This window comes from Oryctolagus cuniculus, chromosome 13 (assembly GCF_964237555.1).
Source record: "Oryctolagus cuniculus chromosome 13, mOryCun1.1, whole genome shotgun sequence".
In the NCBI taxonomy this organism is placed as follows: Eukaryota; Metazoa; Chordata; class Mammalia; order Lagomorpha; family Leporidae; genus Oryctolagus; species Oryctolagus cuniculus.
Window position 1 is genome coordinate 69,577,342 of NC_091444.1, and position 65,302 is coordinate 69,642,643.

Here is a 65,302-nt window from a genome sequence, read left to right on the forward strand (position 1 = left end):
CAGTCAGCACAGCTCCATGCTGTGTAGGAGAACATGAGTCCCAGTGGTTGGTGCAAGTTCCCTTAGCAACATAAGAATTCAGAGGTCTAATTTAAAACCATCCTTTCCACCATATCTTTTGCCCAGAAATAAATAATAAACAAGGAGTTCTAAATTGTGTCATCAAAAAACAAAGGAAAAAAAGCAACAAACAAATTAGTAACCCAAGACACTGGTTTTCCCGGTTAGGATGTAATCAGGAGTAGAATGTTCTAGATGGCTCAAGCAGTTAGCATAAAGGGCGGCAGGGAAGTGCAGAGGAAACTCTTCAGGAACTGGCGATGTTACGAGACATTCCCTGCAGTTAGCAGGTGCACCACCTCAGCCAGGGCTGGCGATGTGGGGCCCCCACTGACTTAGTGTGGTGGCACTATTTTAGATATTACGTTAATTGGAGTCTCAGAACATGGTTTACTTACTAACCAGTGTAGCAATTATGGGGAAATTTTCCCCCTATTTAACCCTATGTAGATGGTGAATAGGCAAATAGAAGTATTCCATAAATTCCTTCTGTTTGGCCTTATTTCCAGGATATTTTTATATTTCGAAGTCGACTTGTGAAGGGGGAACGAGTCAACCTTTGAAACCACCCTTCGCTAAAACTCTCCTACAGGAACGCCAAACAAAACCAGGTGTCAGAAGAAAACCCTTCCCTTGTGATGGTGTCATCTGTGCTATCACTCGTTAACAAAATCACAAACCATGGCTCAGGTACTTGATTGCATACAGTGAATTCTGCAGTGCAATGAGGGTGTGGTGATGGAAGTAAAAACAGTAAAACTGAAATAGTATTGTCTCAAGGAAAATCATCTGGGGTTACAACAAGATTAATAAAGATAGTTGACATATAATTTCAGTGTGTGAAGTCGGTTTATTTCATTCAGTTGCTGAAATGAATGCTTTGGAACTCAGGAAGAGCTGAGGTTTGCGTTTCTGTCCTGATAAACCCACAGCCTACCAATTTCCTGTCGTGACAGATGCTTCTCCAACTGAGAACACCATATAACACATTGACCTTTTATTAAAGGCTTAAGGAGGACATAATAAAGACACAGTAAGGGTCTGATACAGGCCTCCTTGCACAACTTCCTCACCCCAACTGTCCTCCTTAAGAAACCCACCTGGTATTTCTGTTCTTTTAAAAATTAGTTTATTTATTTGAGAGGCAGAGTTACAGACAGAGAGGGGGAGAGGCAGAGAGATCTTCTATCCACTGTTTACTCCCTACGTGTCCGAAGACAGGAGCCAGGAGCATCTTCTGGGTCTCCCATGTGAGTTCAAGGGCCCAAGCACTTGGGCCATCTTCCACTGCTTTCCCAAGCCATGAGCAGGGAGTTGGATTGGAAGTGGAGCAGCCAGGACTTGAACCAGCATCCACATGGGATTCTGGCACTGCAGGTGGAGGCTTAGCTTACTATTGCCACAATGCTGGCGCCTACCTCTGATCTTTTCCTCTGTTCAGATGGTGTGTGCTGTTGGGCAGGGCAATCGAAAGCCTTGAGCATTTATGAATGAAAAACCACTTCCTTCATGGTCCAGAGAAAGTTTTAGGTACTTTTGCCTGGATTGGAAGTATCCATGGACTGGAGAGGATTTCACCACAGCACCATATTTCTGGACCAGTGGAGGGCAGCAAGGAAACACAGTCTTGATTTTTAAAATTGTAGTTAGGACTTTAGTGAGAAAAAATAACAAAGGGTCTCTTTCTTGCCATTCTGCTAAGCAGAAATGTCCCCAAATCTAGCATCACCTTTCTGGTCGGTTTCTTTGTAGGGAAACCTTGTTTAGGACTTGTTCCAGCTGGAAACCAGGGTTGCCAAGGGACTCCTGGGGAGGATCTGAGCAGACTGGATTGTGGAATGGCGCTAAGATGTAAAGAAGGAATGCCAGTGTGAATAGATAGCACTTAGGCAACACTGTTTTGTTCTGGACTAAACTTCCCAAGCTGGTTTCAAACTTCAGTGTTAAAAAAAAAAGGGTGTGTGTGTGTGTGGCATTGTGGCATAGTGGGTGGAGCTTGTTTGGAAAGAGTGGATTTGGGGCCGGTGCTGTGGCAGAGTGGGTAAAGCCGCCACCTTCAGTGCTGGCATCCCATATGGGTGCTGGTTGAAGTCCTGGCTGCTCCATTTCTGATCCAGCTCTCTGCTATGGCCTGGGAAAGCAGTAGAAGATGGCTCAAGTCCTTGGGCCCCTGCACCCGCATGAGAGACCCTGAAGAAGCTCCTGGCTCCTGGCTTGGATTGGCAGAGCTCTGGCTGTTGTGGCCATTTGGGGAATGAACCAGTATATGGAAGACTTTCTCTCTCTCTCTCTCTGCCTCTGTAACACTGGCTTTCAAATAAATAAGTACATAAAAAATAAAAAAAGACAAAAAAAACCACTTCCATTGGAAAAATAGTTTGCACAAGATGTTTCTGTCCATGTGTATTTGTGAGTGAAAGCCAACCAATCAGGACGTCACATTTTATCCATGGTTTTGTCCATGAAGGAAAAGAACAGCTGAGAGAATGGGCACTGCTCATCGTCCGTGTGGATCCCAGGCGAGTGGAGGAGAGAGGAGGAGCTGTAAAGGGGATGGCACTGGTGCTTGGCAGAATGAGGGCTGCCTGGTGCCTCAGAGGCTGGACTTGGCCTGGGCTGCTGTTCCTTTCAGCAGAGACTAATCTAGAAGTTAATGCTCAAACAAAGTACAAAACGAAAGAAAAGGAAAGGCTTCCCTTGTATGAATTTCGGGACTCCCAGCTTAGGAAAACCAAAGGTCTTTGCTCACTGTCTACACTGCAAGCCTTCCTCGACTCACCTTTCATCCCTGTGTCCTTTTTTTTTTCCTTTTTTTTTTTTCAATTGTAAAATGCCCCTATGGAAACTCTTCCACATAAATCAGGTTTGTTTTTTGCTGTATTTGCCTTAACTTTTTTTTTTTTTGACAGGCAGAGTGGACAGTGAGAGAGAGGGAGACAGAGAGAAAGGTCTTCCTTTGCCGTTGGTTTACCCTCCAATGGCCGCTGCGGCCGGTGTGCTGGGGCTGGCGCACCGCACTGATCCGATGGCAGGAGCCAGGTACTTATCCTGGTCTCCCATGGGGTGCAAGCCCCATGCACTTGGGCCATCCTCCACTGCACTCCCTGGCCACAGCAGAGAGCTGTCCTGGAAGAGGGTCAACCGGGACAGAATCTGGCGCCCCGACCGGGACTAGAACCCGGTGTGCCAGTGCCGCAAGGCGGAGGATTAGCTTAGTGAGCCGCGGCGCTGGCCTGCCATAACTTTTTTTAAAAAAAGACTCATTTTATTTATTTGCAATGCAGAGTTACAGTGAGAGAAGGAGAGAGAGAATCTTCCATCTGCTGGTTCATTCCCCAATGGCCATAATGGCTGGAGCTGGACCAGTCCAAAGCCAGGAGATTTTCTGGGTCTTACATATGGGTGCAGGGACCCAAACACTTGGGCCATCTTCTGCTGCTTTCCCAGGTACATTAGCAGGGAGCTGGATCAGAAGTGGAGTAGCAAGGACTCAAGTTGGTGCTCATATGGGATGCCGGTGCTGCAGGCAACAGCTTATCATGTTATACCACAACACCAACCCAACATAAATTTTTTTTTTTAAGACTTACTTATTTGAGAGGCAGAGTTAGAGAGAGGTAGAGACAGAGAGAGAGCGGTCTTCCATCACTGGTTCACTCCACAAATGGCTGCAATGGCTGAAGCTGAGCCAATCCGATGCCAGCAGCTTCTTCAGGGTCTCTCATGCGGGTGCTGGGGCCCAAGGACTTGGGCCATCCTCTGCTGCCCTCCCAGGCCATAGCAGAGAGCTGGATCAGAAGTGGAGCAGCAGAGACCCGAACTGGTGCCCATATAGGATGCTGGCACTTCCCGCCAAGGCTTTAATCCACTGTACCACAGTGTCAGCACCCATATGCCATTTTTAAAAAAGATTTATTTTATTTATTTGAAAGAGTTACAGAGAGAGGTAGAGACAGAGAGAGAGGTCTTCCATCTGCTGGTTTCCTCCCCACATGACTGCAACGTCCAGAGTTTCTCGATCTGAAGCCAGGAGCCAGGAGCTTCTTCTGGGTCTCCCATGTGGGTGCAGGGGCCCAAGGATTTGGACCATCTTCTACTGGTATCCCAGGCCATAGCAGAGAGCTGGATCAGAAATGGAGCAGCCAGGACTAAAACCAGCGCCATATAGGATGCTGGCGCTTCAGGTCAGGGCGTTAACCCACTGCGCCACAGCACTGGCCCCCCATATGCCATTTTTTAAAAACCACAATTTATTTGTATGAAACATTTTTAATTTTGTTGTCTAACCATCACCCCCATCCATCTCCAGAGCACTTTTCATGTTACAGAATGGAAATCCAGCACCCACTAAAGCGTAACTCCACATTTCCACATGCCTCCAGCCCCTGGAAACCACCACTGTGCTTTCTTTCTTTCTTTTCAAAGCTTTATTTAATTGAAAGGCAGAGTGAGAAGTGCTTTCATTTGCTGGTTCACTCTCCTTACAGCTGGGGCTGAGTTAGGCTGAAGTCAGGAGTCAGGAATTCCATCTTCTAGTGCTTTCCCGGGCCCATTATCAGACAGCTGGATGGGAAACGGAGCAGCCAGGACTTGAACCTACACTCTGATACGGGTTGCCGACATTGAAGGCCAGAGGCTTAACCCACTGTGCCACAACACCAGCCCCGAGTTCAATATTTTTGACTGAAAGATTCTTAGTGTAGACTTCTACAGACAACTGAAAGTTGACTGTGACTTCACAATGACTCCAATGAATGCACCTGTTTGGGGTCAAGTTGGATTGAAGCCTGGAAGGTTAGAGAAACCTAATGAAGGAGTTGGTGAAGAGGCTGAGGAGACGTTAAAAAGCCGTTTTCCATGCTCATAGGGCCACGTTGATAAATCAGAAGAGATCTTGGCAGGCTCTAAGGAGGAACGCCTCATACATGAAGCCCTGGGGCAGCCGTCCCATGGACCTCCTTCCCTGAAGGTCGCCAGGCCTGCAGGCTGGATGCTTTGCAAGAGGAAGGGTTTCACACAACAGCGGAGGCTGTGCGACCCCAGGCCCACCAATTCCCAGCAAGCTGACCTCTCGGAGCCTGTTTCCTCATCTATAAAGTAGCTACAATATGACTGCTCTGTAGGCTGTTTGTATGGGACTCACAGGATGATATATTGCGGCGAGGGTGCGGTGGGGGTTGGGAGTGCCGCACTGCACAGATTAACTCAGTAATACAGAACACAATTCCTGCCGCTGCTAGTACTGTCAGTAAACAGCCTTCAAATGCCAGCCTCTTTGGGAATGGCCTCCGCGGCAGAGCTGCCTCCACCAAGGTCATGCCCTTTCCCTGTGACTGACCAACGTGGAGGTAGAAAGCCTTGGCCAGGGGCTGGCATTGTGGCACAGCAGGTTAAGCCACTGCTTGCAAGGCTGGCATCCCATGTACATGCTGGCTTGAGTCCTGGGTGCTCTATATCTGATGCAGCTTCCTAGTAAGGCGCCTATGAAGGCAGTGGAGGATGGCCCAAGGGCTTGGGTCCCTGTCACCCACACAGGAGATCCCTGTGGAGTTCCCGGCTCCTGGCTGCAGCCTGGCCCGACCCTAGCAGTGTGGTCAACTGGGGAGTGAACCAGCAGATGGAAGATTCTGATTCTCTCTCTCTCTCTCTGATTCTGCCTGTGAAATAAATAAGTCTTTAAAAAAAGTCATTAAAAAAAGTCTTGGGGACCATTATTCTGGTGTAGCATGTAAAGCAGCCACCTGCAGTACAGGCATACCATATGGGTCATGGTTCTAGTCCTGAGTGCTGCATTTCCTATCTAGCTCCCTGCTAATGTCCCTGGGAAAGCAGTGGAAGATAGCCCATGTACTTGGACTCCAGCACCCATGTGAGAGACCTGGAAGAAGCTCCTGGCTCCTGGCTTTGGCCTTGCCCTGCCCTGGCTGTTGCAGTCATCTGAGGAATGAATCATAGGATGGAAGGCCTTTCTCTTTGTTAGGAGCCAGGAGCTTCTTCCAGGTCTTCACACTGGGGGCAGGGGCCCAAGTGTTATAGGAGCTTGGAGTTGGGCCTTTGTCTCACGATAAGTAAGAATTATGATGTGGATAGCAAATGGGGTGAGAAAAGCAAGTGAAAGCAGATTTTATGAGAAGCAGACTCCCGCTTTTCAGGAGGGGTCCTCCAGGGTGGGGTCCATCCAGGTCCGGGTATTGGGAACTTCTATTGGAAGTGCACAGCAACTGATCAGTTCTTCTACACAGTTTCAATATGCCAGGGGTCTGCTTTGTTTTTCTCTATGTCTCTTGCATAGGGGTCATGGTTCCTGACCAGTTAGCAAACTTGACCATGTGGACTACCTGTGAGATGTGACAGTTGAGAAGTATTGTTGACCTGGCCAGTTAAGGTAGGTTATGCCTACCTGATGGGATGTGAAGCACTTGAGACATGCTATTGTGTGCTGTGGTCTGGTGTGATGCCAGAACCTAGTTTCTCATATGGTTGCCTATGGGTACAGGACCCACTATGTTCTCTATCAATCATTTTCTTGGGGCAGTGGTAGGTTTTACACAAGCACTTTCTTTCTTCTTCCCACAGAGGCCTTTTGTAACTGCATATTAATCCTCTAATTCCTCACCCAAGTATGTGGGCCTTCTGCCGCTGCTTTCTCTATGGCATTAGCAGGAATCTGAATCTGAAGTGGAGCAGCTGGGACATGAACTGGTGCCCTTAGGAGATACCAGGGTTGCAGACGGTGGCTTTACCAACTGCACACAGTGCAAGCCTCATTGAATCTGTTAGCTCTTCCTTACTTTCTGAGACTGGAAGGATGCTCCAGGCTCCTCCTGTATCTTTCCTTACCTATTTGTCACCAGGCTTTTCTCCCATGAGCCCTGGCTCCTCTTATTGGAGGTTGGTGTTAGAGACCCAACTGTGGGCACTGCAGCTACTCAAAATGTACACTGCGAACCCTGGCTCCCAGGTGATTCTTACACAACCTGGAACGGGGAGCCCTTGCTCCAGCCCCGCTGTGAGGTCAGTCATTCTAACTGCTCTGCTCCGGAGGCCTATCTTTGCTCTCAGAGAATCCAGGGTCTTCCTCAGGCCTCCAAAAAGTTCAGACTTTTATCTGTTCCCCTTGAGGATTGTCATTTCTTGGAATATGGTGGCCCGTGAGGAGAGACAGAAACAGGAATTTTTTTTTTTTTTTGGACAGGCAGAGTTAGACAGTGAGAGAGAGAGAGAGACAGAGAGAAAGGTCTTCCTTCCGTTGGTTCACCCACCAAATGGCCACCCCAGCTGGTGCTGTACCGATCCAAAGCCAGGAGCCAGGTGCTTCCTCCTGGCCTCCCATGCGGGTGCAGGACCCAAGCACTTGGGCCATCCTCCACTACTTTCCTCGGCCACAGCAGAGAGCTGGACTGGAAAAGGAGCAACTGGGACTAGAACCTGGGGTGCTGGCGTCACAGGTGGGGGATTAGCCTAGTGAACCGCAGTGCAGGCCTTTTTTTTTTTTTTTTTAGGACTTTTTGTATTCCTTTTTTATGTAAACCACACAAATGTGTAGAAACTAAAGTGATTTTTTGAACTGAAACAATGGACAATGTGGCCAATGTTGTGGTGTAGCTGGTTAAGTGGCTACTTCTAGTAGCAGGTTCGAGTCCCTGATGCTCGGCATCTGACCCAGCTTCTTGCTATCTACCTTGGATGGCAGCAGAAGACAGCCCAAGTACTTGGGCCCCTGTCATCCATGTGGGAGACCCGGATGGAGCTCCAGGCTTCCAGTTTTGCCTGGCCCTGACCAGGCTGTTGAGGCCGTCCGGAGAGTGAGCCAGTGTCTCCCCCTCTCTCCTCTCCATCACTCTGCCTTTCCAATAAATAAACAACTCTCCAGAGAGAAAGAAAAAGAGACAATAAACAGGAAGAAATTAAGAACAACAGAGAATGGACCCAGGACAATGGAAGTCCTTTAAAAAACACTGGTAGAAAATGGAAATAAAACACATGTATTTTGGTGCCACAATTTGAAATCCATGTGCCCTGTTTTCATAACATGCATTTTCTATGAACCTTGTGAAGACCCTCTGGTACAAGCAGAACTTTCCATCGAGTCAGGTGCATACTTGGGCCCTGGGTCAGGAGCCTGCAAGCTTGTCCTGTCAAGACCCGGATGCTCAATATTTTCCCCCATGCAGCCTGGGCCACATGCTGCATTGATTCCACTCTGCCGTTGGGGCAGGAAGGCCACCAGAGACAACAGGAACTCAAGGAGCATGGCCGGGACCCAACAGAACTCTATTTACAAAGAGGCTGTCTGCCAGCCTGAGGCTGGGGCTCTGGTCGCCTGCTCTGCTCTAGATGAACATACAACTTCAGCAAAGCACACAGCCCTGCAACTTGGCAAGCAGCACCCCCACCTGAGGAGCGGTGCTTCGGGAGACCCATACCCCACCGCTCCTACAAATGGGCAGAAGGTTCTGCCAGCCTCTCCCTCTGTACACCCTCCTGGGTGTACAGAACGGCTCCTTTTGTTTTCTTGAAGTGGCCGGTTTTGAATTGAGTTGCATAGAGTCACCTGTTAAGACCCATCATTTGCCATCCCTGTGTCATTGCTGCCCAGAAGGGAACTGCTTGAAGGCACGAGGGGAGATGTGATCTCTTCATGGATTCTGGGCAAGCGTGTGTGTCAGGAGCAGTCAGCTGTCTTGGTTGCAAACATCAGAAGCTGACCCAGACCCTGAGAACAGAAAATGGACTTTGTTGTTTGCAGATGTTCTGGGGCACAGGGATTTGCCCCAAATGAGGCTGGGAGCCAGGGGTGCAGAGCGGGTGGGCACAGTGCAAAGGGACAGACTGGGCTATGACTGTTGGGATCTGTGAGATCTCTAACCCCCAGCCCTGTCCCTGAGGCCCCTGTGCTGGGGACAGGCTCTGCTGGATGCAAGCCTCTACTGGCTGCCATAGAGGTGGGGAGAGAAAGGGACACTTCTGTCTCTGTGGCTTGGAGGCCATGCCTGAACCCACACATCATGGTGGAGCAGAGATGGGCTCCAGGCCATATCACGTAGCAGTGAGGAAGAGGACAGCGCCACCATCAGGACTCATTGCAACTCCCGGCGAGTGTTGACCACACGTCTGACTTTCATGCTGGCCTGCATGGAGATGGGACCCCAACCAGAGCACAGCAGAGGGAAAGGTAGTGAGGCTGGGGCTGGGCGGTCTTCCTTCTACAAACATTCATGACTTCGGTCCCCTAGACACAACAGACTCATCACCTGGCATTAGGTCAACCTCTGGCATTAGGACCTGACTAGTGGTGGGTCACAACCTCCACTTTTGAATAAAAGAATTTAGTGAGGGTGGACAATATACACAGAGGTAATGAAGCCATTTGGCGGAGCTATCATTGCAGTATAGCTGTTAAAGTCACTGCCTGCAATGCCAGCATCCCATATAGGCACTGGTTCAAGTCCCAGCTGCTCCACTTCCTATCCAGTTCCCTGCTAATGGCCTGGGAAAAGCAATGGATTACAATCCAAGTGATTGGGCCCCTGCTACCCATGAAGAAGGCTTGGAAGAAGCTCTTGGCTCCTGGCTCCTTGCTCTGGCCAGGTCCAGCCTTGGCCATTGTGGCCTTTGAGCAGTGAACCAGTGGATGAAGATCTCTCTCCTCTCTCTCTCTCTCTCTCTCTCTCTCTCTCTCTCTCTTTCTCCCCCTGTCTCTGTAACTCTGCCTTTCAAATAATTAAATACATCTTTAAAAAAAGTATCTGGGTACAAGTTCTGTCTCAGCTCCTGACTCCAGCACCCTGCTAATGTCACCCTGGGAGGCAGCAGGTGATCACTCAAGTAATTGAGTCCCCGTCACCCACATGGAAGACTCAGATTCTGAGTTTCTGGCTCCTGGCTTTGGCCTGGCCCAGCCCTGGCCATTGTGGCCATTTTGGGATTGATACTGTAATAGAAGATCCCTTTCTCTGTCTCTCTGTAACTTTGCCTTTTAACTAAATAAAATAAACCTTTTTTAAAAAAATTCCAGCTCTACTGGAATTCAGTGTATGTTTTTGAAATATAACCATGGTGGACTGTAAGAATAATCATTTTTTAATGACCCAGTAGAATTGCAGATGTCCTAAACAGCACTCTGGTCTCAGATTCAGCCATTAAGTCATTCGGATCTTGCTGAGGAGTCCATGAGAGTATTTTAGGCATGGAAAGCCAGGGCATTCTGGCAAAAAAAAAAAAAAAAAAAAAAAAAAAAAAAAAAAAAAAAAAAAAAAAAAAAAAAAAAAAGAAAGAAAAGAAAAAGAAAAAAGAAAAGAAAAGAAAAAAGAAAAATCTCTGCAAGTGAGATCCCAGCAGAAAGAACAGGCCATCAAAGAAGGAGGTACCTTTCTCTGAAGGGAGGAGTGAACTTCCACTTTGACTATGACCTTGTCTAAATAAGATCGATGTCTCTGAACTCAAAAGGCATCCATAGCCTTGGCAACTCATGACAAGAGCCTAGGGAGATTACTGACACCATAAACAAGAGTGTCAATTTGTTAAGTCAACAACAGGAGTCATTGTGCACTTACTCTTCATGTAGAATCTCTGTCCTTAATGTGTTGTTCAATGTGAATTCATGTTATAACTAGTACTCAAACAGGATTTATACTTTATGGTTCTGTGTGGGTGCAAACTGTTGAAATCTGTACTTAATATATACTAAATTGATCTTCTGTATCTAAAGATAATTGAAAATGAATCTTGATGTGAATGGAATGGGAGAGGGAGCGGGAGTTGGGAGGGTTGCAGGTGGGAGGGAAGTTATGGGGGGGGGAAGCCATTGTAATCTATAAGCTGTACTTTTGAAATTTATATTTACTAAATTAAAGTTTAAAAAAGGACACAGTTAAATCAGAAGTCTGTACTGAGTTGGGCAGAACGTGTCCCTGTGTTGGCAGACCTACAAGCATCAGGACTGATTTGTAGGGGATGGCTTGAGCAGCATGGAACTTCACGAATCTCAGGATGCTCGTCCACTTCAGGATGCCTAAGGAAGAGTCGGGCCCTGCAGCCGCGGAAATGATGCAGGAAGGAAGCCAGGAGCCCCCAGCCTCCTAGCTCTGCCCCTCTCTGTGCTGCTGCTTCATCCCTTTGGCCAACAGAGCAGCTTCTCCTGGTTCCCAACACTGGTAGCAGCTGGAGTTCCCATCTCTCCTTGCCAAGAGGGCAGTCCGACTGCAGCATTTGCTTAGTTTGCACTCTGCATTGCTGGGGATCAGGGATTCTGCCCTTCCCTGATTACCCTTTAATATTATCAGCTTCTTCCTTAAATAACACGAGCAGTGGCTAATAGTCCCAATTGTGTGTGTGTGTGTGTGTGTGTGTGTGTGTGTGTGTTGGGTAAGGCAACCACACGGAAGGGAACTGATAAAAGTAATTGTGGTCAGTACATTCTGAATATTAGACAACATGCCTCTATTAACAATAAACTAATCTGGACTGGCATTGGGGTACAGTGTGTTAAGCAGCTGTCTGCAACCTAGGCATCCATTATTAGAGTGCCAATCTAAGTCCTGCTGCTCTGCTTCTGATCCAGCTCTCTGCTGCATCTGAGAAGGCCATGGAAGATGGCCCAAGTATGTGGGAAACCAAAGGTTCTTGACTTAGGCTGGCCCAGCCCTAGGTGTTGCAGCCATTTGAAGGAGGAATCAGTGGATAATTACCGTCTTGGGGCTGGTGCTGTGGTGTAGCGGGTAAAGCTGCCGCCTGCAGTGCCAGCATCCCAAATGGGTGCCAGTTCAAGTCCTGGCTGCTCCATTTGTAATCCAGCTCTCTGCTGTTGCCTGGGAAAGCTGTAGAAGATGGTCAAAGTCTTTGGGCCCCAGCACCCATGTGGGAGACCTGGAAGGAGCTCCTGGCTCCTGGCTTCGGATCGGCACAGCTCCAGCTGTTGTGGCCAAGTGGGGAGTAAACCAGTGGATGGAAGACTCTCTCTCTCTCTAACTCTCTCTGTCTCTCCTTCTCTCTCTATGTAACTCTCCCTTTCAATAAAATAAATAAATCTTAAAAAATAGAATCTCTCTCTCTCTTTCAAGTAAATAAATAAATAAATAAATAAATAATTTTTATAGAAAGCCAATGATCCTGGGACTGGCACAGCAGGTTAAGCTGCCTGCTGCAATGCCGGCATCCCATGTTAGCGTTTCAGTTGCAGTCCCAGCTGCTCTGCTTCCTGCCCAGCTCCCTGCTAATGCACCTGGGAAGGCAGCAGATTTTGGCCCTAATATGTAGGTCCCTGCTACACAGGTAGGAGACCTGGATGGAGTTCCTGGCTCCCAGCTTCAGCCTGGCCCACCCACAGCTGTTTCAGTTATCTGGGAAGTGAAACAGCAGTTGGAAGATCACTTCTCGCCTCTCTCTGCCACTCTGCCTTTCAAATAAATAAATTAACAAGTCTTTCTAAAAAATACATTGATCCAACCCAGACTCCACTTCTGGGTAGGTACCTAACAGAATGGAAAGCAGAGTCTCAGAGGCATTCAGCTTCCCACGGACACAGCAGCATCATTCACCATAGCCAAATGGTGGAGGCAACCCAAGTGTCCGATGACAGAGGCAGATGGATGACAGAGGGGATGAACAAAACGCAGTCTATCCATAGTGGAATATGATTCAGCCTTAAAAAGGAAGGAAGTTCTGACATATGCCACACCGTGCACCTACCTCAAGATCGCTATGTTAGGTGAAGTAAGCCACTAGTCACAAAAGGACAAACATGGAATGATTGCCCTGAGATGAGGTTCCTAGAGAAACTGAATTCACAGAGACAGGCAGAACGGTGGCTGTCGGGGATGGAGAAGGGAGAATGGGGAGTTGTTGTTAAGGGGACAGAGTTTCCCTCAGAGGAGATGGGAAAGTTCTGGGACGGATGGAGGGTGGTGACAGATGCAGAACAGAGTGAGTGTGCTTAATGCCACTGAACTCTGCACTAAGGATGGTTGAAATGGGAGCTTTTATGATGTATATGTTCTACTACAATAAAAGAAAAAACCATAGAAAGAAAGGGTGGCGGTGAGTGAGGAGTTTGAAGCATGGAGAATGAGCAAAAGCCTTTGGTTTTCCCAAGTGGCGAGTCCCAAAATCAGTCCTTGGAGTTTCACTCCCACCATCTCACAGGCACCCTCAGGGACTCAAACAAGCTCCCTCTCATTCCTCCTCACTCCAGAGACTTCCTGGACACAAGCCCACAGTCACCCACTCACTGGCACCTGCAATATTCGCACAGCCACTCTTCCCCTCATTCCTTCAACACAGAGACCAGGCACCGGGCTACCACCTGTGTGTGCACACTCACACAATACACAATTGTCCAGCCCGCACCTCTCAGCTTTGCCTGGCCACCTTTCCTGCCTCTCCCAGCTTCAGCCCAAATCCTCCCCATCAATCTCCATCGCCAAATATCTACTGAGTGACTGGGATGTGCCAGGTGCTGTCGTAACCCCTGGCAGAAACACAACTGAGTCAGACATGGTCTTTGCTTCCACGGAGTTCAGAAGTGAAGGGGGGGTGGGGGCAGAAGGCACGACACAAAAATCTATGTGCGTGGAGTGAGACCGGCCCTAGAGGTGAGAGAAAGCAAGGGTGAAAAGGAGAGAAGTGCAAGGGGACACAAGAAAAGGAGAACTGCCCCCTGGAGTGGTGAGGAGAGAGAGGCACGGGAGAACAGGGTGCCTCACAGCAACCTTGAAGAAGTAGGGAGATTGTTCCGGACAGGCAAGGTTGCTCACCAGAGCAGGTGTGTGAAGGGTGGTTCCAAGTGTGACGTGGCCAAGCGCACAGGCTGGGACAGTGGGGGGTGTAGGGAAAATGGGCATGTGGGAGCCACCCTTTGGTGTCATACAAAGTGATCTGCAATTGATGTAGTGTTCTATGATGAGTAGTTCAGGATGCCTTTGGTGGCAAGAACGCTTCAAAGTCAACTCTGTAGGCTTAGCCAGTAAAAATAAACATGTTGCCTCTTATAACTGGAAGTCCAGGGAAGGGGTCCAAAATGCTCACTGGTTATCAAAGTTTTGGATTATTTTCATCTGTTCCCTATTCTATCCTTATTATTTTGATGACTCCTTTCATTTTTGAAGAATGGGTATAGTGGCCCCAGGCATTGCATCCTTGAACAACATCATTCAAAGGCAAAAAGTAATTATAACTCTTCTTTGTGTGTTCTGATTATTTTTATGATTTACTTTACTTATTTGAAATAGAGAGTTACAGAAACAGGTAGAGACAGAGAGAGACAGGTCTTCCATACACTGGTTCAATCTCCAAATGGCTGCAACAGCCAGGGCTGGTCCAGGCTGAAGCCAGGAGCCAGGAACTTCCTCAGTGTCTCCCACATGGGTACAAGGGCTCAAGCACTTGGGCCATCCTCTGCTGCTTTTCCAGGGACATAGCAGAGAACTGGATTGGAAGTGGAGCATGGGAAGTGGAGATGGGACTCGAAGTGGCGACCATATGGGATGCCAGCGTTGCAGGCCCGGGTTCTAACCTCCTGTGCCTGCCCTTGTGTCTCCTTTAAGGGATTAGAATCCTTTCTTTATATTTGTTCCTTTGTAAAAACTAAGAACTAAGAAACCTTTTCCCAAATCTCATACACCCCATAAGGATCCTTTCTCCACCACATCAAGTTCACACACCCCTTGTTAAATCAATGATTAGCAAGGGGACTTACTTAACTGAGTTGACTCATCAAGCCCTACCCCAGGGGCTGGAGATGGGTCCAGATACACATGGCTGGCAGAAAACTGGATGACATCTCAGCTCTGCTGCCAGAGAAGGGAGTGGCACGTGCCATTGCTGTGCTGAGCCCTGCTTGTGGGCTTTGGGTGGAGGGACAATGTGATCTGATTTGCATTGTGGACAGATGACTCCGGAAACAGTTTACAGGATGCTAAGGGGGAGAAAACGGGCACTCCCGACAGGGAAAGCAGCATGGGAGGGTTTGAAATGACAGCCTCAGCCATAGCAAATGCAGAATGCAAGAATGGACACAGTGGACCTTGTTGAAGACACAGAAGCAGCGGAGTTAGATGTGATGGTGAGAGGAAGAGAGGAGGCCAGGGTGACCCCAGAACATGAGGGGTACTCTCTTTTCTCTGCCGATTGACCCCACCAAACCTACTCTGAGGACCCCTGAAAGAAGGTGTTTCCAAGGCCATAAAGACCCCACTGAGAATCAGTGCCCAGGTTCCCCAGATGTGCGGGATGCCTCCTGCCAGCAACTCATCTCCCTGGCCCTCCCCTGCGGGCTCTCAACCCCACTCTCCTAGAGCCTCCGGGGGGTTCCTTCTCAGTCTCCTTTGCTGGTTCTCTTCCTGTCCTTGATGTCTAACTCTGTGCACGCTTTGCCTTCTCAGACCTTCTCTCTTCTCCCTACACCTTCCCGAGGTCAGAGAGGGAGGTGTCCGTGAAGTCTCTGCAGGTGCAGTGGCCCTGGTTTTGAGCACCAAGTTCTCGCTCAATCTCCATCCACTCTTTCCTGAAACTGTTCTGACATGTGCCCAGGGACGGGGGAGGTGTGGGCTTTCCAATCCTTTCCACTTTTTAACATAAGACAAGCAGCACAGTGTAAATCAAATCCTCATACCCAGTAGGTTATGTCTGGTAAAAAAAAAAAAAATAAAAGAGAGAGAGAGTAACAAGTGGCTTAACCTGCTGCATCACCACGGCTGCCCCATAACATACACTATATTGTTCAGCCTAAACAAGGAAGGAAACTCTGACACAGGCTCTGAGGTGGATGAACCTCGAGTTTATGCTTAGTGAAATATGCCAGACACAAAAGAACAAATGCTATCTAATTCTACTTACATGAGGTGCCTAGAGTAGTCCAATTCCTAGACAGAACATGGAATGGTGGCTGCTGGTTCTTGGGAGGTGGAATGGCAAGCTATTGTTGATGGGTGCAGGGCTCAGCTTTACAAGCTGGAAAGAAAAAGAGCTCTGGGGATAGGTAGCAGTGGTGGTTGTGCAATGTGAGGAATGCATGCAATGCTGCTGAACTGTGCACTTACGGATAGCTCAGACCGGAGTGGGAGTTTCGCCTCACTGCTAAAACACTGCATCCCATATCCGCCTCCAGCTTCCTGCCAATGCACTCCCTGGGAAGCAGCAGGTGTTGGCTGAAATGCCTGGGGCCTTGGCACCCACATGGTAGACCTGGATTGAATTCTAGGCTCTTGGCTTTGGCCTGGCCCATTTAGGAAGTGAACAAGAAGATGGAAGATCTCTGTCTCTCTCTCTCTTGGCCTTTCAAATAAGTAAAAATAGGGACTGGCGGATGCAGGTCCTGGCTCCCGGCCCAATCCTGGCTATTGCAGGCATTTGGGGAGTAATTCTTAAATAAAATCAGTAATAAGACTGTTGTGTGGATGGTAGTATTTAATACATTTTATATGGGGAGGGAGGCAAGATGGCGGAATCATGAGGGTGTGCACTGATAGTCCGGGAAAAGATAGTTTAATAAAAGTGGAGATACTGTAGTTTCAGGGAAAGGTTCAGGAAAAAAACTGCGGAGGAAACTCTTCTGGAATTAGGGGGCTCGGTGGACCTACCTTGGGGGCAAGGGTGCCCACGGCTCGGGAGCCCAGGCGTGGAGTCTACGCACTAGCGCTGGAAAGGAAGATGTCACTATTATCAATGTATATGCCCCTAATTACAGGGCACCGGTTTATTGAAAACATATGCTAAGGGACTTACAGGGAGATGTAGTCTCCAATACAATAGCACTGGGGGACTTCAATACTCCACTCTCAGAAATAGACAGATCAAACGGACAGAAGATCAACAAGAAGACAGCAGATTTAATTGACACTATAGCCCAAATGGATGTAACAGATATCTACAGAACTTTCAATCCTACACTTAAAGAATTTACATTCGTCTCAGCAGTGCATGGAACTCACTCTAGGATTGACCACATACTAGCCCATAAAACAACTCTCAACAAATTCAAAACATTAGAATCATGTGATGCAGCTTCTCAGACCACAGTGGAATGAAGTTGGAAATTAGCAACTCAGGAATCCCTAGAGTGTATGCAAACACACGGAGACTGAACCACAAGCTCCTGAATGAACACTGGGTCATAGAAGAAATCAAAAGAGAAATCAAAAACTTTCTGGAAGTAAATGAGGATAACAATACAACATATCAAAACTTATGGGATACGGCAAAAGCAGTGTTAAGAGGAAACTTTATAGCAATAGGTGCCTGCATCAAGAAATTGGAAAGGCACCAAATAAATGAGCTTTCAGTGCATCTCAAGGATCTAGAACAACTGCAGCAAACCAGACCCAAATCTAGTAGGAGAAGAGAAATAATTGACATCAGAGAAGAAATCAACAGGATTGAATCTAAAAAAAAAAATTACAAAAAATCAGCCAAAAAGCCGATTTTTGAAAAAATAAACAAAATTGACACCCCTTGGCCCAACTGACTAAAAAAATAAAGAGAAAAGACCCCCCAAAAAAATAAAATCAGAGATGAAAAAGAGAAAGTGACAACAGACATCACAGAAATAAAATGAATCATCAGAAATTACTACAAGGACTTGTATGCCAGCAAACAGGGAAACCTATCAGAAATGGATAGATTCCTGGACACAGGCAACCTACCTAAATTGAACCATGAAGACATGGAAAACCTAAGCAGACCCATAACTGAGACAGAAATTGAAACAGCAATAAAGGCCCTCCCATCAAAGAAAAGCCCAGGACCAGATGGATTCACTGCTGAATTCTACCAGACATTTAAAGAAGAACTAACACCATTTCTTCTCAAACTACTTAGAACAATCCAAAAAGATGGAATCCTCCCAAATTCTTTCTAGGAAGCCAGCATCACTTTAATCCCTAAGCTGAAAAAGATGCAACATTGAAAGAAAATTACAGACCAATATTCCTGATGAACATGGACACAAAAATCCTCAATAAAATTCTGGCCAATAGAATGCAACAACACATCAGAAAGATCATCCACCCAGACCAAGTGGGATTTACCCCTGGTATTCAGGGATGGTTCAATGTGTGCAAATCAATCAATGTGATACACCACATTGACAGACTGCAGAATAAAAACGATACGATTATCTCAATAGATGCAGAGAAAGAATTTGATAAAATACAACACCCTTGGCTGGCGCCGCGGCTCACTAGGCTAATCCTCTGTCTTGCAGTGCCAGCACACCGGGTTCTAGTCCCGGTCCGGGCTCCGGATTCTGTCCCGGTTGCCCCTCTTCCAGGACAGCTCTCTGCTGTGGCCAGGGAGTGCAGTGGAGGATGGCCCAAGTGCTTGGGCCCTGCACCCCACGGGAGACCAGGAGAAGTACCAGGCTCCTGCCATCGGATCAGCGCGGTGCGCCAGCCGCAGCATGCTGGCCGTGGTGGCCATTGTAGGGTGAACCAATGGCAAAGGAAGACCTTTCTCTCTGTCTCTCTCTCTCTCACTGTCCACTCTGCCTGTCAAAAAAAAAATTTAAAAAATTATAAAAAAAAAATACAACACCCTTTCATGATGAAAACTCTAAGCAAATTGGGTATAAAAGGAACATTCCTCAATATAATCAAAGCAGTTTATGAAAAACCCATGGCCAGCATCCTATTGAATGGGGAAAAGTTGGAAGCATTTCCACTGAGATCTGGTACCAGACAGGGATGCCCACTCTCACCACTGCTATTCAATACCATTCTGGAAGTTTTAGCTAGAGCCATTAGGGAAGAAAAAGAAGCTAAAGGCATAGAAATTGGGAAGGAAGAAGTCAAACTATCCCTCTTTGCAGATGATAAGATTCTTTACGTAGGGGATCCAAAGAACTCTACTAAGAGACTATTGGAACTCATAATAGAGTTTGGCAAAGTAGCAGGATATAAAATCAACGCACAAAAATCAATAGCCTTTGTATACACAGGCAATGCCACGGCTGAGGAAGAACTTCTAAGATCAATCCCATTCACAATAGCCACAAAAACAAACAAATACCTTGGAATAAACTTAACCAAGGACCTTAAAGATCTCTACGATGAGAATCACAAAATCTTAGGGAAAGCAATAGAAGAAGATCCCAAAAAATGGAAAAATCTTCCATGCTCATGGATTGGAAGAATCAACATCATCAAAATGTCCATTCTCCCAAAAGCAATTTATAGATTCAATGTGATACCAATCAAGACACCAAAGACATTCTTCCCAGATCTAGAAAAAATGATGCTGAAATTCATATGGAAGCACAGAACTCGAATAGCTAAAGCAATCTTGTACCACAAAAACAAAGCTGGAGGCATCACAATACCAGATTTCAGGACATACTACAGGGCAGTTGTAATCAAAACAGCATGGTACTGGTACAGAAACAGATGGATAGACCAATGGAACAGAATAGAAACACCAGAAATCAACCCAAACATCTACAACCAACTTATATTTGATCAAGGATCTAAAACCAATTCCTGGAGCAAGGACAGTCTATGCAATAAATGGTGCTGGGAAAACTGGATTCCACGTGCAGAAGCATGAAGCAAGACCCCTACCTTACGCCTTACACAAAAATCCACTCAGCATGGATTAAAGCCCTAAATCTATGACCTGACACCATCAAATTATTAGAGAACATTGGAGAAACCTTGCAAGATATAGGCACCGGCAAAGACTTCTTGGAAAAGACTCCGGAAGCACAGGCAGTCAAAGCCAAAATTAAGTATTGGGATTGCATCAAATTGAGAAGTTTCTGTACAGAAAAAAAAAAACCAGTCAAGAAAGTGAAGAGGCAACCGATAGAATGGGAAACAATATTTGCAAACTATGCTAGAGATAAATGATTAACAACCAGAATCTACAAAGAGATCAAGAAAACTCCACAACAACAAAATAAAGAACCCACTTAAGAGATGGGTCAAGGACCTCAATAGACATTTTTCAAAAGAGGAAATACAAATGGCCAACAGGCACAGGAAAAAATGTTTGGGGTCGCTAGCAATCAGGGAAATGCAAATCAAAACCACAGTGAGGTTCCACCTCACCCCGGTGAGAATGGCTCACATACAGAAATCTACCGACCTGGTGAGGATGTGGGGAAAAAGGGACACTAACCCACTGTTGGTGGGAATGCAAACTGGTCAAGCCACTATGGAAGTCAGTCTGGAGATTCCTTAGAAACCTGAATATAACCCTTCCATACAGCCCAGCCTTCCCACTGCTTGGAATTTGCCCAAAGGAAATTAAATGGGCAAACAAAAAAGCGGTCTGCACCTTAATGTTTATTGCAACTCCATTCACAATAGCTACGACCTGGAATCAACCTAAATGCCCATCAACGGTAGACTGGATAAAGAAGTTATGGGACATGTACTCTATAGAATACTATCAGCAGTAAAAAACAATGAAATCCAGTCATTTGCAACAAAATGGAGGAATTTGGAAAACATCATGCTGAATGAATTAAGCTAGTCCCAAAGGGACAAATATCATATGTTCTCCCTGATCGGTGACAACTAACCGAGCACCAAAAAGGAAACCTGTTGGAGTGAAATGGACACTATAGAAACAATGACTTGATCAGCCCTTGTCCTGACTGTTGATGTACAACTGAATACTTTATTCCTTTTACTATTTTTTTGTTCTACTTAATACTATTGGTTGAACTCTGTAATTAACACATAATTATTCCTAGGTGTTTCAATTTAACTGAAAATTGATTTCTGTTAAATCTAAGAGTGTGAATAAGAGAGGGAGAAGATGTGCAATTTGGAACAAGCTCAAGCTGACTTGCCCCAGATGGTTAGTTAGAAACCTGCCTGGGGATTCCAATTCAATCCCATCAAGGTGGCATGTACCAATGCCATCTCACTAGTCCATGTGATCAATTTCAGTTCACAATTGATCATACTGATAGGTCTAAGGTCAAAGGGATCACATAAACAAGACTAGTGTCTGAAAATGATAGAATTAAAAAGGGAGAGAACGATCCAACATGGGAAGCAAGATACACAGCAGACTCATAGAATGGCAGATGTCCTAAACAGCACTCTGGCCTCAGAATCAGCCCTTAAGGCATTCGGAAAGGCTGAAGAGTCCATGAGAGTATTTTAGGCATGGAAAGCAAAGACACCCTGGGGGAAAAAAAAAGGAAACCTAAATGAAAGATCTCTATGACTGAGATCCCAGTGGAAAGAATGGGCCATCAAAGAAGGAGGTACCTTTCTCTGAAGGGAGGGGTGAACTTCCACTTTGACTATGACCTTGTCTAAATAAGATCGAAGTCGGCAGACTCAAAAGGCTTCCATAGCCTTGGCAACTCATGACAAGAGCCTAGGGAGATTACTGACACCATAAACAAGAGTGTCAATTTGTTAAGTCAACAACAGGAGTCACTGTGCACTTACCCCTCATGTAGGATCTCTGTCCTTAATGTGTTGTTCAATGTGAATTAATGCTATAACTAGTACTCAAACAGTATTTTATACTTTATGCTCTGTGTGGGTGCAAACTGTTGAAATTTCTACTTACTATATGCTAAATTGATCTCATGTGTATAAAGATAATTGAAAATGAATCTTGATGTGAATGGAATGGGAGAGGGAGTGGGAGTTGGGAGGGTTGTGGGTGGGAGGGAAGTTATGTGGGGGGAAAGCCATTGCAATCCATAAGCTGTACTTTGGAAATTTATATTTATTAAATAAAAGTGAAAAAATACATTATATATTTTGTATAATGATTGCGAGCCTTTTGTTAAAATCAGTAGCTATTTAGCCTAATTCTTAGCAGTATTTTGCCCTTGGCACCAGTCTTTTTTTGTGCATGCTTTTTGTGATCTGTGTTAAAAATCGGCATTGCTAACATTACAGCTGGAACTTAAACTTGTTATTCAAATAAATATTTAATTTTTAATTGCTCTTGTATTATCAGATGCCCCTTTTAGTATTATTTTAGAAGCATCGGGAGGGTTTGGCTAAAGTACAATTTATCGGGGAAAACTAGATTTTAGTTTTATAAAACTTTAAGTCTTTCACGGGACCTATATTTTCTTGAATTGAATTTTGTAGTTCTAGAAACAATAGGCTATTTAACAGGTGTTGACTGTCTGGCTTAAAATCGGAGGCTTCCTTATATTTTCACCCAGTAAACAAGCAGGGGCGATTCCTGTGGGGTGAACCATGGGCGAAGCGTGGGGCACCGAGTCCCTGAGTGTCTGTCGTCGGAGAAGTGCCGCATCTCTCCCAGGGCCTGAACACTTCCTGCTCCGGGCACCAGAGCTGCACTTGCACACCCATCCACTTGTTGCCCTAGGCTCCGTCACGGGGAAGGGGAGGCTCCCTGGAAGAGGTGTTACCTGGAGGAGCCCTCCCGTGGGAACCGAGGCAGCCCCTCTGCACCAGCGCCTGGACTGTAGCCCTGTGTGGCGGCTGGTGCGCGAGAGGCTGCTGCAGACAGAACTGAAGCTAACAGGACGTTTCACAGGCATTTATACAGACGTTGGTCCTCGAGCCGCAGGCCAGTGGTCTGCAAAATAAAGTGTGCTGGAAACCTCTGAGTAAGCAAGCGTCCTGTTGAGCTTTCTTTGTTAATGGGTCGCTGAGTCTGAACTACTTGGAGTTACAGTGTTTGGTGGAGGGCCCCACCCGCAACCCTCCCCTTTCCCGCTCCCTCTCCCCTTCCATTCACATCAAGATTGTTGTCTTCAAACCACCGCCTATGTCTTAGTTGTGTTTGTGCTATTGGAAATGTCTTTATCCTGGTTTTTTTTTTTAATTATTCTTACATGAGAACACCTCAATTTCTGGTGCAGAACTGAAATTGTAATTCAGATCTAAAGGAATGGCAGTAAACGGGAAGCATATGTGTTGTGTGTGCGAGTGTGTGAGTGTGTGTGAGTGGGAGACAGGGAAGACACTCCCGGCTCCTGGCTTCGGATCAGCTTTGGCCATTGCAGCCAACTGGGGAGTGGCCCAGCAGATGGAAGACCTCTCTCTTTCTCTCTCTGCCTCTGCCTCTCTGGAAATCTGCCTTTCAAATAAATAACTAAGAGAGAGAGAGAGAGAGAGAGAGAGAGAGAGAGAGAAAAGAAATCCTAGAGGCAATATGATGTAGACCATTGGTGACGGGGTCTGGAGTTCAGCATCTGGCTCGCTTGCTTTGCCACTCAAATTTAAATAAATAATTATTAAACACTTCATTTTTTTGATTTATTTGACAGATAGAGTTAGACAGTGAAAGAGAGACAGAAAGGTCTTCCTTCCTTGGTTCACCACCGAAATGGCCGCTATGGCCGGAGGAACGCCGATCCGAAGCCAGCAGCCAGGTGCTTCCTCCTGGTTTCCCATGCGGGTGCAGAGCCCAAGCACTTGGGCCATCCTCCACTGCCCTCCCGGCCCATAGCAGACAGCTGGACTGGAAGAGGAGCAACCAGGACTAGAACCCGGGGCCCATATGGGATGCTGGTGATGCAGGTGGAGGATTAACCAAGTGAGCCACAGTGCCGGCCCCCACTTCATTTATTTTTAATAAAGGTTTATTTATTTTATGTGAAAGTCAGAGTTGCACAGAGAGAGAAAGAGAGGCAGGGAGAATGACAGAGTCTTACATCTGCTGGTTCACTCCCCCAGTGGCTGCAACGGCCAGAGCTGGGCCGATCTGAAGCCAGGAACCAGGAGCTTCTTCCAAGTCTTCCACGTGCGTGCAGGGGCCCAAGGGCCTAGGCCATCTTCTACTGCTTTCCCAGGCCATAGCAGAGAGCTAGATTGGAAGTGGAGCAGCCAGGTCTCGAATTGGTTCCCATATGGGATGCCGGCACTGCAGGCAGCGGCTTTACCTGCTACCCACAGCGCCGGCCCCAGATAAACACTTTAAAATGCAACACAGTTCCTGATTGCTTACTCAGGAAATGTCCAAGTAGTCCAAATTGCTGCTTAAGAATGCAAATAACATCAACCAAATGACCCCTTTATTTAAAAAATTGTTTTAATTCCCCATGGGTTCGTAAATGAACACATTTGTTTAAAAATTGTTTTTTAAGAAATGTCTTTGAGAGGAACAGAGAAGGAGAGTGTTCCCATTGGATGTTTCACTCCCCCAAATTCCCACAATGGCATGGGTTGGGCTGGCCCAAGTCAGAAACTCAATCCAAGACTGCCACAGTCCAGATATCCAGTGTGGAGGGCAGGGACCCAACCACTGGGGCCGTCGCCGCCTCTCAGGAAGCTGGAGACGGGAGCTGACGCTGGGAATTGAACAAAGGCACTCCCATGTGGTATGCAGGCTTCTGAACTCCTAGGCTCAACACCTGCCTCCAACAGAAATGGAAGGAAGGAAGGAAGGAAGGAAGGAAGGAAGGAAGGAAGGAAGGAAGGAAGGAAACATCCCTTGGAGTTTAAACAGATAAAGGACGATTGTAGACGTTCAAGGATTTTCTTCATCTCGTGGTAACAATCATACATTGAAACATATTCTTAAAAAAATGTTTTAACAGAGCCGAGGCGGGGATCCTCACACACCTGCTCAACGAGGGCATTTGAGAGCAGCATAACCAGTGCAGATCTAAGTAGGTGGGAAAGCAGTCACTGCCAGGCCCAGTGCGGGCCAGGTCTGAGCTCCAAGTAGGTGACAGGTGAGCCCCAACATATTTTTAGTTTGTTTTTCTCTTCTTAGCAGTTCCTACCGCTCACCAGGCGAGGGCGGTAGGGAGACACCAGTTGGTCCGCTCCCCATCTGGTAGTTGCTCCTCCAAGGCTCAGCCTCTGAAGTGGGGCTCAAAAGACAGGTACGCCTCTGCGATCCCAGCCGGCCAGCTGAAGGATCAGGATCTTGCATGGGGTGACCGGGGCGGCGGCGGAGGTTAACAGGGAGTAGGGCAAGGAGCAGGCCTGAGGTCCTTCTGCTACCTCGGGGGCTCTGGGGGAGGAGGGGTCACAGGCCAAAGGGCTCAGGCTTGTGACTTGCAGGGGTGAACCTTTGACTTTGCGTGCGCTCTGCAGTTAGTGGAAGGAGAGCCACGTGGGGTTAAATGGATTGGGTCCCTCCTCTGCTCAGCCACGGGTCACTGGAGGGCCTCCGTCCAGTCCCTGGCCCCAAGCCTGGGTGCTGCTGGGAGGACCCCGCCTCCCCCCGGTCGCCAGGAGGACGTCCCCGCAGCCCGGTGGCCCGGCCAGCCCACGCCAGGGCAGCGCTGCCAGGGATCCCCGAGGCGAGTGTCCACGCCCCGGTCTTGGGCGGCGCCGCCCCGCCTCAGGTGCTGCCTGCAGAGTTAAGTCCGAGGCCATGGGGTCTCCGCACCGCCATCATGGATCAGCTGCGCGCTGGCGCCCGCCTGAGGATCCTGCTGGGACACCTCGGCCACCCCTCGGCCTCGGACATCGTATCCTTGCGCCTGCGCGCGCCACTCAGGGCCCGGGCCCGGGGCGATGGCCTGTGTGCGCTCGTCCCAGCTAGGGTCACTTTTCCCCCAGGGAGAGCCGGGCAGCGGGGAGGAGGCCGTGTCCCGAGACGCGGGTGGCCCCGGCGGGCCTCGCTGGCCGCTGTGGCTCCGCTCCATGATCCGTGCGCCCTTAGGGCCTCGGTTTCTTGCTCTGGGGTCTGGGCAGCTGATCCGGAAGAGGACTTTGCCATTTTCTCTGAGGCTGCTCAGAGCCCTGGACACAAATGCGAAGCGCGGTGTGAGCTGGCAGGCAGGTGTTAGGGACGCTCTCTGGAGGGGGCTCCAGCGCTCGGCGGGGCGCTGCCCTGCGCCTGCCTGTCCTGGTGGAGCCAGCACTGCTTTCATTCCTTCCTGGGGGTGTGTGGGGGGTGCGCTCTGGGACCCCCCCGCGGGACTTTGACACCGTGCCCTGCAAAGGGACTTGGTACCTTGAACCTGCCTCCTCATTGCGGCTTCAGAAGCCACGCCCAGGACTGGGTGCGCTGCTGATGTTGGGTGGCTGTGGATCCGGATACTTGTCTCTGGACGAGGCCCGAGGCCAGGTGCCTGTTCGGGTTAAGGGTTCTCATCCAGAGCATGCGCAGGTCCTTCCAAAGTTCGTGGGAAATGGAATTAAAAGATAAGCTTATTTTGGATCAAAGATAGTTTGAAATCGGGCATGCTGGTCCTTTTGGTAACCCACTAGAAAAATGCCTGGGATTTTTCTTTGAGTGAGTGACCTGCTTCACTGCTCTTCCTCTGCATTTAGAATCTTGAGCTGCCCTGAAGTTGATTACAGCTGTTTCTTTTTATTTTATTTTATATTATTTTAATTTAATTTAATTTTATTTATTTTATTTTATTTTTGACAGGCAGAGTGGACAGTGAGAGAGAGAGACAGAGAGAAAGGTCTTCCTTTTGCCGTTGGTTCACCCTCCAATGGCTGCTGTGGCCGGCGCACCGCGCTGATCCAATGGCAGGAGCCAAGTGCTTCTCCTGGTCTCCCATGGGGTGCAGGGCCCAAGCACCTGGGCCATCCTCCACTGCACTCCCTGGCCACAGCAGAGAGCTGGCCTGGAAGAGGGGCAACCGGAACAGAATCCGGCGCCCCGACCGGGACTAGAACCCGGTGTGCTGGCGCCGCAAGGCGGAGGATTAGCCTAGTGAGCCGCGGTGCCAGCCTACAGCTGTTTCTTTTGCCTTGGCGATTGCTCTCCCTGCTGAGTTCCCGAGCAGCAGTGTATCAGAAATTCGGCAAATTTAAGGTTCTGTCCACAAAATAGGAGGCTGGAGGAGATGTTGCAGTCTCACTTGACAGGCTAGGAGAGAGTAAAAACCTTAACGAAGCTCCTTTAACTAAAGCAGAGATGGCCAAAGTGTGGTCCCTGGGCCAGAAGCCCCAGCATCACCAGGGACCTGTTAGAAATGCAGATATTCTAGGGCTCAACTCAAACCTAAGGAATCAGAGTGTGGGGGTGGGGCCCAAATTCTGATGCAAGCTGCAGATTGAGACCTGGTGCTAATACTGTGAATAGATCTACGTGGGACCAGAGCTGAGATTCCCCAGTCGATTCTCTAACCACTTTTTAAAATTTGATGATCCGATTGTGCTGGGTTTGGTGTTGTGGGATGGAGGGTAGAACCTGGTGTTTTCACTGGTGACTCCTGGAACAGTGCTCAGCAGTACAGCTCTCTGCAGTGTTGGAACCGTTCTGTCCATGCACTGTCCATTCTGGTCACTACCTGTCTCATTTGGCTATTGAGCATTTGAAATATGGCAGGGGAGGGATTTCTTTGCTCCAATAAACTCCAATTTAAATAGCCAGGTATGGCCAGTGGCTTGTGGGACAGCCCTGGCTTAGACTTCTGGTGAATGAGTGGTTTACTCTTGCGTGGGCCCCTGGGAACTCTGTGTTTCTCCCCAGTGGTTTTTCTTGTTTTCAATTCCTTGGCTAACACAGCAGAAGAAATAATTTATTGAACCCTTGTTATCCTTGGCCACAGTGGAGAACAGAACTAGTCCAGAATGTCACAGGCCAAGGGCAAAGGCCATCAAGGACGGTTTTGGTGTCAGCAAAGTGCGTCTCATATGTGGTTCTGGCGATCCGTTGGTGATGAAGTTCCAGATCCTTCCAAGACAGGTTGTAGCTGGGAGCAGGCAGCCCAACAGCTTGTAGCGAAACTTGTCCCGGTGTCCCCAGGGTCCAGCACTTCTTACTTCTGCTCCTTTGGCCCCCATGGGCACACAGCCAGCAGCGTACTTGGATGTATGGTTCATCTTTCTTCTTCTGCACTTCCGCCTGGCATTTGCTTCTTCCTCCACTTGCCTCTCATGGCGCTGAGGTTTCCAAGAGGACACGCTAAAGCCCAGAGCGCTCTCCCCAGTCTTAACTGTTTCTAAAGTGATGTTGATTTTGGAATTAGGAATAATCATTTGAAGTTTAAAACATAATGTGGTTTTTAAAAGGTTTATTTATTTATTTGAAAGGCAGAGTTACATAGGCAGAGAGAGAGAGAGAGGTCTTCCATCCACTGGTTCACTCCCCAGATGGCCGCAACAGCTGGAGTGCGCCAATCTGAAGCCAGGAGCCAGGAGCTTCTTTGCTCTCTCATGTAGGTGCAGGGGCCCAAGCACTGGACCTTTTTCTACTGCTTTCCCAGGCCATAGCAGAGAGCTGGATCAGAAGCGGAGCAGCTGGGACTCAAACCAGCACCCATATGGGATGCCGGCATTGCAGGTGGTGGCTTTACCCACTACGCCACAGCGCTGGCCCCTCAACTATTTTTTTAAAGGATTTATTTACTTGAAAAAGAGAGTAAGAGAGAGAGAGAGAGAGAAAGAGAGAGAGGCCTTTCATCTGCCTGTTCTCTTCCTAAATGGCCTCAATAGCTATGTCTCGGCTGGGCTGGGCTGGGCTGGGCTAAAGCCAGGAGTCAGGAACTCCATCTGGGTGTCCCATGTGGGTGCAGGGTCCCAAGCATTTGGGCCATCTTCTGCTGCCCTCCCAAGCTCATCAGCATGGAGCTGGACTGGAAGTGGAGCAGCCAGGACTCTTGACCAGGCACTGTGATACCGGATGCTGCTGTTGCATGCAGTGGCTTAACCCACTGCACCACAGCATGAGCCTGTTGTTCCTGAATTTATAGAGGAAACATTTGCACATCATTAAGTAGTGCTCCAGGAGCAACAGCCCAAAAGACACCACGATGCAGGAAGAGGGGAGGCTGAAGTCTGGCTGTGTTCACAATGTTTTACTGAGAGTTGTTGACCAAGACTTAGTATCCTGTGAGCCTCTGTGCCTCAGTGTAAACAGACGGAAGCTAATAATTCTGACTCTGACTTGCCTCACTCCTGGAGTATGGCATTGTCACCACATGCTATGAAGACATTATTGAAGAAATGACATGTGATGACAAGTGACAATCTGAAAAAAGCTCTTCAGACTACAGAACTAATGAGAAAAAACCAGCACGAGATACTACGTCACTGATGTGTAACCATGAAAGAGAGCTTACAAAAAGAATTTTCAGGGGCCGGCACCCTGGCACAGTGGGTTGAAGCGCCAAACTGCAGTGCCGGCATCCCATATGTGCACTGGTTCAAGTCCTGGCTGCTCCACTCCTGATCCAGCTCCCTGCTAGTGTGCCTGGGAAAGTAGCAGAAGACAGCCCAAATGGTCAGGCCCCTGCACCCATATGGGAGACCTAGAGGAAGCTCCCGGCTCCTGGCTTTGAATCAGCCCAGCTCCAGCTGTTACAGCCATTTGGGGAATGAACCAGTGCATGGAAGACTTTCTCTCTCTCTCTCTCTCTGTCTCTCTCTCTCTTTACACTCTCTCTAACTCCGTATTTCAAATAAATAAAAAATAAATCTTAAAGAATTTCTTCAAGATACCTAAATTTATACTCAGCTGTGTAGACCCTACTGCTGTTGGAGTTCTTGTTTATTTTACAGGTTTTTTTTTTTTTAATAGTTTGGACTGAAGTCCCACTAAATTGAAAACCTTCTGTGAACGACACATGCCCCTCTCCTTCTGGAGTTGAACCTTGGAGATTCTTGGTTGTTTAGCAGTTTGGAGAAAGGAGTAGTTCTGTGGACTAAGCCCATGGCAGCTGCGGAGTGTGGGCCCCTGTAAGTGACCTTGGCCCCGTGCTGAGTCTCCCCCACCCAGGATTCCTGCTCTGTACAGCAGGAGTAATAACAGAGTGCTCCGTCTCCAGCCACCTCTAGGGTCCTTGTGAAGATGAAGTGAGGTGGTAGAGGCCAAAGTGCCTTAGCCGCGGTGTGCACCTGTCCGAGCAGGAGTGAAGTCAGAGCTCCCGCGTCTGTTCAGGAAGATGCCTGTCTCGTGAGAACTGAACTAGCACGGGGGGCTATTTCTCGGAACGGCTGGCTCCTCGGTTTTACCTTATTTGCCTTAATTCACGTCCTAGGTAGCCCACCCCACTTCAGGGACATCTTCCCCTGCCAGTTTCCAGCCTCAGCAATTCCAGTAAGTAGATCCAACTGTGATTTTTTATTTTTTTTAAAAAAGATTTATTTTATTTGAAACAGTTACACAGAGAGAGAAGGAGAGGCAGAGAGAGAGAGAGAGAGAGAGAGAGAGATCTTCCATCTGTTGGTTCACTCCCCAATTAGCCGCAACGGCAAGACCTGTGCCGATTCGAAGCCAGGAGCTTCTTCGGGTCTCCCAAGAGGGTTCTGGGGCCTAAGCACTTGGGCCATCTTCTACTACTTCCCCGGGCCATCAGCAGGCAGCTGGTTTGGAATTGGAGCTGCTGGTATTCAAACCGGTGCCTATATGGGATGCTGGTGTCACAGGCACATGCTTAACCTACTATACCACAGCACCAGTCCCCCAGAACTAATCAGTAAAGTTGGGGGAAATGTTTCGTGTGTTGACTTTAATTTTCTATATGTAAATTTCAGAAGGAAGGAACAGTATCAGAAACTACATAACTAATAACCCAGGCATGATATATATTACATTTAAATTAGCTTGTAGTTATATTGACATATTAGCTAGCTAGCATCTCTGGTGTATCTTAAGTCACCTTTGATAGGGAAGGCTTTGACCTTCATAAATATTCTTCTTGTAATAAATATTATTAGCAATAATTCCAATTTTTAAATTGCTGGTTAAGATTTATACTTATTTATGGGATATGATATTGTAATTTGGTACATGTATGCAATGTAAAATGATCAAATGGGGTAGTTTTACTACCTCCTCAGATACCATTTCTTCTGCTCTCCGTGGTTTCAAGCGCATAATTAATTGTTCTAGAGTCCAGTTACCCTGCTGTGTTACAGAGCAGAAGGGCTCATGTCAAGGAGTGGGTTATGTAGCTTGAGTCTGTGGACATGCTGTGTACTTACTTGAATGTTGTCACTTTGATTACTTCTACGAATGCACCAACCAGAAAATTAAAAGTCTATTGGATTGTTTCCCATCTGAAAAACCACTTATATTCATTACACCAAAAATCTTATATACTCATCTATAATTCCATTACTGAAAGGCACTCACTCTTACAAATTATTTTGGATATATTTTTGCAGGTTTTAAACTTTTCTTCTAAGTTTTTATTGATGTATTTTCATTTTATCTGAAAGGGAGAGAGAGAGAGAGAGAAAGACAATGGCAAAAAAAGAGAGAGCGAGCTACCACCCCCTGGTTCACTCTCCAGAGGAACACAGTAGTTGAGACTAGGCCGAGGCTGAAGCCAGGAGCCCAGAATTCCTTCCAAGTCTCTGACGTGGGTGCAGGAATCCAAGCCGCTGAGCCATCATCTCTTGCCTCCCAGGATGCACATTAAGAGGAAGTTGGATCAGAGATGGAGTAGCCAAGACTCGAACCAGGCACTCAGGAATGGGATGTAGGTGTCTCAGGGGATGACTTACGCTGCTGCTCCAAACACCTGCCCCTGCATCTTCCCACAAGTAGTGTTTTGGCTTTACATCACGGTCCTCATATCGTATTAGAAGAAACATCATCCAAACTATCATATGCCCTTTATTTTTAATATTTATTTATTTGAAAGAGTTACACACAGAGAGGAGAGGCAGAGAGAGAGAGAGAGAGAGAGAGAGGGAGAGAGAGAGAGATAGAGGGAGAGAGAGGTCTTCTACCCACTGGTTCACTCCCAAGTTGGCCGCAATGGCCGTAGCTGTGCCAATCCAAAGCCAGGAGATTCCTCTGGATCTCCCACTTGGGTTGGGTGTGGGGGCCCAAGGACTTGGGCCATTTTCCACTGTTTTCCCAGTGCATAGCAGAGAGCTGGATCAGAGGTGGAGCAGCTGGGTCTCGAACTGGCATCCATATGGCATACTGGCATTACAGGCAGCAGCTTAACCCTCTATGTCACAGCACTGGCCCCATGCCTTTTATTTTTAATGCTGGAGTCATAAACTATTGAGTGGATTTATGGGGGTGTTCAAAAAGTCTGTGGAAAATCTAGACTGTGAAAATACTATGCATAGATTTCAAAAAAATTCTTTGTACCTCAATAAACTTATATTTTAATTCTATTTCCCTCAAACTGTTTGAAGTACCCTCATAATGTCAGTCAATTTTTCTTCTATTACTGCAGTTTTTTGGGGTGTTAATTATAGTTCATGCTTTTTAGGTTGTTTTAGATTAGTTCCATACAGTTAGGAACAGAAATAACAGATTGGAGAGTAGAGTATGAATCTTTCTTAGGTTCTTGATACAGGTTGTTTCCTTATAATTATAAAGATATTATGGAAATCTTTTCTTCTTTAGGTATACTCTGGATAATAATGTTCTAAGCCTAGAACAGAGAAAATTTTATGAAGAAAACGGGTATCTGGTCATTAAGAATCTGGTGTCGCATGCTGACATTCAGCGCTTCAGGTACGGCAGCACTGTTTGTTCGTTATGAACTGTGTGTTCTGTGGCATGAGGACCCGAGTCAAGACCCGCCTCTTCCTGATCCGTGTTTGCAGTGATTCACTTTGTTAGGAGCTGGGTATGAGCTCTGGGCTAGACTGAGGGCCGCGTCCTGGGGCTATCTGCCTAGGTTTCCGCGACTCCGTGTCCCCTCCCTGCTACATTTCATCTGTGCAATGGCCATCGGGACAGTGCCGCCATCCCAGCAGCTAAGACTAAGTACAGTGACAAGTAAGGAAAATGTAGCAAGTGGGGGCTGGCACGGGGTGAATGCGACTGGCGTGTGGCCATCATTTTTACCGTGTAACCAAAAGCACAAAACTGTTTCCCTGCAGGTTTGCCAAGCTGAGCAATGTTTTCATTGTGGTGGGGTGATCCCTGCCTGGCAGTAAGGAGGCCGGCACGTCTGAGGTGGCCGTGTCCCCTCCCTGTCACCGGAACCATTCTGTTGTAGTGCAGGGAAACCCATCCTGGAGTCTGTAGGTTCCTCTGGAGGGCGGGGCTGGACAGGTGCTGGGAGCCCGGCTTCATGACACCGTATGCAAATTTATTTTCCTAGGAGTGAGTTTGAAAGAATCTGCAGAAAGGAGGTGAGACCACCGGGCTTAATGGTGATGAAAGATGTGGCCATTGTGAAATCTGAGCAAAACCTGAGTGAGAAATCGGTTACCAAGATCCAGGACTTCCAGGAAGACGAGGAGCTCTTCAGATACTGCACCCTGCCCGAGGTCAGAGGCTCTGTGTGCTGGGCTTGTGTGCAGCATCGCCAGGCTGCGAGCCTGCACCCCTGCCCCCAGATCTGCTGCCCCTGCCCCTTCCCACATGTGGCTCTAAGCGCTGTAGTCTGCAGCGGGAGGTGCTTTGGGCCCCCAGTGGGTATTTGGCGGTTTTTGTTTGGCTCCCGTTGGCTTCTCCTGGGTGGGAGCCGGGGATGCCGCAGTAGCGGGGCTCAGCCATGCTACAGTGCCCAGAGCCAGAGCAGCCCCCTCCCCAGACAGAGAATGACCCCACCCGCATCGCCAGGGATGGCAGCCTTGAGGAGCCGTGTGTCTGTTGAGAAGGAACAGAATTCTGGGTGAACGGGACACAGCCCTTCCGAGACAACGGGCGTGAAGTTACTGGGGCCATGATACGTAAACTCATGTATTTTTTTTCTTTTCTTTTCTTTTTAAGATTTACTTGAGATATAGAAGTTACAGACAGAGAAAGGGAGAGAGACAGAGGTCTTCCATCTGCCGGTTCACTCCCCAAATAGCCGCAACTGCTTGAGCTGGGCACAAACGAAGCTATGAGCTAGGAGCTTCTTCCGGGTCTCCCATGTGGGTGCAGGGGCCCAAGGACTTGGGCCATCTTCCACTGCTTTCCCAGGCCATATCAGAGAGCTGCATCGGAAGTGGAGCAACTGAGACTTGAACCGTCATCCATATCGGATGCTGATGCTGCAGGCGGCAGCTTTACCCGCTACGCCACGGCACTGGCCCCAGGATGCGTTTGTTTTAAAAATTAGATTTCTTTTTTTGAAAAAGAGTATTCTTTTTTTTTTTTTTTGACAGGCAGAGTTAGACAGTGAGAGATGGAGAGACAGAGAGATAGGTCTTCCTTCCGTTGGTTCACCCCACAAATGGATGCTGCAGCCAGAGTGCTACACCCATCTGAAGCCAGGAGCCAAGTTCTCCCTCCTGTTCTCCCATGTGGGTGCAGGGCCCAAGCACTTGGGCCATCCTCCATTGCCTTCCTGGGCCACAGCAGAGAGCTGGAATGGAAGAGGAGCAACCAGGACAGAATCCGGTGCCCCATCCGGGACTAGAACCCAACGTACAGGTGCCACAGGCAGAGGATTAGCCAAGTGAGCCCCAGCGCCATCCAAGAGTATTATTCTTTAAGAGTGAACCATATTTACAGAAAAGATCTAAGCAGGCCAGAGCCCCGGCTCAATAGGCTAATCTTCCGCCTGCGGCACTGGTACACCGGGTTCTAGTCCCGGTCAGGACGCCGGATTCTGTCCCGGTTGCTCCTCTTCCATTCCAGCTCTCTGCTGTGGCCTGGGTGTGTGTAGTGGAGGATGGCCCAAATGCTTGGGCCCTACACCTGCATGGGAGACCAAGAGAAGCACCTGGCTCCTGGCTTTGGATCAGCGTGATTTGCAGTGTGCTGTCCACAGCGGCAATTGGAGGGTGAACCAACGGAAAAGAAAGACCTTTCTCTCTGCCTCTCTCTCTCTCTCTCACTGTCCACTCTGCCTGTCCAAAATAAATAAGTAAATAAATAAGAAAATTAAAAACAAATAAGAAAAGATCCAAGCAGAGCCAGCGCCGTGGCTCAATAGGCTAATCCTCCACCATGCGGCGCCGGCACACCGGGTTCTAGTCCCGGTTGGGGCGCCGGATTCTGTCCTGGTTGCCCCTCTTCCAGGCCAGCTCTCTGCTATGGCCAGGGAGTGCAGTGGAGGATGGCCCAGGTGCTTGGGCCCTGCACCCCATGGGAGACCAGGAGAAGCACCTGGCTCCTGGCTCCTGCCATCGGATCAGCGCGGTGCGCCGGCTGCAGCGGCGGCCATTGGAGGGTGATCCAACGGCAAAGGAAGACCTTTCTCTCTCTGTCTCTCTCTCTCACTGTCCACTCTGCCTGTCAAAAAAAAAAAAAAAAAAAAGAAAAGATCCAAGCAGTACACAAAAGGAGTGACCCCATCTCCCGGGACCTCGCTCCCTGTTGAGTATATATGTCGGGAATTCTCTCACTTGTACACCTCCTGCCTGTGTCGGGGATCAGGAACCTCCTGGCTGTCATCTTGTGTTTTTCACTTACAGTGGGTGCCTGTCATCCTCCCATAGCCCTCCGCATGGAGCCACCTGGTAACTTTCAAACTGCAGTATACCAGGGTCTTAGTTTCCGAGCCATTTGTTGGAATGGCTCAGCAGGAGGCTTCCCAGGGAGTATAGGAATTATAAGCAGGTGCTGTTAGAGAGCTTGGTTCCCAGAGGTGGGCTGTACAGGGATGCCACCTGTGCCGTCACGTCCAGGTCCCAGACAGAGGACCGAGGGGAAGCGGCCCCCTGGACTGTCGTGCAGTCCTGTGCTGGAGATGGAACTCGGCTGCGGGATGGTGGGTGACAACTTGTGGTTGGTGAAATGCTGCTGTGAATACCTTGGGTGAATATTGGCAGTTCCTGTAGCGCCCTCAGGGGGTACGAGTTACGTGAATGGTTACTTCTCTGTCCATGTGTTGGGAAGCATCACCAGCACATCGAACTCAACGATTTTCAGGAAGTTAGTACTCGGGATAAGATTTAGAAGGAAGCTGATGTAATAGAGGGAAGTGACTGGCTAAAGAACAGTCCGGAGGACAGCAGGGATGGTGGGGATGGCTCTCAGCCGTGGGGGTTTATAAGCGCCAGCCCAAGTGAAGGTGCACAATCCCAGGCTTGGTGTAGATGGAACCGTGAGGCCTGCCTCTCGAGCTGTTTGTACATTTCAAGTGTTTCAGGCTGTAACTGCCAACATTCCCGACCTAGCAGAGATCAGGCTGTGAGGAGGAGTGGGCCCTGCCTCCTGTTTTGGAATCAGACCTGGCCCACGCTTGAATGCCGTCTTCTTCCCTGATCTGACTTCTGAGTCTTGGGTTTATCCGTGCGGGACTTTCATCTTCAGGGATTCTTTGGAAGACGGAGTGAATTTTCAGGCATCCTGTAAGGCTTAGATGGCCCGATGTGTCGTGGGCATTTGGTTGGGAGTCCGTGGCTGGGGTCCCTGTGTGGCGCAGCACCCCACCCCCAGAGCCCGGGACCAATTCCCTGCTCCTTGTCAGGTGCTCTCGGTGCAGCTCACCCTTGGCTGTGCCACACAATGCTCCCAAGTCATGATCGAGTCAGCATCTTGATTCCCACGTGACTGCCAACTGCACAGGCACAGGACCTGCTTTTCTTGTCCACTGCTGCACGCCTGCTTCCCGTGACTGGGCCTGCTTCCCGCCTATGTGAAGACGTGGAGGGGAGGGCACACTGGTTGTGCAGTGTCCTCTGAGCCGCTGCCCTGCTCTGACCTGGCCGCTCCTGACAGCAGCAAATCCTGCTGAGCTCTTCCTTTCTTCTCTTACTGTCTGAGAGGCAGACTGATGGAGAAATCTCCACTCACAATTCTACTCCACAGATGCCCATAAGTGTCCAGGGCTGGGCCTGCCAAAGGTGGGCGCTGGAACTCAATCCAGGTCTCCCACGTGGGTGGCAAGAACCCAGCGACTTGAGCCATCAGCTGCTCCCTCCCAGCGTGTGCACGAGCAGGGAGCTGGAATTGGGCACAGAGCTGGGACTCAAACCCAGCTGCCGGGCCAGATGCTCCCCTTGGGCCCACTTAGGCAGGGTCGTTCTTGTGCAGGGTCTCCAAGAAGAAAAAGGAAGCCGTTTCTCCCTGGGCACTGTCTGTGGCTTTGGGTGGCAGAAGGGCTGGTCCTGGCCTTCTAGGCTGATACCTTACAGAAACGCACCCCTTTCTTGTAGAGAGAAACAGGTAATATTCCCAGCTACTCAGACAAGCCTGCCCAATTCAACGGGTTGTAGATGTAGAGTGGTTTCCAGTTTCTGGATTTTCCGCCATGCTTTGTTCTCAGTGTTGTGAAATACTGACTGTTACCATCTTGCCTGTCATAGAGGAGTTGGCCTTGGTGCCACTGGCCTGTACTTCTGATTGCCCATGAAACTTTGTTCCTCCCCCTCCCCCTTTTTTTCTTAGATCTTGAAATACGTGGAGTGCTTCACCGGACCCAATATTATGGCCATGCACGCAATGCTGATTAACAAACCTCCAGATGTTGGTAAAGGACTCTTCTTATTTTTTTTAAATTTAATTTTATTTTTTTTAAACTTTTATTTAATAAATATAAATTTCAAAAGTAGAGTTTTGGATTATAGCATTTCCCCCCCGTAACCTCCCTCCAACCCTCTTTCTTATTTTTTTAACTTTTATTTAATGAATATAAATTTCCAAAGTACAGCTTATGGATTACAATGGCTTCCCCCCATAACGTCCCTCCCAACCACAACCCTCCCCTTTCCCACTCCCTCTCCCCTTCCATTCACATCAAGATTCATTTTTGTTTCTCTTTATATACAGAAGATCAGTTTAGCATACATTAGGTAAAGATTTCTACAGTTTGCTCCCAAACAGAAACATAAAGTGAAAAATACTGTTTGAGTACTAGTTATAGCATTAAATCACAATGTACAGCACACTAAGTGCAAAGATCCTACATGAGGAGTAAGTGCACAGTGACTCCTGTTGTTGACTTAACAAATTGACACTCTTGTTTATGGCATCAGTAATCACCCTGGGCTCTTGTCATGAGCTGCCAAGGCTATGGAAGCCCCCTGAGTTCACTGGTGGGTGGCAGGGGCCCAAGCACTTGGGCCATCTTCTGCTGCCTTCCCAGGTGCATCAGAAGGGAGCTGCGTTGGAAGTGCAGCATTCAGGACTCGAACCAGCGCTCATAAAGGATGCCAGCATTGTAGGTGGTACTTAACCAGCGGTGCCACCACAGTACTCCAGGACTCTTCTTATTAAGGAGAAGCAAGAAAAAATGTTCAATTAACATATGTGAGGTTGATGTTCTGACCTTGGTGGTGCAGAACTTCCAGGCTTCTGGCCTCAGACTGGCTTTGCTCCTGCAGTTGTAGTGGCTGGTTCACTCCCCAAATGGCCACAATGACCAAAGCTGGGCCGATCCAAAGCCAGGAGCTTCTTCTGGGTCTCCTACGCAAGTGCAGGGGCCCAAGGACTTGGGCCACAGTAAACTGCTTTCTCAGGCCATTGCACAGAGCTGGATCGGAAGTGGAGCAGCCAAGACTGAAACCCCCACCCATATGGGATGTGGCACTGCTACTCCACAGTGCCGGCCCCTCCCCTTTTGATTTGACATCCAGTTGGTTGCTTCTCTCTCAAGGTTGATTTTTCTGTAGTGTTGTTTCATTTGCCTGGGGATAGTTCATTTTTCCGGTTTTCCAGGCAAAGGATAAGGAATTCTGAGACTTGGACAAATGTCTTTTTAAGACATTAGATTTAATTTGATTATTTATTTAAAATTAAAAAAAATTTGTCTGAGAAGAAAAGAGAGAGAGCGAGAGCCCTCTCAAGAAAGAGCCCATCTTCTGATTCACTCCCTGATACTTGCAATGCCTGGGGCTGGGCCAGGAACTCAATCCAGGTACCCACCTGGGTGGCAGGAACTAAGGTACTTGAACCATCTTCACCCAGTGCCTTCCAGGGTGCAGAGTGGCAAGAAACTGGAGTTAGGAGCCAGGACTGAGTATCAGACCCAGGCATCTGAATGGGGATGCAGATGTCCTCACCAGTGTCTTAACCACGGGGCCTCTTGTCTGCCCTTGAACAGCTTTTAACAGCAGGTTCTCTTTCAGGCAAGAAGACGTCCCGTCATCCCTTGCACCAGGATCTGCACTATTTCCCCTTCCGGCCCAGCAATCTCATTGTTTGTGCTTGGACCGCGATGGAGCACATTGATCGGAACAACGGTTGTCTGGTGGTGCTTCCCGGCACCCACAAAGGCCCCCTGAAGCCACACGACTACCCGCAGTGGGAGGTAGGTCTGTCTAGGAGCCGAATCTCCTTCCCAGTTTTAAATTTCACTCAGCATCCATAAAGAGCATACAGAGGAGAGGGCACTGCCTTTCTTAGCCAAGCGCTGTCCCGAGACTTAGAAATGTGATCAGCGCCAGTTGCAGGATGTCAGACCAACACCCAGTGTAGTTGTCCTTTGAACATGCGTTTGAAAACCGGCCCAGGTGGGGAACTTGAGCAGGTGCTGCGGAGGGCCCGAGATGGCATGGCCTAATCGCAGAGGAAGACGTAAGCACTTCAGTCCTGGATGTGGGTGATACGTGCCCCCCAGTCTGCTCGCTGACCGTGGCTCTGAGAGCGGAGAAGAGGATGGGACCGTGTGCTGCAACTGCAGAGGCCATCGGGGCTCTGTGGAGGGCTGCGCGGGGGAGAATGGCCCAAGCAGGAGGCCTGGGTTAAAGGGCAGAGAGCAGAAAGAGAGAGAGAGACAGAGCTCTTCCATCTGCAGGTTCACTCCCCAAATGATCACAACAGCCAGGGCTTGGCCAGGTCTCCCCCATAGGTGGCAGGGACACACGTACTTGATACCTGCTGTGTCACAGGATTTGGGTCAGCAAGAAGCTGGGTCCAGAAGCCTAGGAACCAGGACTCAAACCAGGCATTCTGATGTGGCATGTGGGTTTCCCAGTCATCATCTTTGCCCCAAACTGAGCATATTTTGAATCTATAACATGATCACTTTGACACACACACACACACACACACAAACACACCCTTGTGCAATCCCCACCACAATCGAGATAAGCTCTCTCTCTCTCTCTCTCTCTCTTTTTTTTTTTTTTTGAAAGGCAGAGTGGACAGTGAGAGAGAGAGAGACAGAGAGAAAGGTCTTCCTTTGCCGTTGTTTCACCCTCCAATGCGGCCGGCGCACCGCGCTGATCCGATGGCAGGAGCCAGGTGCTTCTCTTGGTCTCCCATGGGGTGCAGGGCCCAAGCACTTGGGCCATCCGGCACTGCACTCCCTGGCCACAGCAGAGAGCTGGCCTGGAAGAGGGGCAACCAGGACAGAATCTGGCGCCCCGACTGACCTAGAATCCGGTGTGCTGGTGCCGCAAGGCGAAGGATTAGCCTAGTGAGCTGCAGCGCTGGCGAGATAAGCTCTCTTAATCACAGGTAAACACTGAGTTACTTTCTGGCTTTGTCATCCGTGCAGCTGTAGATGCTGGGGACTGTTAAGCTCCTTTAAGCCAACGAGTGGCGGCATCAGATCGGTCCTTGTTGAAGAATAGGCTGACGCTCTGGCCCAGGATGCACTGGAGCTGTGGGCGTCCAGAGCCAGAGGAACCAGAAGCAGACCATGAGCATTTGAGGCATAAGATGAGGAGGTTGGGAAGGCCTGAGAGATGGTTGGGCTGGAAGAGCACCTGCGGCTGAGCAGAAAGTGGGGGTTGTGGGTCTTCAGAAGTGAAGAACCTCTGAACGTTCGTCTCCGTTAGAATTCTTGCACGGATGATTAGTGTTACGTGAAAATATTTGAGTCTGGATCCTGTTAGAAAAACGTGGAATTGTGAGATCATCCATGAAGTTCCGGTTTTGGTGAGAGTTAGTGCAAGTAAGCAGCAGGAGAGGCTCTGGATGCCTTAGGCCGGAGGGATGTCTGTAGGACTCCAGGGCCAGGCTGGGGCTGTCCCCTCTGTGGGGCTCAGAGTGGTGGCAGCTGCGGGGCTGGGGGTCTGACTTGCTGAGCCTGGGTCACGTTTCCACCTTTTGCCAGAAGAGAAGGGCACTGGGTCAAGGTTCACCACTCTGCAGCAGGGAAGTGGGCGCAGACAGAGGCATGGGATTTGGGATCCCTTGGGAAGGGGATTGGGTGCTCCTGCCTCCCTGCCCCCCAGTGACCCATGTAAACTCCCACACTGTGAACTTTATTGTCTTTCTCGCTGTCTGTCTTTCCTCTCTCCCTTCCTTCCCTCCTCCCTCTCTTTCCCTCGCTCTCTGTCTCCCTCCCTCCCTCTGTCCCTTCCTTCCTTCTCTTTTTCTTTCAGAGACAAACACAGTGCATGCATGCACTCCCATCTACTGGTTCACGCTCCCCAGAAACCCGCAGTGGCAGAGTCAAGGAGCTGGGAGCTCAGGCCAGGTCTCTCATGTGGGTGGCAGGAACCCAAGTACTTTTTTTAAAAATAGGAGCTTACAGCTTATTATTTTATTTATTTTTAAAGATATTTTTATTTATTTGAAAGGCCGAGTCACAGAGAGAGTTAGAGACCGAGAGAGAGAGGTCTTCCATCCACTGGTTGACTCCCCAGATGTCCAAAACGGCCAAAGCTGTGCAGATCCGAAGTCAGGAGCCAGGAGCTTCTTCTGGGTCTCCCACGTGGATGCAGGGGCCCAAGGACTTGGGCTATCTTCCACTGCTTTCCCAGTCCATATCAGAGAGCTGGTCGGAAGAGGAGTAGCTGGGACTAGAACCAGCGCCCATATGGATTGCCGGTTTTAGCACTTCAGGCCAAGGCTTTAACCCACTGTGCCATAGCACCGGCCCCAGGAACCCAAGTACTTGACCCATCACCTGCTGCCTCCCAGGGTCTGCATTAGTAGGAAGCTCGAGGCGGGTATGGAACTCAGGCCCCTGATGTGGAGTGTAGGCATCTACACAGCTAAACCAAACACACACCCTGAGGCTTGCAAGCTTTACATGCTTCTCACTTGAGTTTCTGCAATAAAGATGTAACCCATTACCTAAAGCAATAACTTGCTTTGGAAACAGTTTTAAACAAACACCAAATGTATTCTTTTTGTTTTTTTTTTTTTCTTACTAAGGACGTGACATAAATGGTTTTGAGCAAAAAGTAAATAAAGTACAAATTGAGCATTTCCACCCTACCCCTATTTCAGAAGGACTGGCTTCTCAGAGACGCACCCCTGTAATGGAGAAGAATGTTCGCGAGCTCTGGGAGAGGACACTGCTGGCAAAGACTGTTACAGAGTCAGCTGGCAGGGTCAGGAGAAGGGCGGGGAAGGGTCGACCTGTACTGATCCAAAAGGCAAAGCCCGTCTGAGGCTTCCTGTTTGACTCAGTCATGAAATTTCAAAGATTTAATACCAACACATGACTTCTCAAACCAGGCACCCGAGAGGCTTTTGCGTATGGAAAAATTTGGCTTTCCTTATTTTTTAAAAATAATTATTTATTTATTTTAAAGGCAGAAATACACACATACATACACACACACATACACACACACAGTGAGAGAGGGAAAGAGAGGGAGAGAGAGCAAGAGAGCGCTTCCATCTGCTGGTTCCCTCCCCTAATGGCTGCAAGGGCTGGGGTTGGGCCAAGCTAAAGCCTGGAGCTTCTTCCTGGTCTCCCACATTGGTGCAGGCACCCAGGTTCTTGGGCCATCTTCTGTTGCCTCCCCAGGCACATTAGCAGGAAGCTGGATTGGAAGTGGAGCAGCCAGGACTTGAACTGGCGCCCACATGGGATGCCAGCAATATAGGCAAAAGCTCAACCCATGTACCACAGTGCTGGCCCCTGAAAACTTTTCCAAGACTCTGATTCAGATGTCTCTTTCTCTTGGAAGAACAGAGAGCGCCCGTGCTTCTGTAGTGAGCCGTTGAACAAGTTTTTACTGATGTTGCTGCTTCCTCGCGTTTAGCTGTGTCTTCTCTTGTGTGTCGCAGGGAGGAGTTAACATAATGTACCACGGGATCCAGGACTACGAGAAGAACAACGCCCGCGTGCACCTTGTGATGGAGAAGGGGGACACAGTTTTCTTTCATCCTTTGCTCATCCATGGATCCGGGCGGAACAGAACCCAAGGCTTCCGGAAGGTATGCGTTCACGTTGCTGCAGCTCTCAGAGATGATGAGTTAGAAACAAAAATTTTAAGATATATGAAAATGTGAAGGGTGTGCGAGTTTTAACTAAACTGGACTTTAGTCCAGTTTGTTTACCAGGAAATCAATTTCTGGGCCTTGTGCCTTTTTGGCTCTTATCAGTGAGAAGCCAGAGGACCTCAGGATCCTAATCATGTGGATATTGACTACTGACACATGAACGTGCTCGGGATGGCTTCTTCTGGGGCTAAAATGTGGAATTTGGATGCTTGTGTAAATGATAACTGGAGGGAACTTCATGTTAATATTACTGCTGGGAAAGCAGTATTGATCCAATACACGTTGTATTGATTCTGAATTGATTGCCCTGAAGCCAGAACGAACAGCAGCCATATATATATATATATATATATATATATATATATATATATATATTAATCCCTTGGCCTTAGAAGGTTTTAATTTCATTGCTTGCATTCAAAAGGGAATGAGGATCCTCACACACCCCGGATGGTTGACTTCTTGGTCTCACAGACTGACAGTCCCGTGGGTGCACATTCTCCCAGGATAACATGCTGTCCACACCCAATACTGGAGCTCCTTTGGGGCCCAGTGGGGCTTTCCAGTTCATCATGCTGTTCCCACCAATTCCTGAAGCCTCTCCAAGGGCAAAGGTCAGGGGTCACATTTCATGTTCCATCCATTCATTTTCTTCCCCGGGCTCAGTAGGGCCCAGATTAGGCTGAGGCAAGTTGAGGCAGCCTCCCAAGCGGCAAAATTAAAGGGGATGAGGCCAGCGCTGTGGTGTAGTAGGCTAAGCCTCTGCTTATGGTGCTGGCATCCGATATGGCTGTTGGTTCGTGTCCCAGCTGCTCTTCTTACAATCCAGAGTCTGCTATGGCTGGGAAAGCAGTGGAAGATGGCCCAAGTACTTGGGTCCCTCCACCCACATGGGAGACCCGGATGAAGCTCCTGGCTTTGTCCTGGCCCAGCTCTGGCCATTGTGGTCATTTGGGGAGTGAACCAGCGGATGGAGGACCTTTCACTCTCTCTGTCTCTGTACTTGACCTCTCAAAAAAAAAAAAAACTTAAAAAAATTAAGAGGATTCCAATAAAACCTCAGCAATCAAGGTCCCTAACATTTTTCCCAAGTCACAATGAACACAAACAACCCATCCTGTGCAACAATGCCAGAATCTTAAATAGAAGATGGGATTGGACTCTGCACTTGCACAGCCCTCCGCCACAGGAGTGAGGAGGTGCAGGGACAGTTATGCAAATGCGCTATGGGTTTTACTACATGGACTGTGCAGTGTTCTTTCAGGATGTTTTCAGTGGCCTTAATGCCCCAGAAAAATATTAATCATCATGACATAACAATGTGAATGCCGGCGCACACGTGTTTGCCTTTGCCTGGGGCTCTGCTGTGGCTACACAGGGGCTCACCTAAGGAAATGGAGTTTGGCACTCCACTCTCTGGAAGCTCCATGTGTTGGGCAAAGTAGTAAGTCCTCCTGCAGGGTGCAGTCACCTTAAGATATCTGACCTGTGGCAAAGACAGTGAGTTTTAACGTTGCTTTGCCACTTAGGTCTGTTTAAGTTTTTCTAGGACGGGAAGAACCACATAACTTAAGCCTTTGCCTTGAAGGAAACAGCGGCCTTGGCCTTGAAGTGTTCCCTCTGATTTGAGAGGAGGTGGGCATGGGTTTTCTTTCCACAGTGTCTTTTGTTTTCATGCTTGCCATCAGAATACTAACCCTCCCAAATTTGACAGGGGGCCTAGTCTTGGAACTAAGAAGATGACGGGCTGCTTGGGATACCTGGCTTTGTGGGGCTTAGGAAAATCCCATGGCAAAGTTCTCTCACCTAGGGGATTGTGTTTCCTGTCCCCTCCATACCTTTTCTTTTCTTAAAGATGTATTTTTTATTTAAAAGGCAAAGTGACAGAGAAAGAGAGAGAGAGAGAGAGAGAGAATCTTTGATGCACTGGTTCACTCCTCAAATGGCTGCAATAGCCAGAGCTGGGCCAGGCTGAAACCAGAATCCTGGAAGTCTGTGTGGGGCAAGGACCCAAGTGCTTTCCCAAGAGAGGTCTTCCATCCACTGGTTCCTCCCCCCCCCAATTAGCTGCAAAGGCCAGAGCTGGGCTGATCTGAAGCCAGGAGCCAGGAGATTCTTCCAAGTCCACACATGGGTGCAGGGGACCAAGTAATTAGGCCATCGCAGAGAGCTGGATTGGAAGAGGAGCAGCCAGGACATGAACCAGTGCCCATATGGGACGCTGGTGATATAGGCAAAGGCTTAGTTCACTATGCCACAGCACCAGCCCCCCATCTACACCTTGTAAAAAACAATGATCGGCTCAGCTGCCTCAGTTATCACACCTGGTTAAAAACCATTTGTAACTTTTCAGTTAGCCTTTAACTGGGGTCCTGGGAGAGGGGTGGAGCTGAGCTACAGAGACACTGATTTTGTGTCCCATGGAGCAGGCTTCCAGTGTAGAATTGGCTGGGTAAGAGAAGGCCTCCCTGCCTGGTTGGTTGCTGGCAGCAATGGGATGTGTTTCTCAATTTCACCACTCTCCACAGGCCATTTCCTGCCATTACGCCAGTGCCGACTGCCACTACATTGATGTGGAGGGCACCATCCAAGAAAACATTGGGAAGGAAGTTTCACGAATGGTGGATAAATTCCAGGGCTATGAGGGCACCGTGGACTTCAAGGTACGCTTGTGAAAAATAAGGTACTGGTGTCACGTGTGTCTTCAGATGCTTCACGGTTCTCCCACCCAGTTTAATTCTGGGAGGTGCAGAGTGCACTGCTGAGCCACACTGAGAGTGGCAGTGGCCTTTCCGGCTGCACCTGCTTCCCCCTGCAGGGGACCCGGGCACCTGCAGCTGCAGCTCTGTGTCTTGGGGAGGTCCCACAGTGCGAGGTCAGACCTGTTGCACACAGCACAGACAAGAACAAAAGTAGGAAGCAGATATCAGTGAGACAAAATGAAGCTCAGAACACTACCTTCTGAAGGCAGAGCAGGGCAGGTCCAAGTTCGGGATGGCCATCACAGGCCTCCAGTATCACCACAAAATTGCACATTTGGCCATTAGCAAAGCCAGTGAGGCTGCCAGAGAGCAATGCCCAAGCACATGTTCCTTTTGGTAAACTTGCCTCTGGGGTTTGAGGAGAGGCGCATCTTGCGTACAGCAGGGGTAAAGATCAGGAACATTCATTGAGTAGGGCCATGAAACAGTGCTGCATATGCTCTCTTGTGGACACGCATCATGCGTGCATCATCATTTTTAGCTAGTGGATATTCTGCTGAAGACCAGTAGACAGATTATCAGTCAAGGCAAATAACTAAACGTGGTGACCTTAGTTCCTGTAATATGCGTGTTTTAGCTGATCTTGTTATTTAATTTGTAATAGATAATGACAAGTGCAATCGCAAATGCTTCCTAGGGAGACGGGCTATCACAGGGACTCTGGGCTGCTGAGTGTGCTGTAGGACACTGCCTGCCAAGGCAGCCACCAGCCGTTGCCAGTCACCTTCTGAAGTAGCTTCCCGGCATGAGAATCTTCTTCCTTCATTTCCTGCAGGTGTGACCCCAGCTGACCAGGTCTTGGCTTGGCATTTTTCCCTCGAAATCTTGTCCCTTGCCTTTTGTTCAGTCCTTAAAATGCCTCACACAGACAACCTAATCTGTCCACTGGGACTTCTGTCTGACACCCTGAATTTTAACATAGGACAAACACAGTATGGGGTCAGCTCTGCTTAATTGCAAGTTCTGCATCTGTAGATCAATCATCCAAAGTATAAAAGAGAAGCAGAAACATTTGAAAAAATATTCCACTAGACTCAAATATGTACAGACTTGTTCCTTATTAACGAGCAGACAGTCAAAGCTACCGGTGACGAGCAGACAAATTATCTGTGTCATTAGTCCCTGAATGATCCAGAACAGCTGTTTACATAGCATAGTCATTGTACTAATATTATGAAAACTCTAAAGATGACTTGAAGTAGGCAGGAGGATGTGCACAGGTTAGATTCAGGTTTTATACACTACTTGATACTCAGATGAGGGACTGGAGCAGCCTTAGATGTTGTATTCCCTGGGGGTCCTGGAACCAGTGCCCTGAAGATATGATGAGGTCCAGCTGCACATATGTTTGAATTCAGCAAGTCTGTGCTGAATAAATGCCTCCTATATTTACTGAGAATGGCGGTGCTAATTGTTGTGATCTGCTTTATAATTCTTTGTGAGGTATCAAAGCACGTTCACGTCCATTCTCCTGTTTTCTTCTCCCACACTGAAAGGAGCAGTCAGCACAGCTCTGTGCTGTGTAGGAGAACATGAGTCCCAGTGGTTGGTGCAAGTTCCCTTAGCAACATAAGATTTCAGAGGTCTAATTCTAAAATCATCCTTTCCACCATACCTTTTGCCCAGAAATAAATAATAAACAAGGAGTTCTAAATTGTGTCATCAAAAAACAAAGGAAAAAAAGCAACAAACAAATTAGTAACCCAAGACACTGGTTTTCCCGGTTAGGATGTAATCAGGAGTAGAATGTTCTAGATGGCTCAAGCAGTTAGCATAAAGGTCGGCAGGGAAGTGCAGAGGAAACTCTTCAGGAACTAGCGATGTTATGAGACATTCCCTGCAGTTAGCAGGTGCACCACCTCAGCCAGGGCTGGCGATGTGGGGCCCCCACTGACTTAGTGTGGTGGCACTATTTTAGATATTACATTAATTGGAGTCTCAGAACATGGTTTACTTACTAACCAGTGTAGCAATAACGGGGAAATTTTCCCCCTATTTAACCCTATGTAGATGGTGAATAGGCAAATAGAAGTGTTCCATAAATTCCTTCTGTTTGGCCTTATTTCCAGGATGTTTTTATATTTCGAAGTCGACTTGTGAAGGGGGAACGAGTCAACCTTTGAAACCACCCTTTGCTAAAACTCTCCTACAGGAACGCCAAACAAAACCAGGTGTCAGAAGAAAACCCTTCCCTTGTGATGGTGTCATCTGTGCTATCACTCGTTAACAAAATCACAAACCATGGCTCAGGTACTTGATTGCATACAGTGAATTCTGCAGTGCAATGAGGGTGTGGTGATGGAAGTAAAAACAGTAAAACTGAAATAGTATTGTCTCAAGGAAAATCATCTGGGGTTACAACAAGATTAATAAAGATAGCTGACATATAATTTCAGTGTGTGAAGTCGGTTTATTTCATTCAGTTGCTGAAATGAATGCTTTGGAACTCAGGAAGAGCTGAGGTTTGCGTTTCTGTCTTGATAAACCCACAGCCTACCAATTTCCTGTCATGACAGATGCTTCTCCAACTGAGAACACCATATAACACATTGACCTTTTATTAAAGGCTTAAGGAGGACATAATAAAGACACAGTAAGGGTCTGATACAGGCCTCCTTGCACAACTTCCTCACCCCAACTGTCCTCCTTAAGAAACCACCTGGTATTTCTGTTCTTTTAAAAATTAGTTTATTTATTTGAGAGGCAGAGTTACAGACAGAGAGAGGGAGAGACAGAGAGATCTTCTATCCACTGCTTACTCCCTACGTGTCCGAAGACAGGAGCCAGGAGCATCTTCTGGGTCTCCCATGTGAGTTCAAGGGCCCAAGCACTTGGGCCATCTTCCACTGCTTTCCCAAGCCATGAGCAGGGAGTTGGATTGGAAGTGGAGCAGCCAGGACTTGAACCAGCATCCACATGGGATTCTGGCACTGCAGGTGGAGGCTTAGCTTACTATTGGCACAATGCTGGCCTCTACCTCTGATCTTTTCCTCCGTTCAGATGGTGTGTGCTGTTGGGCAGGGCAGTCGAAAGCCTTGAGCATTTATGAATGAAAAACCACTTCCTTCATGGTCCAGAGAAAGTTTTAGGTACTTTTGCCTGGATTGGAAGTATCCATGGACTGGAGAGGATTTCACCACAGCACCATATTTCTGGACCAGTGGAGGGCAGCAAGGAAACACAGTCTTGATTTTTAAAATTGTAGTTAGGACTTTAGTGAGAAAAATAACAAAGGGTCACTTTCTTGCCATTCTGCTAAGCAGAAATGTCCCCAAATCTAGCATCACCTTTCTGGTCGGTTTCTTTGTAGGGACACCTTGTTTAGGACTTGTTCCATCTGGAAACCAGGGTTGCCAAGGGACTCCTGGGGAGGATCTGAGCAGACTGGATTGTGGAATGGCACTAAGATGTAAAGAAGGAATGCCAGTGTGAATAGATAGCACTTAGGCAACACTGTTTTGTTCTGGACTAAACTTCCCAAGCTGGTTTCAAACTTCAGTGTTAAAAAAAAAAGGGTGTGTGTGTGTGTGGCATTGTGGCATAGTGGGTGGAGCTTGTTTGAAAAGAGTGGATTTGGGGCCGGTGCTGTGGCATAGTGGGTAAAGCCGCCACCTTCAGTGCTGGCATCCCATATGGGTGCTGGTTCACGTCCTGGCTGCTCCATTTCTGATCCAGCTCTCTGCTATGGCCTGGGAAAGCAGTAGAAGATGGCTCAAGTCCTTGGGCCCCTGCACCCGCATGAGAGACCCTGAAGAAGCTCCTGGCTCCTGGCTTGGATTGGCAGAGCTCTGGCTGTTGTGGCCATTTGGGGAATGAACCAGTGAATGGAAGACTTTCTCTCTCTCTCTCTGCCTCTGTAACACTGGCTTTCAAATAAATAAGTACATAAAAAATAAAAAAAGACAAAAAAAACCACTTCAGTTGGAAAAATAGTTTGCACAATATGTTTCTGTCCATGTGTATTTGTGAGTGAAAGCCAACCAATCAGGACGTCACATTTTATCCATGGTTTTGTCCATGAAGGAAAAGAACAGCTGAACGAATGGGCACTGCTCATCGTCCGTGTGGATCCCAGGCGAGTGGAGGAGAGAGGAGGAGCTGTAAAGGGGATGGCACTGGTGCTTGGCAGAATGAGGGCTGCCTGGTGCCTCAGAGGCTGGACTTGGCCTGGGCTGCTGTTCCTTTCAGCAGAGACTAATCTAGAAGTTAATGCTCAAACAAAGTACAAAACGAAAGAAAAGGAAAGGCTTCCCTTGTATGAATTTCGGGACTCCCAGCTTAGGAAAACCAAAGGTCTTTGCTCACTGTCTATACTGCAAGCCTTCCTTGACTCACCTTTCATCCCTGTGTCCTTTTTTTTTTTTCAATTGTAAAATGCCCCTATGGAAACTCTTCCACATAAATCAGGTTTGTTTTTGCCGTATTTGCCTTAACTTTTTTTTTTTTTGACAGGCAGAGTGGACAGTGAGAGAGAGGGAGACAGAGAGAAAGGTCTTCCTTTGCCGTTGGTTTACCCTCCAATGGCCGCTGCGGCCGGTGTGCTGGGGCTGGCGCACCGCACTGATCCGATGGCAGGAGCCAGGTACTTATCCTGGTCTCCCATGGGGTGCAGGCCCCATGCACTTGGGCCATCCTCCACTGCACTCCCTGGCCACAGCAGAGAGCTGTCCTGGAAGAGGGTCAACCGGGACAGAATCTGGCGCCCCGACCGGGACTAGAACCCGGTGTGCCAGTGCCCCAAGGCGGAGGATTAGCTTAGTGAGCCGCGGTGCTGGCCTGCCATAACTTTTTTTAAAAAAAGACTCATTTTATTTATTTGCAATGCAGAGTTACAGTGAGAGAAGGAGAGAGAGCATCTTCCATCTGCTGGTTCATTCCCCAATGGCCATAATGGCTGGAGCTGGACCAGTCCAAAGCCAGGAGATTTTCTGGGTCTTACATATGGGTGCAGGGACCCAAACACTTGGGCCATCTTCTGCTGCTTTCCCAGGCACATTAGCAGGGAGCTGGATCAGAAGTGGAGTAGCCAGGACTCGAATTGGTGCTCATATGGGATGCCGGTGCTGCAGGCAACAGCTTATCATGTTATACCACAACACCAACCCAACATAAATTTTTTTTCTAAGACTTACTTATTTGGGAGACAGTGTTAGAGAGAGGTAGAGACAGAGAGAGAGCGGTCTTCCATCACTGGTTCACTCCACAAATGGCTGCAACTGCTGAAGCTGAGCCAATCTGATGCCAGCAGCTTCTTCAGGGTCTCTCATGCGGGTGCTGGGGCCCAAGGACTTGGGCCATCTTCTACTGGTATCCCAGGCCATAGCAGAGAGCTGGATCAGAAGTGGAGCAGCAGAGACCCGAACTGGTGCCCATATAGGATGCTGGCACTGCACGCCAAGGCTTTAATCCACTGTACCACAGCGTCAGCACCCATATGCCATTTTTAAAAAAGATTTATTTTATTTATTTGAAAGAGTTACAGAGAGAGGTAGAGACAGAGAGAGAGGTCTTCCATCTGCTGGTTTCCTCCCCACATGACTGCAACGTCCAGAGTTTCTCGATCTGAAGCCAGGAGCCAGGAGCTTCTTCTGGGTCTCCCATGTGGGTGCAGGGGCCCAAGGATTTGGACCATCTTCTACTGGTATCCCAGGCCATAGCAGAGAGCTGGATCAGAAATGGAGCAGCCAGGACTAAAACCAGCACCATATAGGATGCTGGCGCTTCAGGTCAGGGCGTTAACCCACTGCGCCACAGCACTGGCCCCCCATATGCCATTTTTTAAAAACCACAATTTATTTGTATGAAACATTTTTAATTTTGTTGTCTAACCATCACCCCCATCCATCTCCAGAGCACTTTTCATGTTACAGAATGGAAATCCAGCACCCACTAAAGCGTAACTCCACATTTCCACATGCCTCCAGCCCCTGGAAACCACCACTGTGCTTTCTTTCTTTCTTTTCAAAGCTTTATTTAATTGAAAGGCAGAGTGAGAAGTGCTTTCATTTGCTGGTTCACTCTCCTTACAGCTGGGGCTGAGTTAGGCTGAAGTCAGGAGTCAGGAATTCCATCTTCTAGTGCTTTCCCGGGCCCATTATCAGACAGCTGGATGGGAAACGGAGCAGCCAGGACTTGAACCTGCACTCTGATACGGGTTGCCGACATTGAAGGCCAGAGGCTTAACCCACTGTGCCACAACACCAGCCCCGAGTTCAATATTTTTGACTGAAAGATTCTTAGTGCAGACTTCTACAGACAACTGAAAGTTGACTGTGACTTCACAATGACTCCAATGAATGCACCTGTTTGGGGTCAAGTTGGATTGAAGCCTGGAAGGTTAGAGAAACCTAATGAAGGAGTTGGTGAAGAGGCTGAGGAGACGTTAAAAAGCCGTTTTCCATGCTCATAGGGCCACGTTGATAAATCAGAAGAGATCTTGGCAGGCTCTAAGGAGGAACGCCTCATACATGAAGCCCTGGGGCAGCCGTCCCATGGACCTCCTTCCCTGAAGGTCGCCAGGCCTGCAGGCTGGATGCTTTGCAAGAGGAAGGGTTTCACACAACAGCGGAGGCTGTGCGACCCCAGGCCCACCAATTCCCAGCAAGCTGACCTCTCGGAGCCTGTTTCCTCATCTATAAAGTAGCTACAATATGACTGCTCTGTAGGCTGTTTGTATGGGACTCACAGGATGATATATTGCGGCGAGGGTGCGGTGGGGGTTGGGAGTGCCGCACTGCACAGATTAACTCAGTAATACAGAACACAATTCCTGCCGCTGCTAGTACTGTCAGTAAACAGCCTTCAAATGCCAGCCTCTTTGGGAATGGCCTCCGCGGCAGAGCTGCCTCCACCAAGGTCATGCCCTTTCCCTGTGACTGACCAACGTGGAGGTAGAAAGCCTTGGCCAGGGGCTGGCATTGTGGCACAGCAGGTTAAGCCACTGCTTGCAAGGCTGGCATCCCATGTACATGCTGGCTTGAGTCCTGGGTGCTCTATATCTGATGCAGCTTCCTAGTAAGGCGCCTATGAAGGCAGTGGAGGATGGCCCAAGGGCTTGGGTCCCTGTCACCCACACAGGAGATCCCTGTGGAGTTCCCGGCTCCTGGCTGCAGCCTGGCCCGACCCTAGCAGTGTGGTCAACTGGGGAGTGAACCAGCAGATGGAAGATTCTGATTCTCTCTCTCTCTCTCCGATTCTGCCTGTGAAATAAATAAGTCTTTAAAAAAAGTCATTAAAAAAAAGTCTTGGGGACCATTATTCTGGTGTAGCATGTAAAGCAGCCACCTGCAGTACAGGCATACCATATGGGTCATGGTTCTAGTCCTGAGTGCTGCATTTCCTATCTAGCTCCCTGCTAATGTCCCTGGGAAAGCAGTGGAAGATAGCCCATGTACTTGGACTCCAGCACCCATGTGAGAGACCTGGAAGAAGCTCCTGGCTCCTGGCTTTGGCCTTGCCCTGCCCTGGCTGTTGCAGTCATCTGAGGAATGAATCATACAATGGAAGGCCTTTCTCTTTGTTAGGAGCCAGGAGCTTCTTCCAGGTCTTCACACTGGGGGCAGGGGCCCAAGTGTTATAGGAGCTTGGAGTTGGGCCTTTGTCTCACGATAAGTAAGAATTATGATGTGGATAGCAAATGGGGTGAGAAAAGCAAGTGAAAGCAGATTTTATGAGAAGCAGACTCCCGCTTTTCAGGAGGGGTCCTCCAGGGTGGGGTCCATCCAGGTCCGGGTATTGGGAACTTCTATAGGAAGTGCACAGCAACTGATCAATTCTTCTACACAGTTTCAATATGCCAGGGGTCTGCTTTGTTTTTCTCTATGTCTCTTGCATAGGGGTCATGGTTCCTGACCAGTTAGCAAACTTGACCATGTGGACTACCTGTGAGATGTGACAGTTGAGAAGTATTGTTGACCTGGCCAGTTAAGGTAGGTTATGCCTACCTGATGGGATGTGAAGCACTTGAGACATGCTATTGTGTGCTGTGGTCTGGTGTGATGCCAGAACCTAGTTTCTCATATGGTTGCCTATGGGTACAGGACCCACTATGTTCTCTATCAATCATTTTCTTGGGGCAGTGGTAGGTTTTACACAAGCACTTTCTTTCTTCTTCCCACAGAGGCCTTTTGTAACTGCATATTAATCCTCTAATTCCTCACCCAAGTATGTGGGCCTTCTGCCGCTGCTTTCTCTATGGCATTAGCAGGAATCTGAATCTGAAGTGGAGCAGCTGGGACATGAACTGGTGCCCTTAGGAGATACCAGGGTTGCAGACGGTGGCTTTACCAACTGCACACAGTGCAAGCCTCATTGAATCTGTTAGCTCTTCCTTACTTTCTGAGACTGGAAGGATGCTCCAGGCTCCTCCTGTATCTTTCCTTACCTATTTGTCACCAGGCTTTTCTCCCATGAGCCCTGGCTCCTCTTATTGGAGGTTGGTGTTAGAGACCCAACTGTGGGCACTGCAGCTACTCAAAATGTACACTGCGAACCCTGGCTCCCAGGTGATTCTTACACAACCTGGAACGGGGAGCCCTTGCTCCAGCCCCGCTGTGAGGTCAGTCATTCTAACTGCTCTGCTCCGGAGGCCTATCTTTGCTCTCAGAGAATCCAGGGTCTTCCTCAGGCCTCCAAAATGTTCAGACTTTTATCTGTTCCCCTTGAGGACTGTCATTTCTTGGAATATGGTGGCCAGTGAGGAGAGACAGGAACAGGAATTTTTTTTTTTTTTTGGACAGGCAGAGTTAGACAGTGAGAGAGAGAGAGAGACAGAGAGAAAGGTCTTCCTTCCGTTGGTTCACCCACCAAATGGCCACCCCAGCTGGTGCTGTACCGATCCAAAGCCAGGAGCCAGGTGCTTCCTCCTGGCCTCCCATGCGGGTGCAGGACCCAAGCACTTGGGCCATCCTCCACTACTTTCCTCGGCCACAGCAGAGAGCTGGACTGGAAAAGGAGCAACTGGGACTAGAACCTGGGGTGCTGGCGTCACAGGTGGGGGATTAGCCTAGTGAACCGCAGTGCAGGCCTTTTTTTTTTTTTTTAGGACTTTTTGTATTCCTTTTTTATGTAAACCACACAAATGTGTAGAAACTAAAGTGATTTTTTGAACTGAAACAATGGACAATGTGGCCAATGTTGTGGTGTAGCTGGTTAAGTGGCTACTTCTAGTAGCAGGTTCGAGTCCCTGATGCTCGGCGTCTGACCCAGCTTCTTGCTATCTACCTTGGATGGCAGCAGAAGACAGCCCAAGTACTTGGGCCCCTGTCATCCATGTGGGAGACCCGGATGGAGCTCCAGGCTTCCAGTTTTGCCTGGCCCTGACCAGGCTGTTGAGGCCGTCCGGAGAGTGAGCCAGTGTCTCCCCCTCTCTCCTCTCCATCACTCTGCCTTTCCAATAAATAAACAACTCTCCAGAGAGAAAGAAAAAGAGACAATAAACAGGAAGAAATTAAGAACAACAGAGAATGGACCCAGGACAATGGAAGTCCTTTAAAAAACACTGGTAGAAAATGGAAATAAAACACATGTATTTTGGTGCCACAATTTGAAATCCATGTGCCCTGTTTTCATAACATGCATTTTCTATGAACCTTGTGAAGACCCTCTGGTACAAGCAGAACTTTCCATCGAGTCAGGTGCATACTTGGGCCCTGGGTCAGGAGCCTGCAAGCTTGTCCTGTCAAGACCCGGATGCTCAATATTTTCCCCCATGCAGCCTGGGCCACATGCTGCATTGATTCCACTCTGCCGTTGGGGCAGGAAGGCCACCAGAGACAACAGGAACTCAAGGAGCATGGCCGGGACCCAACAGAACTCTATTTACAAAGAGGCTGTCTGCCAGCCTGAGGCTGGGGCTCTGGTCGCCTGCTCTGCTCTAGATGAACATACAACTTCAGCAAAGCACACAGCCCTGCACCTTGGCAAGCAGCACCCCCACCTGAGGAGCGGTGCTTCGGGAGACCCATACCCCACCGCTCCTACAAATGGGCAGAAGGTTCTGCCAGCCTCTCCCTCTGTACACCCTCCTCAGTGTGCAGAACGGCTCCTTTTGTTTTCTTGAAGTGGCCGGTTTTGAATTGAGTTGCATAGAGTCACCTGTTAAGACCCATCATTTGCCATCCTTGTGTCATTGCTGCCCAGAAGGGAACTGCTTGAAGGCACGAGGGGAGATGTGATCTCTTCATGGATTCTGGGCAAGCGTGTGTGTCAGGAGCAGTCAGCTGTCTTTGTTGCAAACATCAGAAGCTGACCCAGACCCTGAGAACAGAAAATGGACTTTGTTGTTTGCAGATGTTCTGGGGCACAGGGATTTGCCCCAAATGAGGCTGGGAGCCAGGGGTGCAGAGCGGGTGGGCACAGTGCAAAGGGACAGACTGGGCTATGACTGTTGGGATCTGTGAGATCTCTAACCCCCAGCCCTGTCCCTGAGGCCCCTGTGCTGGGGACAGGCTCTGCTGGATGCAAGCCTCTACTGGCTGCCATAGAGGTGGGGAGAGAAAGGGACACTTCTGTCTCTGTGGCTTGGAGGCCATGCCTGAACCCACACATCATGGTGGAGCAGAGATGGGCTCCAGGCCATATCACGTAGCAGTGAGGAAGAGGACAGCGCCACCATCAGGACTCATTGCAACTCCCGGCGAGTGTTGACCACACGTCTGACTTTCATGCTGGCCTGCATGGAGATGGGACCCCAACCAGAGCACAGCAGAGGGAAAGGTAGTGAGGCTGGGGCTGGGCGGTCTTCCTTCTACAAACATTCATGACTTCGGTCCCCTAGACACAACAGACTCATCACCTGGCATTAGGTCAACCTCTGGCATTAGGACCTGACTAGTGGTGGGTCACAACCTCCACTTTTGAATAAAAGAATTTAGTGAGGGTGGACAATATACACAGAGGTAATGAAGCCATTTGGCGGAGCTATCATTGCAGTATAGCTGTTAAAGTCACTGCCTGCAATGCCAGCATCCCATATAGGCACTGGTTCAAGTCCCAGCTGCTCCACTTCCTATCCAGTTCCCTGCTAATGGCCTGGGAAAAGCAATGGATTACAATCCAAGTGATTGGGCCCCTGCTACCCATGAAGAAGGCTTGGAAGAAGCTCTTGGCTCCTGGCTCCTTGCTCTGGCCAGGTCCAGCCTTGGCCATTGTGGCCTTTGAGCAGTGAACCAGTGGATGAAGATCTCTCTCCTCTCTCTCTCTCTCTCTCTCTCTCTCTCTCTCTCTCTCTCTCTTTCTCCCCCTGTCTCTGTAACTCTGCCTTTCAAATAATTAAATACATCTTTAAAAAAAGTATCTGGGTACAAGTTCTGTCTCAGCTCCTGACTCCAGCACCCTGCTAATGTCACCCTGGGAGGCAGCAGGTGATCACTCAAGTAATTGAGTCCCCGTCACCCACATGGAAGACTCAGATTCTGAGTTTCTGGCTCCTGGCTTTGGCCTGGCCCAGCCCTGGCCATTGTGGCCATTTTGGGATTGATACTGTAATAGAAGATCCCTTTCTCTGTCTCTCTGTAACTTTGCCTTTTAACTAAATAAAATAAACCTTTTTTAAAAAAATTCCAGCTCTACTGGAATTCAGTGTATGTTTTTGAGATATAACCATGGTGGACTGTAAGAATAATCATTTTTTAATGACCCAGTAGATTGGCAGATGTCCTAAACAGCACTCTGGTCTCAGATTCAGCCATTAAGTCATTCGGATCTTGCTGAGGAGTCCATGAGAGTATTTTAGGCATGGAAAGCCAAGGCATTCTGGCAAAAAAAAAAAAAAAAAAAAAAAAAAAGAAAAAAGAAAAATCTCTGCAAGTGAGATCCCAGCAGAAAGAACAGGCCATCAAAGAAGGAGGTACCTTTCTCTGAAGGGAGGAGTGAACTTCCACTTTGACTATGACCTTGTCTAAATAAGATCGATGTCTCTGAACTCAAAAGGCATCCATAGCCTTGGCAACTCATGACAAGAGCCTAGGGAGATTACTGACACCATAAACAACAGTGTCAATTTGTTAAGTCAACAACAGGAGTCATTGTGCACTTACTCTTCATGTAGAATCTCTGTCCTTAATGTGTTGTTCAATGTGAATTCATGTTATAACTAGTACTCAAACAGGATTTATACTTTATGGTTCTGTGTGGGTGCAAACTGTTGAAATCTGTACTTAATATATACTAAATTGATCTTCTGTATCTAAAGATAATTGAAAATGAATCTTGATGTGAATGGAATGGGAGAGGGAGCGGGAGTTGGGAGAGTTGCAGGTGGGAGGGAAGTTATGGGGGGGGGAAGCCATTGTAATCCATAAGCTGTACTTTTGAAATTTATATTTACTAAATTAAAGTTTAAAAAAGGACACAGTTAAATCAGAAGCCTGTACTGAGTTGGGCAGAACGTGTCCCTGTGTTGGCAGACCTACAAGCATCAGGACTGATTTGTAGGGGATGGCTTGAGCAGCATGGAACTTCACAAACCTCAGGAGGCTGGTCCACTTCATGACGCCTAAGGAAGAGTCGGGCCCTGCAGCCGCGGAAATGATGCAGGAAGGAAGCCAGGAGCCCCCAGCCTCCTAGCTCTGCCCCTCTCTGTGCTGCTGCTTCATCCCTTTGGCCAACAGAGCAGCTTCTCCTGGTTCCCAACACTGGTAGCAGCTGGAGTTCCCATCTCTCCTTGCCAAGAGGGCAGTCCGACTGCAGCATTTGCTTAGTTTGCACTCTGCATTGCTGGGGATCAGGGATTCTGCCCTTCCCTGATTACCCTTTAATATTATCAGCTTCTTCCTTAAATAACACGAGCAGTGGCTAATAGTCCCAATTGTGTGTGTGTGTGTGTGTGTGTGTGTGTGTGTTGGGTAAGGCAACCACACGGAAGGGAACTGATAAAAGTAATTGTGGTCAGTACATTCTGAATATTAGACAACATGCCTCTATTAACAATAAACTAATCTGGACTGGCATTGGGGTACAGTGTGTTAAGCAGCTGTCTGCAACCTAGGCATCCATTATTAGAGTGCCAATCTAAGTCCTGCTGCTCTGCTTCTGATCCAGCTCTCTGCTGCATCTGAGAAGGCCATGGAAGATGGCCCAAGTATGTGGGAAACCAAAGGTTCTTGACTTAGGCTGGCCCAGCCCTAGGTGTTGCAGCCATTTGAAGGAGGAATCAGTGGATAATTACCGTCTTGGGGCTGGTGCTGTGGCGTAGCAGGTAAAGCTGCCGCCTGCAGTGCCAGCATCCCAGATGGGTGCCAGTTCAAGTCCTGGCTGCTCCATTTGTAATCCAGCTCTCTGCTGTTGCCTGGGAAAGCTGTAGAAGATGGTCAAAGTCTTTGGGCCCCAGCACCCATGTGGGAGACCTGGAAGGAGCTCCTGGCTCCTGGCTCCTGGCTTCGGATCGGCACAGCTCCAGCTGTTGTGGCCAACTGGGGAGTAAACCAGTGGATGGAAGACTCTCTCTCTCTCTAACTCTCTCTGTCTCTCCTTCTCTCTCTATGTAACTCTCCCTTTCAATAAAATAAATAAATCTTAAAAAATAGAATCTCTCTCTCTCTTTCAAGTAAATAAATAAATAAATAAATAAATAATTTTTATAGAAAGCCAATGATCCTGGGACTGGCACAGCAGGTTAAGCTGCCTGCTGCAATGCCGGCATCCCATGTTAGCGTTTCAGTTGCAGTCCCAGCTGCTCTGCTTCCTGCCCAGCTCCCTGCTAATGCACCTGGGAAGGCAGCAGATTTTGGCCCTAATATGTAGGTCCCTGCTACACAGGTAGGAGACCTGGATGGAGTTCCTGGCTCCCAGCTTCAGCCTGGCCCACCCACAGCTGTTTCAGTTATCTGGGAAATGAAACAGCAGTTGGAAGATCACTTCTCGCCTCTCTCTGCCACTCTGCCTTTCAAATAAATAAATTAACAAGTCTTTCTAAAAAATACATTGATCCAACCCAGACTCCACTTCTGGGTAGGTACCTAACAGAATGGAAAGCAGAGTCTCAGAGGCATTCGGCTTCCCAGGGACACAGCAGCATCATTCACCATAGCCAAACGGTGGAGGCAACCCAAGTGTCCGATGACAGAGGCAGATGGATGACAGAGGGGATAAACAAAACGCAATCTATCCATAGTGGAATATGATTCAGCCTTAAAAAGGAAGGAAGTTCTGGCATATGCCACACCGTGCACCTACCTTGAGATCGCTATGTTAGGTGAAGTAAGCCACTAGTCACAAAAGGACAAACATCGAATGATTGCCCTGAGATGAGGTTCCTAGAGAAACTGAATTCACAGAGACAGGCAGAATGGTGGCTGTCGGGGATGGAGAAGGGAGAATGGGGAGTTGTTGTTAAGGGGACAGAGTTTCCCTCGGAGGAGATGAGAAAGTTCTGGGACGGATGGAGGGTGGTGACAGATGCAGAACAGAGTGAGTGTGCTTAATGCCACTGAACTCTGCACTAAGGATGGTTGAAATGGGAGCTTTTATGCTGTATATGTTCTACTACAATAAAAGAAAAAACCATAGAAAGAAAGGGTGGCGGTGAGTGAGGAGTTTGAAGCATGGAGAATGAGCAAAAGCCTTTGGTTTTCCCAAGTGGCGAGTCCCAAAATCAGTCCTTGGAGTTTCACTCCCACCATCTCACAGGCACCCTCAGGGACTCAAACAAGCTCCCTCTCATTCCTCCTCACTCCAGAGACTTCCTGGACACAAGCCCACAGTCACCCACTCACTGGCACCTGCAATATTCGCACAGCCACTCTTCCCCTCATTCCTTCAACACAGAGACCAGGCACCGGGCTACCACCTGTGTGTGCACACTCACACAATACACAATTGTCCAGCCCGCACCTCTCAGCTTTGCCTGGCCACCTTTCCTGCCTCTCCCAGCTTCAGCCCAAATCCTCCCCATCAATCTCCATCGCCAAATATCTACTGAGTGACTGGGATGTGCCAGGTGCTGTCGTAACCCCTGGCAGAAACACAACTGAGTCAGACCTGGTCTTTGCTTCCACGGAGTTCAGAAATGAAGGGGGGGTGGGGGCAGAAGGCACGACACAAAAATCTATGTGCGTGGAGTGAGACCGGCCCTAGAGGTGAGAGAAAGCAAGGGTGAAAAGGAGAGAAGTGCAAGGGGACACAAGAAAAGGAGAACTGCCCCCTGGAGTGGTGAGGAGAGAGAGGCACGGGAGAACAGGGTGCCTCACAGCAACCTTGAAGAAGTAGGGAGATTGTTCCGGACAGGCAAGGTTGCTCACCAGAGCAGGTGTGTGAAGGGTGGTTCCAAGTGTGACGTGGCCAAGCGCACAGGCTGGGACAGTGGGGGGTGTAGGGAAAATGGGCATGTGGGAGCCACCCTTTGGTGTCATACAAAGTGATCTGCAATTGATGTAGTGTTCTATGATGAGTAGTTCAGGATGCCTTTGGTGGCAAGAACGCTTCAAAGTCAACTCTGTAGGCTTAGCCAGTAAAAATAAACATGTTGCCTCTTATAACTGGAAGTCCAGGGAAGGGGTCCAAAATGCTCACTGGTTATCAAAGTTTTGGATTATTTTCATCTGTTCCCTATTCTATCCTTATTATTTTGATGACTCCTTTCATTTTTGAAGAATGGGTATAGTGGCCCCAGGCATTGCATCCTTGAACAACATCATTCAAAGGCAAAAAGTAATTATAACTCTTCTTTGTGTGTTCTGATTATTTTTATGATTTACTTTACTTATTTGAAATAGAGAGTTACAGAAACAGGTAGAGACAGAGAGAGACAGGTCTTCCATACACTGGTTCAATCTCCAAACGGCTGCAACAGCCAGGGCTGGGCCAGGCTGAAGCCAGGAGCCAGGAACTTCCTCAGTGTCTCCCACATGGGTACAAGGGCTCAAGCACTTGGGCCATCCTCTGCTGCTTTTCCAGGGACATAGCAGAGAACTGGATTGGAAGTGGAGCATGGGAAGTGGAGATGGGACTCGAAGTGGCGACCATATGGGATGCCAGCGTTGCAGGCCTGGGTTCTAACCTCCTGTGCCTGCCCTTGTGTCTCCTTTAAGGGATTAGAATCCTTTCTTTATATTTGTTCCTTTGTAAAAACTAAGAACTAAGAAACCTTTTCCCAAATCTCATACACCCCATAAGGATCCTTTCTCCACCACATCAAGTTCACACACCCCTTGTTAAATCAATGATTAGCAAGGGGACTTACTTAACTGAGTTGACTCATCAAGCCCTACCCCAGGGGCTGGAGATGGGTCCAGATACACATGGCTGGCAGAAAACTGGATGACATCTCAGCTCTGCTGCCAGAGAAGGGAGTGGCACGTGCCATTGCTGTGCTGAGCCCTGCTTGTGGGCTTTGGGTGGAGGGACAATGTGATCTGATTTGCATTGTGGAAAGATGACTCCGGAAACAGTTCACAGGATGCTAAGGGGGAGAAAACGGGCACTCCCGACAGGGAAAGCAGCATGGGAGGGTTTGAAATGACAGCCTCAGCCATAGCAAATGCAGAATGCAAGAATGGACACAGTGGACCTTGTTTAAGACACAGAAGCAGCGGAGTTAGATGTGATGGTGAGAGGAAGAGAGGAGGCCAGGGTGACCCCAGAACATGAGGGGTACTCTCTTTTCTCTGCCGATTGACCCCACCAAACCTACTCTGAGGACCCCTGAAAGAAGGTGTTTCCAAGGCCATAAAGACCCCACAGAGAATCAGTGCCCAGGTTCCCCAGATGTGCGGGATGCCTCCTGCCAGCAACTCATCTCCCTGGCCCTCCCCTGCGGGCTCTCAACCCCACTCTCCTAGAGCCTCCGGGGGGTTCCTTCTCAGTCTCCTTTGCTGGTTCTCTTCCTGTCCTTGATGTCTAACTCTGTGCACGCTTTGCCTTCTCAGACCTTCTCTCTTCTCCCTACGCCTTCCCGAGGTCAGAGAGGGAGGTGTCCGTGAAGTCTCTGCAGGTGCAGTGGCCCTGGTTTTGAGCACCAAGTTCTAGCTCAATCTCCATCCACTCTTTCCTGAAACTGTTCTGACATGTGCCCAGGGACGGAGGAGGTGTGGGCTTTCCAATCCTTTCCACTTTTTAACATAAGACAAGCAGCACAGTGTAAATCAAATCCTCATACCCAGTAGGTTATGTCTGGTAAAAAAAAAAATAAAATAAAAGAGAGAGAGAGTAACAAGTGGCTTAACCTGCTGCATCACCACAGCTGCCCCATAACATACACTATATTGTTCAGCCTAAACAAGGAAGGAAACTCTGACACAGGCTCTGAGGTGGATGAACCTTGAGTTTATGCTTAGTGAAATACGCCAGACACAAAAGAACAAATGCTATCTAATTCTACTTACATGAGGTGCCTAGAGTAGTCAAATTCCTAGACAGAACATGGAATGGTGGCTGCTGGTTCTTGGGAGGTGGAATGGCAAGCTATTGTTGATGGGTGCAGGGCTCAGCTTTACAAGCTGGAAAGAAAAAGAGCTCTGGGGATAGGTAGCAGTGGTGGTTGTGCAATGTGAGGAATGCATGCAATGCTGCTGAACTGTGCACTTACCGGTAGCTCAGACCAGAGTGGGAGTTTCGCCTCACTGCTAAAACACTGCATTCCATATCCGCCTCCAGCTTCCTGCCAATGCACTCCCTGGGAAGCAGCAGGTGTTGGCTGAAATGCTTGGGGCCTTGGCATCCACATGGTAGACCTGGATTGAATTCTAGGCTCTTGGCTTTGGCCTGGCCCATTTAGGAAGTGAACCAGAAGATGGAAGATCTCTGTCTCTCTCTCTCTTGGCCTTTCAAATAAGTAAAAATAGGGACTGGCGGATGCAGGCCCTGGCTCCCGGCCCAATCCTCGCTATTGCAAGCATTTGGGGAGTGAACCAGAAGGTGGAATATTTCTCTTTCCCCCTCACCCAATCTTTTGCATATGAATAAATAAATCTTTAAAATAATTTAAAAAACATTGGAAGAAAAAGACAAACAGCTCTTCCTCAAGCCCCCAATGTATGGACCTCATCAAGGTTCATTCCTCAAGGGAGTGAAAACCTCCAGGTGGATGTTCTTCCGATGACAAAGTCGGGTGACAACAGAGTAAGGAAGCAGCAGTGAGAAAACCTTCAAGCAACGGAGCTGACTCCATCCCTGAGAGAAACTGACAGCAAGGCGCTGTGCCTGCCTATTTGTCTTTGAAGTTGGAGGTGACATGATTGTCTCAGTGGGTGTATTTGCAGGTTAATTGTATTTGCAGGTTGACCTGAAAAATAAAGTCAGATTTCTGATGATAGGAAGTCTTGTGGGCTGATTTGATTTTATAATACAACCGAACCCACAATGTAGTTGGGTGACGAGTTTTCCTCTAGGCACCAGTGTTGTGGCGTAATGGGCAAAGCCACTGCTTGCAAGTGCCAGCATCCCATATGGGCACCAGTTAGAGACCAGGCTGCTCACAGGCTTCGGGATCCTGGGCCACGCACAGAACCTAGCCAAGCAGCAGAGGAACGAGGTGTCATTTGTGATCCACAACCTTCCTGTGCTGGCCAAGATGGCTGCTGTGAGCAAGGCCTGTCAAACATGTTTGGCCTCATGCATGGGACCTGCCTGGAAACATCAGGACAAGGGTGTGGGCCCAGTCTGTGCATGTGACCCCACTTTGAGGTCAGTCTCCTGTGGCCGTGGCAGCCTCCTGCTGTGTATGGGCTTCCAGGCCCAGCAGCCTGTGTGTGACTGAGCAGCTTCATTGGGACTGTCCCGTGTTCTTTTTGACATCAGAATCTGGTGATGGGTGGGAGAGGGCGAATATTAGGAGGAATAATGGTCTGGACTAGAATTTAGGTGCGTGGTGGCATATACTCATGAAAGAGTCTTAAATTAAAAAAAAAAAAAACCGCCAGAATACATTCTTGGTTAAGATGAGGAATCCTCTTGTTTGTATGGACTTCAGTGTAGCTCCCTTACTCCTATGTAGCATTAATCATTCACAGATTGATTGTTTTCATCATTTTTCGTTTTTGTTGTAGAAGTGGTTTTTATTTAATAAAGTGGAGCTGACTGAGAACTTGCTGAACCGCTGTTCAGGACAGACCCGGCATCTGAGCTGAATGGAAGGCGCAGCTTGCTGCAGGCCCAGTGAGGCGCTGGTCTGGGTGGGAGTGTCTGTAGACACACAGAGGTGGAGAGCTGCTCTTGTAGTGTCACAACTAATGGTCCCTCTTTATTCCTTTGCCAGGAGGCCTCCTAATCTGTTTACCACGTGAGCAAGCAGCTCGGTTCTGTGCAGAGATAAAGTCCCCCAACTATGGTGAAGGTCACCAAGCATGGATTATTGGGATTGTAGAGAAGGGCAACCGTACCACCAGGATCATAGACCAGGCCCGGATCATCGAAGTCGCACCACAAGTGGCCACTCAAAACGTGAACCCCACACCTGGTGCTACCTCTTAATTTAGACAGCAGTAGCTACTCGGTTTTGTTTTTAAAAAGATCTATTTCCTTTCTCATCACTTCAATTAAAGACTATAAGCAACAACAAAAATCTCATTGTGTCTACACATCTGGTGACCTGAGGTCGATTTGTGAGTGGGTACAATTAATAAAATAAAATCCATGGCCTTTTTTCCTGTTACATTAACTGAAGATGCACCTGCTCTTGAGGCAGCTTCTGAGTTGAGAATTATATTGTTATCCAATACTGTTGATTCATTTTGAATCTTTAGACGCTTATCTCT

The 65,302-nt window shown here is 48.4% G+C and overlaps 2 protein-coding genes across 5 annotated transcripts in view; both read left to right on the top strand.

Moving 5' to 3' along the window:
• Positions 1-890, top strand: part of LOC127482758 (phytanoyl-CoA dioxygenase, peroxisomal) — a 22,469-nt gene extending 21,579 nt beyond the window's left edge. The window contains exon 9 of the mRNA XM_070054960.1: positions 570-890. Within this exon, the coding sequence (XP_069911061.1) occupies positions 570-623 (54 nt within the window). The 3' untranslated portion in view covers positions 624-890. The remainder of the gene's footprint in view (positions 1-569) is intronic.
• A 23,855-nt stretch (positions 891-24,745) lies between these two features.
• Positions 24,746-48,001, top strand: LOC138843131 (phytanoyl-CoA dioxygenase, peroxisomal-like). 4 transcript variants are annotated; one of them, XM_070055681.1, is made up of 10 exons: positions 24,756-24,835; positions 29,443-29,600; positions 29,690-29,961; positions 32,236-32,346; positions 32,942-33,110; positions 37,108-37,189; positions 38,787-38,968; positions 42,634-42,783; positions 45,378-45,512; positions 47,681-48,001. In XM_070055681.1, the coding sequence occupies exons 5-10, from the start codon at positions 32,991-32,993 to the stop codon at positions 47,732-47,734; spliced, it is 723 nt and encodes a 240-aa protein (XP_069911782.1). In that variant the 5' UTR covers positions 24,756-24,835; positions 29,443-29,600; positions 29,690-29,961; positions 32,236-32,346; positions 32,942-32,990; the 3' UTR covers positions 47,735-48,001. The 4 variants fall into 4 exon arrangements, with proteins under 4 accessions (XP_069911781.1, XP_069911782.1, XP_069911783.1 ...); XM_070055680.1 differs by lacking the exon at positions 29,443-29,600 and having other exon boundaries at positions 24,746-24,835; positions 29,903-29,961; XM_070055682.1 differs by having other exon boundaries at positions 29,443-29,961.
• Positions 48,002-65,302: the final 17,301 nt, after the last annotated feature.

What these genes read in the sequence shown, in the direction of transcription:
- LOC138843131 (XM_070055679.1), top strand. Translation starts at nt 25,355, where the DNA reads ATGGATCAGCTGCGCGCTGGCGCCCGCCTGAGGATCCTGCTGGGACAC. An exon ending in GAACCCAAGGCTTCCGGAAG is followed by an intron (nt 42,784 to 45,377) that starts GTATGCGTTCAC and finishes CACTCTCCACAG; the next exon opens with GCCATTTCCTGCCATTACGC. An exon ending in AGGGCACCGTGGACTTCAAG is followed by an intron (nt 45,513 to 47,680) that starts GTACGCTTGTGA and finishes CCTTATTTCCAG; the next exon opens with GATGTTTTTATATTTCGAAG.